The sequence below is a fragment of the Macrobrachium rosenbergii genome, chromosome 44 (assembly GCF_040412425.1).
Source record: "Macrobrachium rosenbergii isolate ZJJX-2024 chromosome 44, ASM4041242v1, whole genome shotgun sequence".
Taxonomy (NCBI): domain Eukaryota; kingdom Metazoa; phylum Arthropoda; class Malacostraca; order Decapoda; family Palaemonidae; genus Macrobrachium; species Macrobrachium rosenbergii.
Genome location: NC_089784.1, coordinates 29,865,243 through 29,933,069, shown reverse-complemented (window position 1 = coordinate 29,933,069; position 67,827 = coordinate 29,865,243). Strand labels below are relative to the sequence as shown.

Here is a 67,827-nt window from a genome sequence, read left to right as displayed (position 1 = left end):
ACTTCTCCACACAGCAAATCTGCTTTGACCACAGTCAATTATTGACAAATACAGTACATTTCTATACTGTGTGACATCTATGGCAAGTCTCTTCTAATCTCTGTCCATGCTCACACTACCTGCTTTGTGCACCACTGGAGCAGGATCAATTGCAAACAGCTTTTCACAACATGTTTCACCATTTGTTTATCAATTTTGGAGTGTAGTTTCTATGCTAAAAATGTAGTCCTTTCTACACCCATATGATGCCTGTTGTGCTCCTCTCTCAAATAAATAGTGTTCAAGCAACACATCTCATTGCTAACCTGGTTCTTTAGTTCATTCAAAAGCCAGCTCTTTTTACCCCGGGTCAAGGCATCAGCCTTGTTCTTCACCGTACTTACTAGTGTCACCCTCATTTCTATTCCAAATTCTTCAATAAGTTCCCTCACAATGACCAATTGTCACTTTATTATCATCTCTCCTACTCCCTTTCTACGCACCCTCTTATCCTTTGTGATAACAGATTTCATCCACCCAAGAGCAGTAGCAGAATCAGTCTTAATCTCCAATTTCTCTAGTCAAACTGCAGGGCAAGATTGATGCCCTTTACTACAGCTTCCAACTCAGCCACACTGATATGATTGCTGTCATGTTTCTTTTGCAACCAAGCTGCATCCTCAACCACAACAACACCAATCTCCAACACAACTCCCAACACTAAACTACTCACATCGCACCAAAGAACCCCACCCTCAGACCAAGAAACATGCCACTGGCCTTGCAATGCATCATCTTCGTTTACCTTCTGAACAACCTCTTTGAGCATCAACACAACATCTGGGTCTACAATACTGTCCCATGATCCACCTTCTCGTCATTTTCACATTAGCCACAAGCTACTCATAGCCAACTGGCAATGGGGTGGTGGCCTACCAATTTTCCACAAATTGAAAACAACTCTTGTCTTGATATAGCATCCAGAATCTCTGGGATGGCATTACCTCTTGCAAAATACCCAACATCATCTTTCTCACTTATCTTAAGACCCAAATCAACACTTCCAGCCTGAGTCTCAGGTGGTTTAGCAATCAATCCATTCAGCTTTAAGTACGTGACCAACTCAGAAGCTGGCAGCTGAGTTTCGTCAACCAAAATATCATTGATGTAAGAACTTGTAGTCTTTTATGTCCTTACTCCTCTCCAAAACAGTTTTTAAAATTTTTCCCATAATTTGCAGTGCAGAATTCAAGCTCAAATCCCAATCTTGTTAAACAATAAGTCTGCCCTTTATAATTTATGAGTTGATGATACCACAGCTTCTTGGCCACTCTAATTTGCAGATATGTCAACTTCAAACCTACAATAGCTACGTTACCCTGCATTCTGCGCCATTCCCTGAAGGTCTCACCACACACATCAATAGCATCATCCCCAGTATGACACTCTACAAACTTGTTCAGCTCTCTAAAGTCCAGCACTGGTCTAACTTTATTTTTAGTTGGTTGCTCAATCTGCTTGTCCCAGGGGAGCTTCAATCATCTATCTACTTCCTTCCCAAACTCCTTCTTTGTCATCCCATCCTTTATCATAACAACTAATCTTATTCGTCAACTCTACTTTATTTCCCTCTTTGACGAACCACTCTACTGTCCACTGACTCCCATCAAATCTTACCACAAAATTTTTATCTTCAATTGCAATAACATTGGAATTATCAAACACGTTAACCATAGCACCACACGCCGAGTTATCACTTATCACTGAACATCTAGCCTTACCAAACAGAATTTTGCCCTCAGCCACTGTAACACCTCCAAACCCATTGATTGCATTCATGCCCAAAATTAAATCAATATCGTCAGTTAGTTTTTCTGCCACTAAAGCAGTTACAGCAATTGCAACATCATCAATACTCAATTTTACTCACATTTCACCTTTACACAAGATCTCTCTCCCATCAAAGGCAGTTATGACCCTTCCTCCACTAATTTTATCCACTAAATGTGAACCAAGAACCTGTAGTAGAACAAAGTGTCCACCAAGCCCACCACTGAATACCCATTCACCTCTAATTTAACAAATGGTAACTTCGAATGGGGCACCCTTACACCTCTGAGGGGGAAGCTGTTGGCACAAGTCCTCCTTTTCTCGTTTGCCAAATCACAACGAGTTGAAATATGACCCACCTCATTACACTGGAAGCACACAACTGGTTTTGGTCCTTACAATAGTGCAGCATCTGTGGGCCTCCACACCCATAACAATGACCCGTAAATTCAGCAAAATTTCGCCCTACTGAACTCATTGGCCACTTCCCCACCATTGCTTTACACTCAACAGACTTAGGCCTAGATGTACTAACAGCAGCAACATCACTGCATATATATAAGTCAATATTCTCGCTCTATTAATAATTTCATGGTAGAGCTAAGCAGGAGCTCCGCTGTGGCGATGGCCTTCTAACTTGATTTTTTCTACAGTTTTTTGGTTGCTAATTATGGATTTACCTTCAATTTTTCTTGCACGAATGTAATTAACCTGTAATTAACCCCTAAAGTTCATCCAAGAAGGTAGGGGACCCGATGGGAAAGTGGGGTTATGGGTGGGGTATACCCCAGGGACAGGTGATCTGCTCCCTCCCACCCAACAAGATAGGGGACCTGATGGGAATGCATGGTTATGGGTTGGGGTATACTCCCGGGACAGTGTTATTTGGGTATGTACCCCAAGGACAGTGTTATTTGGGTATGTAACAGCTCAACCAGCTTGTTTCTACCCTACATTTTAGGGGACCCCTAGGGAAAGCGGGGTTATGGGTGGGGTAGACGATGAGGCATGAGAAACTGGCCAAAATTTACTTTTTATGGCACCACAGACATGAGAAACCGCTAAATAAACAAAGAACAAACAAGAACATTAAATGAGCCGACACAAAGGCAACCCCTCCCATTACTACTGTCCTCCCGAACATTTATTGGGGAGCTATTGGTTCATCCTCACTCCCTTGAGGAAACTGAGAGAAACCTGCCAAAATTTAATGGCACCACAGACATGAGAAACTAAATAAACAAAGAACAAACAAGAACATTTTATCTAACAAAGGCAATCATGTTGTCCTCTGAACATTTATTGGGGAGCTATTGGTTCATCTCTCCCTTTGAGGAAAAACCCAGTTAAACAATTACCACTGCAAAGTTGAGGAAAACCCCCTAAACGTTACCATTCAAAGTTGTTAACACGTCCCCTACTTAGGGGGGCTGTATTCTTTTTCCGGGGTTCACATACGCGTCCTGCACATGACAGGGCACGGGTACGTCTGTTTTGAACAGTTCATGTCCCTTCCAGCAAGTGCAACAACTTGTTAATGTGTTTTCCCTACGCATGAAACTAACACACCCTGCATGCAATCCTCCCAAACTATAAGTTAACACAGCAAAGAAAAAAACATATACATGTTTTTGAGTTTATTTTTGTAAGTTTCAATGTTCTTGGTTGGACTTACTTGCACTTGTTGCAACACAGGTACCCACCCGGACCAGTACTGAATGCGGCGCAGGGAGATTATATCCCCCCAAACCTTCTACTAAACACGGCGAAATGCATTTACCCCGCCAGCCCAGTACTAAACTCAGCGAAAGTGTATCTGTACCCCAAAAAAAAACACTTTCCCTACACACATTTTTTGCACGGCAGTATCATTTCTCTGCTTCCTTCTCATAACCAATGGGATTTCATTTCCCCGAACCAATTACTAAAAACGGCGAAATGCATTTAACCCACCAACCCAGTACTAAACATGGCGAAAGCATATCTGTACCCCAAAAAAGAAACATTTTGCCCAGCCACATTTTTCTCACCCAGTTTTGGTCTCTTTGTTTTACTGTAATAACCAACGCGAAGCTTTTTCAACAAAACCATTCCTGTTACCGCCTGCGTAAGTTTCCCCCTTCCCCCCCAAGTCCCTCACGCAAACCCTTCCCCCAACACCCAATTGTGCCAAAACCCCCACATCCCATCCCCCCTTGACCCATCACAACCCTTGTCTGCTACCCAGGCCTATGCCTTAAAACATACACATTTTGCACTTTCTTGTTCAGTACATTGGCTGAATCCCTTCCGTCCACGTCATGTTCATCACAGCCAATAACCAGGCACACTCTCCCAGTGTCCTGCACTAACTGCTATCTCAGTTACCGCAACTTTTCTGCCTGTTACTTAGGCAATTATGAATGCTTAATCAGGCTTTGCCAAGATCATGGCCTGCTAAAAACACAGTGCTTTTGTCCGCACTGCGGGAGGGAGTGCCGCCTCGACCTGCAGAAGAGGGCATTTAGGTGCAACAGGACCTACGGTGCAGCGCAGAAGAAGGGCTGGAAGAGGTGTAGTTTTTACCAACTGCTGTTCCGGAAATCCTGGTTTTCTCACACATTTTTTAAAGCACCAGCTGATCTCTACCCTCCCGGTCCCTAAGTTAAGGCCAGTTATTTCTGTTGGTGTCAACTTTTTTTGGTCTGCAAATTATTTTTCCTGCCAGGTTGCTCCTTCCAGCCAGTGCTAAGTGCCTTCCTTTCTCTTGTTTTTACCTTGGAAACTGGTTTTTTCTCCACTTTTACGGCTTCTGGTAAAGTTGGTGAAGTTTGTTTTTTGTCAACCATACTCTTTGTCCCCGTCCCCGTTACAGGGCAGTGTTTCCTCCCTCGCTCCACCCCCAGTGTTACACTTCTACCTGCACTCGTTCCTGACGTGTTTCCCGCTTGCGCAACCTACCTCCCACCCCCTTCTTGCACCGCTCCCAACTTACCCCGCTTTTTGGGACACGTGAGAAAATTTCTTCCTCCTGCCTCTCGTTACCCCCACCCTTTGCATATGGCTCCCTCATTTTCCCCTCCAGCCAGCACCCCTGTAATTTAAACATGTCCGCTCCACTTCTCTGTTTTCCCCCACCCAGAACCCCAGATTCCCACAATCCCCCTTTACTGTTGAGTAGAGTTTAGGAGCAAATGACACTTGGCCGCCAACAAACAAATTCACCTCCATTATCAGAAGCCGTAAAAGTGGAGAAAAGACCAGTTTCCAAGGTAAAAACAGGAGCGGAGCTAATACTTAGAATTACCAATTTCATTCACTGCCATTGCCTGTATTCCTAGTAGCTGCTGCAATGTTGCACTGACTTGACTAGGCATACCATTCACAAATGATACCTAACCTTACTGTGTTCCAACCCATCCCCCTTAAACCCAGCTAACCCTGCCAACCTTCTCAACTAATTTGTATAAACATCTAGGCTACCTGCTCCCCAGCCCACCTTGAATTAATTAATTTTCAAATGCTACAAAAGCTCCATCTGAAAAGGCTTCTTTCAATTAGTTGACTCTTCAATCTTGTCACTACCACTTTTATCATCTTTCATTTCCAAATACAAAGCCAATGCATCACCTTCCAAAAACAATGGAATAAATGCAGCCACATCATTCACTTTGTGAAGCCTAGCGACCAATTTTACATATTTTAACTCAGCAATTACATCTCCTTCGTCCTTAAAGGGCTTAATCATATCAGTTGAGATTTTAGCTGTCATCTTAACCAAAACTAGACAACTTGTAGTTCAAAATAACATGAGAAATGCATAACCAAAAACTCACCTTATTAGACTTCAGTCGTCTTCTTCCTCTGCATCTTTTCCCACTTCTATGTGGGGTTGATGTTTCTGACAGCTTTCCTCCACCTGGCTCGGTCAAACACATCTTCCTCTAACAATGTTTGTCTCTCAGATCTTCTTTAACCTACATCCATCCACCTTCGCTTCGGTCTTCCTCTCGCTCACCCTCCAGGGACCTTCCATCTTCATCACTCTCCTCCCTACACATGTCTCATCCCTTCTCATCACATGGCCATACCACTGCAGTCTTCTTTCCTGGGCCTACTTTCATAGTTCTTGACTTTAGTAGGTCCTCTTATCCTTTCATTTTTGTTACTCCACACATCCACCTGAGCATTTTCATCTCTAACACATCCAATTAGACTTCAGTACAGGGCACTAATTCCAAAACAAATCTCTACCACACAACTTCTAAGGGAACTAATTCCAAAACAAAGCAACACTATGAAAACAACAGAAACAACAGACTGGGATGTTCCAACGACCACAAACCATTTCTACCTAAACTGCCAAGGATTCTCCTCCCGACCACGACTGAAGCGTCCTTTACCTATACCAACCCACTTCCATCTTTACCTATATAAACCCCCACCCAATCCCGAAGACCACATTATTGCTGTGACGACAGTAAAATTTTAAAATTAAGATAGAATTAAAAAAAATTGCAATCATTGTCCTGGGAGGTGGATACTCAGTTGTTCATGTTATATTTTCACAATTCCAGTATAAAGACTTTCCAGTTATTGTTTCCATGCACACAATAATAATAAAGTGTCATTAAATATAGGCTACACTTTGCATTTTCTGTTTTGCAATGCAAAAAATATATTCTATTTCTTCCTCTCGGCCTAATCCCTAGTAAGAATCGCTGTGTCTAAAACCCTCCTCCATGACAAAATTATATAAAGTGAGAAGTCGCCTTGCATAAATTATCATTACGTATAAATAAATACAACTATTCACACTATACATTCAGTCTTTCTCCGTAGCTGACTGGATACGTGTGGAAGATGTATAGCTGACGAATAAAACGCATACATATGGATTCAAGAACTAATCTGCATCTCTGAGGTACTGTCACGCAGTAGCACATCCCCTCCCCCCAAAATCCCATCCAAGACGAAGAAGCCCCAACATCATCCACCCCTCCCGAAACAGCTTCAGTAGTTCTTATGAACTATATAGTCAGTAAAATGTTAAAATCAGAAATAAAATAAGCCTACGTTTCCGTCCAGTTTATTTTGCCAAAGTATGGCTTTAACCATAAAGACATTTTCTCCCTAGTATATATAGAAATGAGTGTAAGCATTTGGCAGGTTTAATCTAAATGGAAGAAAAGTGTGTTGTCAATTATTTCTGATTTCATAGTGAAGTCACCTGTTGACTTTTTTTTTCTTAAGGAAATCTAGTAAAGCCTGGTTATATTTGCACTTGGTGCCTAGTATTTAGTAGATAATTGATATAGTGCATACGCTACCGGGGTCTAAGCGATGTCAGGCAGTGTTTAGTCAAAAACAATTGATATCTACCCCATACAACAGAAAAAGCAGTAAAGCTAAAGTTTATTTTTTCTCCAGTTACTTCGTCTTCGGCTTCTGATTTACCTAATCAGTATCCTGTCATACAAAATTATTAGAATATGACAAACAGAATTACTTATACGACTTTTTCTATTATTTCAAGTTTGCGTCTGACATGGATCATATTATTACATTTATGTAAATAGACAAACATGGTATATTTTCTATGAAATTATGCTTCAAAATCAACAGCAGCGGACAGACTCGTTGTCATCTAAACGTATGATATAGGGTGACAAATTATTGTCGGTTAAGCTGGCCTTATGGCGTCATGTAGGCAGTGATATTTTGCGTGGATATGAATCAAATTAGAAAATAAATCCTTTCTGTTCAAATAGTTCTCGTTTTTCCCGATATCTTTTGCTTCTTCTTGAAGTTCAAATTGGAAAAATAAAATGAACGTAACCTACCCAAAATTGAACTAAAGAAACTCACCCAATCCTGTGACGTGATGTAAACAAAAGGTTTAGAGGGCGTTTGTGTGTTTGAGGACGTTTGCAATTTAAAACATTTTGATATACCATTCTGCAGAAGTAACCGTCAGTAATTTCTGTACCAGCATATTATGCGTTGACGTATATAAGGTAAAAAATACCTGTTAATTGATCTTCAGTTTGAGGAAGACAGTCACAGTAGGGTATGTTTAGCTTATGCTACATCTGAGACGAGCCTGGTCTTAACAGAAAGGCTTAACTTTGGTCATAGTTGTTCATAATCACCATAACTTGCTTGTGCTGTTAGTGCTTCTAAGGGTAGGCTAGGCCAGATAAGTTACGCGAGATGGCTACCATGGATGTGGAGGCTAGTAGCCTATAGGCCTACTGAAGCTTTGGTCCTTTGAATTTTAATGTTGGCTCGGTAAAACTGAAGACTAGTCTACTAACGTGCCCATGATTCTTTACTACCAGTTTACATACAAAATAGATGCCATGTTTAGTACCATTCCCTTTGGGATGAAAGTCAAAACACAAACAAAAGATGGTAAATATCATAAAAATAAACAAAAGACATAGCCTAAACATAGACCGAATCCAAATCATCAATAAAATGTAAATATTCCAGTTGGCGACTGCCAGGAATCAGGCTAAGGTAGTCTTCAGTTTTACTGTCGGCTCTTCAAGTTTTAGCTAAGCCTAGTCCTTTAATTCAAGTAACAAACTTTCAGTTTTACTGTCCGGTGAGCTAGACTGTGGCAATTGGCGTTTTTTTGTTATTTTACTTGCTTTACAAGAATTTAAAGTCATATTTTGTCCTTTAATTCGTAATTGAAGTAACAAACCTTGGTGAAAGCCGGCATTCATAACAAGCCCCCACCTCCCCTCCATAACTAATATGGCAAAATTGTAACCAGTAAACACCTCTAGGGTACGTTAGGTTGGTATTTTTAGGGAGTTTACTGGTTAAATTTTTGCCGTATTAGCTATGGAGGTGGGGGGCTTGTAGCGGAATGCCGGCTTAGACCTACCCACGTTTAGGTCAATGACAGCTTAGTTACAGCCGACCGACAAAATATTACTTTAAATTCCTCTAAAGGAAGTAAAATAACATAGAAAACGTCAATTGCCATAGTCTGGCTCACATGGACAGCCGACTTAGAATTACCGAAATTTTAATTTAGGTCACAATTGCATTCCATAGTTGAAAGTATCCAGTGTAGTATAATTGTCTTGTGTTTTAGGATATGCGATTGTGTATTTGTGTTTTGAATGTTTCAGATACTTCATTTTAGTAGCAGATTATCATATTGTAGTAGTTTTAGTGGTATTTAACCCTCTTTAGCCTATATCCTATAGTTATAAGGGATCACAGTGGGAAAGGAATTTTTTGGGCAGGTGGAAGACACAAAATGGTTAATGTAATTGAGACAACCACACAAGGATATTGTTTAGTAATATAATTTTTGACTGATGTCTACAGAAAGGGTGTTTGTGTCTGTACAGAGTGAAGGGTGAAATTTGCCATCTTTTGCCTATGTTATTTGTAGGGGCTGCTATTGAACACAGCACCCTGCAGAGCTTCCTCCTTGTTGAGTTCCAGCCCCTCAGGGATGATCATAAATAAAAGACAGCAAATTTCTCATTATTTCAGTAGATTTCTCAGATCTCACCTATACTGCATTATACACACCATTTTGCATAGTTTAGCCAAAAATTTGTATTAATAAACTGTCTCCTTTACATTTATCCATTGGTCTAGTTGCCTAACCTAGAGTGCTTGGTCCTTGCCTGGCGTTGGGGCTTTGCCTCTTCTGGACCCTGTCACTAACCCAACTTAGGATACTGTAAATTCAAATGAATACAGATGATCCCCAAGTTAGAATAGACCACTCCACTATATGATTTTACAATAACAGTAGGCTAGCGAGAGTACACTCATAGCTTATACCAAAATTTTAAGTATTTTTTTCCCAAATCCTGATTAGCAGCAGTGTTTTTCTCTCAGTCTACCATACAGTTGCTTAGTGTGAACAATGACAGGTTATGCTGAAGTCTTTTGTGTTATCTCAGTTTTTTTTATACCCTCCTTTGTGTTTGGAAACATAGACATCTATCTTGGCTACAAAATCCCTGTCTAAGCCTTTTGCTGTTGATGAGAAGAAGAGGGGGAGGTAATTACTCTTCAAGAGAAAATAAAGGCAATGGGGTCTGAGGTTTTCACAATCGACGACGTAAGCCAGTGTAGGTGTTGTAAGCATGTGTAAGGTAGGCTAGGATAGGCTAAGATGTAGGCCAATGTACGTGTTCTGAGCGTGTTTAAGGCAGGCTAGGTTAGGATGTAAGCTAATGTAAGTAATAGGTTACACTTATGTTCATTGCAAGAAATGGTACAAGCTCCTTTCATGCTGGTATTCAGTTGTGTTTTAACTAAAGATTTTAATGCTTATATGCATTGTTATTACTAATTCTTTTAATGTTGGCTAAAGTGAATAGGGTTGTGATCAAATCCAACCACACTTGACCTAACCTAACTTAGGACACCAGGTCCTCATCTGGCATAATCTATGCCTACCGTAACCTATATCACCTGGACTTATTTAACTGGTGCATGGTGTCGCTTTGAAAACATTCACTAAACCTGATATTAATGAGATTCAGATCTTGCAGAATTATCATGGTGATGTTAAAATACATATCTGCATTTCACTCATTTTATATTTTCCCCCAGTTTTCCAGTATGGTCCCCCAAAGCTATAAAATATAAGATGACTCAATATCTTTAAAAACTCCCAATTTTCTACGGAAATGAATATCAGGAATGTTTAAAACACACACTAAAAAATTTCTTGCAAAATTTGGTAATACTGATAAGCTAAGAAACAAGAGTTACATGTGTGTGTGTGTGCTGTAGGAACCATGGCTGTGAACTGAATCTGGTTGTATTAAACAATGCCTGAATTCCAGAACTACACTTAATTGGTGAAAATTGGAACCAAATAACCCATCTTTTCAGGCAAAAATAGCAAAGACATTCAAAATATGCTAGCCAATGTTCTGTACTAGGCTGATAAAAATCTGATTGGAAGCCCCACTCACATGAATGTTAAAACATAAACAAAGAATCAAGTCAAATCTGTAGCAGCTAATAAATATCATGGTAACAGTAAATGCAATATATCTGAAGATGCTTTTCATACCAAGCTTTAAGGAGGCTTAAGAACAGAGCAGAATCCGGAGGTAAAGGTGGCAGGCAGATATAGTATAGAATATAAATATGAAATTAAAGGCAATTACCATGAAGGAAAGTGAAACAGCGGATTGGTACTAGGCCTTTCGACTTACTGTCCTTTACTTGGCTGTCTGCTAAGTAAAGGACAGTAAGTCAAAAGGCCTAGCACAACTCTGTTGTTTCACTTTACTTTGTGGTATTGTCTTTATTTATATATTCATCACGTTCCTTATTTTCATGATTCAGTTGTACAAATAAAAAATATTAATTTATTTTGAAATTACTAGATGAATACCCAAGAATTTATGTTTACCATGAAATACTTGGGTAAACCCCTCCCCCTAAATTTAGGTATTAAAAAAATGGGAGAGGTGTGGGGTGTTGGTAATACTCTGTGAGAAATAACAGGGAAGCATACTCAGTGGCAAGGTGTTGGTGAATCTCCACACAGTAAAACCCCAAAACAAACAAGGGAAATGGGTTTTTGATGATAACAAGAACACATCTCAACATAGGTAACTAACCTAGGTGCCTGGTCCTACCTAGCTTTTATGGGGAGCCACAAAGACTTAGAAAAATTTATGGCAGTGGTATTTACTGGAATTTTTACATCCTAACTTAAGCTTTCCTAACCTAAGCAAGCTAGGCTAGGATGAAAGATCCTGCCTTGCTGAGGAAGTCCCCTTGCTGGGGCACCTTTTACATAGAAGTGCTTAGACCAGGTTTTTCCATAGTTGCAAATGCAAGTTGTTAGAAGTAGGGGGTCTGTGAAATTCTGAAGCAATTGCAGTGAAGTGAATATTGGAATTACTCTAAACACATAAAAAATATCAGAAAAAACAAATTTCAATTCTGAATCCTGATATTTAGTTTGTACAGTAGTACTGGGATCTGTTTAGTACAACAGTAGTTAAAGTGCAAAAGATCAACTTACATGATTTAAATAAGTATCATCCTGGATATTCACTGCTATATTGTTTTTTTTCATATAGTGAAACAATAAATCTGGTAACCAAAACTGGACAGTTAGCACAAGCGTAGGTACACTAATCACAGACCAAAGACTGACTGAAGAAAACCCAACCCTACAGATTTAAGGATCTTAAAACTATGACAGTAACACTAATCATGGAATTAGTCAAGCAATAAAAATGTTTGAGAAAACATTTCTCATTGGCTAGTGGTAATGGAAAATGCCAAAAATATTCTGCTTAGAGATAACAAAATAGCCATTACTGCCGAGAGAGAAACTCCAGACAGTTACACTGAATGAAGGTAATTGTGAGGGTGATACAAATACAGGTACCAAAAGTTATCCAAAATTACCAAAAATCCCCAAAAACCAGACTAAAGATGCAAAACCATAATTTTACTCATTAATGCAATATAGTAAATTAAATGGGAAAATAAAGTGGTTAGTGGGAATGAGAACTCAATAAGAATTGCTTACTTGATAATTACTTGTTAGTTAGTTACCTGAAAATGTATGTAACCTTCAACAAAACCAGTAATAAATAATGTCTGGTGAAATTATGTATAAAACACTGAAATTATTTTTTGGACTCCGGTAATTACTGGTAAAGAGTAAAATTTTCAGAATGATCAGAAGGGTAATTACTCAAAGTTAGCTATGCCTTATAAAACTGGTGATCCAAAGGAGATACTTAACTGGGTAACATCTGCTTAATGCAGAAATCACACTTTTCACATATTGTGTGCACTTAAGAGAAAAAGGTCTGAAACAAAGTGGAATTAATGGAAAAAATGGAAAATTCATTGGTGATAAGCACTGGCATAATATAGCGAAATTCTGCAAAGCAAACGCCTTGGAAACAGTGATCAGGACTGTTAGCAGCACAAGAAGTGTCCAGAAAGCGAGGTTAGTGATTGAAGCATAACCTGAGGAAGCAGATGGAGTACACATGTTGGGACAACCTTCATCTGTCTGGCATTTAGGAGACTGGTGACTTTGAAAATTTGGAACACAAATAGGCCCAAAGGCATGTACTGTACTTGATTAATGAGGTTGGGATGAAACAATCTTATTATTTTAAACATTATTAAAAGCTTCTACTAGTGCACTTGTCTGTGTGTTTGTACAAGATTCAAAATTGTACCTGTAGCTAGCTTTAAATTGCAATATCCAATACTTGTCCCCTTTATAGAAACAATAGCGTCTGCAGTTAAGGCGTATGTAAAACTGTACTCTATATACAATGAAATGCTTCATTTTGTTTATGAAATTTATGGATTTCTGTAAGTTATTGCAAACAAAAGAGTATAATGGGTGCCAAAAATATTAATTTGAGTTCTCTCCATTTGCAGGAAATGAAGGTAAAAATAAAATCCTGGACTGGAGTGGCAACCTGGAGATGGGTTGCTAACGACGATAGTTGTGGGATTTGTCGCATGCCTTTCGACGGTTGCTGTTCAGATTGTAGACTTCCAGGTGATGACTGCCCTCTGGTTTGGGGTCAGTGCTCCCACTGCTTTCACATCCATTGCATTATGAAATGGTTACAATCACAGCAGCTCCACCAGCAGTGCCCAATGTGTCGTCAAGAGTGGAAGTTCAAGGAGTGATTTTTATGCCTTAGATGTTAGTTACTGTATGCTACTGCTTGCTGTGTATAAATTGAAGTGTATTTTACAGTACTGCACACTGTGTTACATTTTTAAGTGATCCTCTACTACATGTGTACACATTTTCAATCATTATGGGCCAAAAAAAGCGAAAACGAACGTCATCTCCATCTCCTTCGCCAGAGAGGAGACATTCACATAGTTATCATCACAAGGAGAAACACAAGAATAAGTGCAAGAGACGTCATGCCTCACATGAGAGAAAGCATAAGAGACATCGAAAGACTTACACCAGTTCGGAGTCAAGAAGTTCAGACTCAGATTCATCATCACAGTCAAGTTCAGACTCGGGTACAGACTCATCTTACAAATTTTCAAGGAAGAGAAATGAAGGGAAGAATGAATTTCTTAGAAAAGAGCCACAGGATGGAGATAGATCAAGAATAGAGTCTAGCAGATCAAAGCCTTCCCTAAACCAGTATTCTGGTACCAGACATATGCTCCCTGTGAAAGTAAGCAGTGATAGTGAAAATGAAAGTGAGGCTGAAAGTAAGCAAGATTGTGGGAAAGGCTTTTTTTCCGAAGGCATTGAAGAACCAGAGCCATCAACATCAAGAATGAGGTGTTTGAGTGAGGGCAGTGACTCAGATTCTGAGGAGGAACTGAAGTTTAATTGGGAAGATCATCGTTATGAGCTGAACCAAATGTTTTTCAGGGATGAGGATGTTATCAAAAGGGGAACTGAGGAGTATCATGATTTTTGGAAGTTCTTGAAAAAGTACCATGGACTACAGAAACAGAAAAAGATTCGGGACATGTGTAAAGATCACGGTGAACAGAGAAGGGACGCCAAAGAAGGTCAGCTTAGCTCTGTATATCAGCTTCCTCTGAAATTCAATAAGAGATACTGTATCAATTTTGGTCTTAATCTTAAGGATGTAGATGAATTGCAAAGACGACTTCCTCCAAGAGATTTGGAGGATGGCAAGAAGAGATTGTCACGTAAGAAAATCCTAGAAGCCAAGTTTATCATTCTTCTTTACTTAGATTTTATACAGAAACAAAGATTTGAGAAGTATAGAAAGTTACGTGAATCCCAGGCTAACCTTCCCATTGCTGCATATAAACAGGAAATTGTGTCTGCAGTCAAAGAGAACAATGTTGTAATTATTGCGGGGGACACAGGATGTGGTAAGTCCACTCAAGTTCCTCAGTACCTTCTAGCTGCTGGATTTTCAAACATTGCTTGCACTCAGCCTCGTCGGATTGCTTGCATTTCATTATCAAAGAGGGTTGCTTATGAAACTTTGAATGAATTTGGATCAAAAGTAGGTTATCAGATACGATTTGAGAAGCACAAAACAGAGCATACAAAAATTGTATTCCTGACTGAAGGACTTCTTTTAAGGCAGGTCTCAGTGGATTCATCCCTGTCTTTATATGATGTGATAATTTTGGATGAAATTCACGAACGTCATTTGCACACTGACTTCCTTTTGGGCGTCATGAAATGCCTCTTGTTGCAGCGTGACAGTATCAAGATTGTTCTGATGTCCGCCACAATTAATATTGATCTCTTCCGCAACTACTTCATGGGCCAGGCTCCTGTTATTCAGGTCCCAGGACGGTTATATCCAATAAAATTGCAGTATTTCCCAATTCCCATTTTGGAACAGGCAAGTAAGAGGGAAAAAATCAACCCTGCTCCATACATTCGTGTTATGCAGCTCATTGACAACAAGTATCCGGATGATGAACGAGGAGATATGCTTATCTTTCTAAGTGGCATGAGTGAAATATCAACTGTTGTAGAGGCTGCAAAACTGTATGCACAACAGACCAACAGGTGGATAGTCCTTCCACTGCATAGTACACTGTCTGTCACAGAACAAGAAAAAGTGTTTGACATGGCCCCAGAGGGGGTTAGAAAGTGCATAGTCTCCACTAACATTGCTGAAACATCAGTAACCATTGATGGTGTCCGATTTGTTGTAGACTCGGGGAAAGTTAAAGAAATGAGTTATGATGCTCTGTCAAAAATGCAGAAACTGAAAGAGTTTTGGATCAGTCAGGCTTCAGCAGAACAGAGGAAGGGACGAGCAGGTCGCACAGGCCCTGGGACTTGTTTCCGATTATATTCCGAAGAGGAATACAACTCTTTTGCACAGTACAGCACTCCAGAAATTCAACGTGTGCCTTTGGATTCTCTTACATTACAAATGATCTCAATGGGCCTTCCAGATGTTAGATTATTTCCATTCATTGAACCTCCAGCTCCTGAGAGTCTAGAGAATTCTGTGACTGCTTTGAAAGCCCAGGGTGCTCTAACAGATGTAGAAGGACTCACCACAATAGGGAAACTCTTGTCACAGCTCCCCATGGATGTCAGCTTAGGCAAGATGTTAATTATGGGGTCACTTTTCCACCAGGTAAGAGACATGTTTCTTAAAAGCAGAAGTAGTAGTAGTAGTAATGATAACTTCTGATACCATTGGATGCACTTTACTAAGTTCATTATAATCAAATAATGTTACTTACTTTTATAAAGAAATAAAGTACTTACTGTATTTTGTAATGAGTTGTCATGTGACAAGAGCTTCTTGGGCAAAGGCTTGTTATCAGTAGTCACTACAGTCAAATGTATATATTGCAGAAAGTTAATTGGATTTATGCTTCTTAAACAGGTGCTTTTTTTTTTCAAACAAACACATTACTGTAACAATCCACTTGTAGAAGAAAAAAGAACTTCCTGTGGATCAGGTAGGTTTGCACTTGTGCAGCAGTCCATTACTTTTCTGGCAGTTATGTGAATCACTTTTTATGTGTCTGCCAATGGGTCAGGAAGTCCCACAGATTATCAGGCTTTTGGACATATCTTCACGGTTTTTTAGTTCTAGCTCCTCCTTTGCCACCCACTTCTCTTGGTATTGGTACTTATGTTCCTACTGTTTGCCATATGAGATTTTCCTTATAGAGAAAGACTTTTTCCTCTTGTTTTCTGCCATACAGGAACGTAGTCCACAGGCAAATGCCTCTCTGACGTCATTCAAGCTCCTCAGCATCATTCAAACATGATCACCATTCCTGTCAGTGTCTTGCATCAGCATTGCCTTCAACGTGATTAGGCATAATTTTTTTATATATTTATATATAAACTATATAACATACTGAAGGCTTTACATTTAATGTCAAGTCACAGTTATTCAAATTAATAGGAACAGAAAGTTCATGTTGGTTGTTGAACAGTGGGCCTCCACTTATCATGTCTTGTGATATAAAGGAAACTCTTTTGCGACTTCTGTTGCTTTACTAGTCGCATGATTGTTAGCTTCATTAACAAGATACTGTTTCTGTAATGCAAACTGAAATGGCTAGTAGAGATTTAGAATGAGTCGGGAAGTGGTGAAGTAACTAGGGATGAAACAGCTCAGACAGAACCAACTCACTAAACAGTGGATACCATGCTACAGTTTTGCTCCATGATTCACAATCCATAAGTAACACTGTATGTAATTGTTTTTAATATTTACCAAAACTGTCTCTGATCCAGTATTTCATTGTCAACTCATAAAAAGATTTCATCAAATGCTCCCAGAAAATTTAGTGTTTTCAGTAAAGCTTTCTGTATCCACAGTGTATGATGATATTAGTGCCTCATTTCAAATCAGTTATTATACCATTGTGGGATTTTTTATTTGTTCAATTTCTACAACCTCCTAAACGCTTCTTCTAGAAACAGTTGTTCTTAATGGTGTTTTGTTTTTGTAACAGTGGTAGTTATGATTTATGATATACTGGTATGGTTAAACTATGTACTAATAGTGATTTAGAATATCATTTGGAGATTTGGGCAGCTATCATGAGGTACTGTATTTTTCATATGAGAACTTCTACTGCGACATTTAGTTCTTTGCCTTTATTATGGGTCACTATTTCTCATGTGGTATTGCTCACATCCCTATTTTGCTGAGGTGCCACAAAGCCTCACTGTCCACTACCACAGGTCTTTATTCCTTATACTGCAAAACTAAAAGGAATAGACACCTCTTTTTGACTGTTAGTGGTGTATTGATTTGTAAGTGCAAGAAAGGCTGTAAGCCACATCAAAGTGCCATGCACCCTTGTCTTGATTGTTTTTATTTTCTCAATAACTTTTTATGTCTATCTTTTGATCTCTGGAAACTAGTTTAGGGAATTGATTGCCTTTTTGGCCTCTTCAGTATGAATATGGACTTATGTGTAATAGTGAAGTTAAGCAGTGGTTAGTTTAGTGTGTGGCTGGATGGGTAACTATCAAGATAGGTTGTGGTTGTTGGCACATAAGCTTCGTTAACACCAGCAGGACAGGTTGGTGGGGTTGGCAACCTCATTCCAAAGGAACTTGCTGAAAATCTAAAGAGTAACACATTTTAGCATCACCTTTGTAAAAGAAAAAAGGCTTGTGGCAAACAAAAATAAAATATTACATGAATGACAATGGTAGCCATCCAGTCTCCAAGTAATATGGAATCACAATGTGTGTATGAGTGATACAATTTTATGTGTGGTCACAACCTTCACGTATATTACACTACTGGTGAGCAACTTCCAGGATACTTGTACCAAAAGCTCAAGAGCCTCCTGGGAATCATAAGGTGTCTAGTTATTATCAACTTTATCAGTCCCAGAATTGTACATTGTATGGATAGACAGATTTCCAAATAATTTTATTTTTCTAAGTATAAACCTTTCAGTTGGTTTTTTCCTTCAGCTGCTTCCTCACACCAAAGCGGTTAATGACATGTAACATCTTGAGTAGGGCCATCCTTTAGTAAGGGACACTCACAAGAGAGGGCGACTAAACAGTCTTCAGTTGATACCTATATTCTTTGTAAATACTGCATTATTCTGGACAGTACAGCAGAATTAAGATAAGAGGTTTTGCAGGTCCGGAATTTTTCAAATCTTTTCTGTATTTACGTTTGTTGTAATACCCATTCCCTTGCTGGGATGGTTACTTTTATGATAGCTCCTTGTCTTATAAGTTGTTCTCAGTTTAGGATTTTTTGCATGTACATGGAGTGTCCAGATCTTTGTTTGTTTATTTTTTTTTACTTTGATTGCTCTTTTGCTTTAAATTCCATTTTTGTATGTTTCTACAGATGTAGTTTATTTTGTTAAATTCCTCTTCCATTGTCAGGTTGACCCTGTCTTGTCTCTGGCAGCTGCCATGAGTGTGCAGAGTCCTTTCACTAATCGGGCTCATCGGGACCCAGAGTGCTTGGCTGCAGTCAAAAATATGGAGTCAGACCATGGTGATCCCTTTACTTTACTTGCTTCGTACAGGTAAGGTTTTATATGTTAGTGTTCACTATCTTCTTGATTTTATTAAAGTTTATTGTGTAAGTTTTGACAATTTTACAGAAACGTCATATCTGCTGGTTTCACCTAGAGTTCACAGTATGGTGGTCTCAACTGCCAACCTCTCAAGTCTTGAAAGATTTCATTGGCAACATAACCTTAATGTCAGTGTTAGCTAGGAATGGGGATTTGGGGCTGATCATATGTGCTTATGCTTAGTGTCTAGGACCTGTCTTGCCTGTGCAACTAATGAGTGATCTGTAAACTGCTAAACAAATCTTTTCGTATAAACATTTTCAAATTTGATAATTTCTTGTGGCAGTGTCTCAGTGACCTATGATTCCTTTCTCTGTGTATGGTGTGACATGATTCTATTAGAGTTAAGATTTATTTATGAAGACAACACTTAATTTATTAAAGTTATAGAATTATTATTCAAAGAAGCAAAATGTTTCATTTCAAGGTGGCTTTGTATCTTGTTTTCAGGTAGGAACTCATACTTACCACATAATCAGTGATTCTTATATTCAGATAAGTACTGGGTGGATGCTTTTCTTACACCAGTGCTGTGGCCATGTTTATCCATATTACGTTACTATACTGTAATTGTCCTTTATTAAATTTAGATTACTACAACTGATAAGGAGCATTTTCTTTAGCAATATTTTTCATTCATTTGAGATTGTTGCTAGTAACTAGTGCAGTACACTGTAGGTTGTTGCTAGTAACTATTGCAGTAACATTTAGTTATTGGTTACAGTGTTACCATCTTGGCAGGCATTTATGGTGTAACATACACTGGGTCACTGTGTGATGGTTCAGAGTTTTGAATTTGCATTGCTGTCGGGTGATACGGTGGACACATCCTCTTGAATTACATGCCTAAGAAAACAGTGTAATTTTATTTCTGGACATTCCCCCCCACCCCTACAGGCCCATATTGTTGAGTGCTGATTCAAGAATCTCCGTATTGTACGGACATTTTCTGTTGAAAAATAGCTTGGCGTCATTCTGATTCGTGATGCTATATGAATTACTTGTATGTAATAAAATCCTGTGAACACTTTGGTCTGCTTCCTAATGCTTGATTTTGTTTTTAATTCACCTTCATGAAATGGGTTAACAGTCTCATCAACATTATTTCATTAGTGTGATTGAATAATAATTTATGCACACTGGAATCATCTTGTATCTTCTCAGAACAGACTCTATATTGATTTGTGAACTCCAAGTGGTTTTGGATTGTGAAAAATTAGCTTTTGTTCATGACACTTACCTGACAGATATATATATAGCTGTATTCTCCGAAAGGACCGACAGAAATTCAAAAACTTACGGCACACCAGAGATGGGCCAGGTGGTTAGTACCCATTCGCTCCACCTGGGAGGCGGGCATCAGGAACCATTCCCATTTTCTATTCAGATTTTCTCTGTCGTATTGTCAACACCTGTTGTCAATACCTCCGCCGTTGGATTTCCCTCGTAAACTTTTCCACTAAGTATTCTGATTGTCTTTTTTTTTTGACTTTGGATTTGTGGATAGGCATACGCTTCTTTGGACTGTTTTGATTTTGGTTTTGGCTTTTCCTTGAACAAGATGTCTGGATCTAGTTCTGCTAGTTTCAGGGTGTGTGTTGTTGAAGGAGTGTTTAGAAGACAGGTTTCTTCCTCCAGGAGTGTGTCCTCCTTGGGAGTCAACTGATTCTGATTAATTTATCTAGGAAAGTTAACCAGGATTTCTACTAGATGACTTCTCCTTTCCCCTGTAGAGTCGCCTTCTAACCTAGAGTGTCCATTTGTGGATGGACTATGAAGGTAATGCCCTCAAGGAGAGTCTTTTTGAACTCCCCATTCAAGACTTTGGAGTCTAAGGTGTTGGTATGATCGGAAAGTGCAGTGAAGTGTAGTGATCCCCCCAGTGTTGTGGAGGGGCGTCAGATCGCCCTATAATGCCTCTAGGTAGGAGACCTCTGCCGAACTCCCAGGACTTAGAGAATGGGCATGTTGAAAGCCTTTTCGCGAAGAGGTTTACGGGACCCCACTGATCTGGCGCCCTTTGGACCAGGCCTTGTTGGACTCGATCTCCTTGTCCCAGGCTGCCAAGGATCTTGTCTTGCACGGATCCTGGTCGAGATTGCTTCTGCCCTCCGAGGCGTCCCTTCCACTTGGGGTGCTCGGTTGGACTCTTCGCCTTTCAAGAGGAGCCGCCTTGAAGAGGACGTTGTTTCTCCTCTTCTCGTCATCTTTTTCTTCTCCCGACTGGTAAGGTAGATTTGCCGCTTGCAGAAGAGGACCAGGATTTCTTCGGAGGAGGACCTGTTGAACTCCCAGCCGCACCAAGAAGAGAGCCCTGTCGCTCTGGTGGAGAAGGAGGAGGACGTCTCCTTCCCTCTTCTTCTCATAAGAGCAGCCCTTCTCCTGAGAGGGCTTCTCTCCTTAAGCGTCTTATCCAAGATATGCAGCGGCAGTTAGCTTCCCTTCTCGCTGCAAAGGAGAAAGGAGCCTCGTAGGGCGCCGCAAGTGATTTGATTCTGCCAGTTAAAAGATCTAAGAGGTCTCCTCTTCTTGCGTTTTCGTTCGTCTCTGGAAAGTGCGAGTTCTCGACAGTCGCCTCATCTTCGTTTTTGGATCATCAGCTCTCCTTGCCCTCCCGTGACTCGCTGGTTGATCAGGACGCCTCTTGCAGCCAGGCTTGCCGCTAGTAAGAGTTCCGCGCCAAGACGCTCTTCTTGCCTCTCCTCCTGCTTCGCTCGTCTTTGACGCTCGCAGGACGCCCCAGGACGCTTCGACCTTATTCCCGATCTCTGCACGACGCTGTTTCTGGTCTCGTCAAGAAGTTGGGACCTCGCTGGATCGTCAGGACCTCGCCAGGACGCCGGCAGCTTGTGAGACAGGACGCTTTCAGGACGCCGGCTGCTTCTGAAGCAGGACGCTTAAGACCAGGACGCCATCAGGACCTTCGTCAGGGACGCCTCAGGACGCCGCCAGACGCCGGCAGGACGTTCCTGAGGTTGTTCGATTTTGAGGCTGCTTCTTCAACGAGAAGAGGTCTTTCTGGGGCCTGGACCCAAAGGTCTTTGTTTTCTCAGCCCCGAAGACTCTCCTGTCGCTGCCTGTCGAAGAGGCTGACTTGTCTCAGGAGTCGGACTCTGCAGAACAAGAACAGCCCCTCTTTCGTCTTTTCTCCGACTACAGGTTTTGGAGGATGCTTAAGGAGCTTTTTCCTGATAAATTTCAGCCTTCTGCTCCTCTTTCCCGAAAAGTCGCAGTTAGCTTCTTCAAGGTGAGGAAATCGCCTGCCTTCCTCAAATGAAGACTTCTCTGGCTACTAGAAAAGCTCTCAAGAGAGTCAATGCGTGGATGGAAGATAGGAAGTCTCAAGGAAAATCTTCCTTCGCTCTCCCCCCGTCTAGATTGTGCGGGAAAGCTGGAATGTGGATGAGACGGGAGAGGAAATTGGCTCACAAGAGTTCCTTCTTCCTCTCAAGGTGATTTTCGAGCCTCCAGTTCTTCCTGCATGCTTCAAGGAGGTCTCTTCTTTCTTCAGCTAAGGTGTCTTGGACTCTTTCTGAGAGGACCACCATCTGAAAGGCCTTTTCAAGTCTATGGAGGTTTTTAACTTTCTGGACTGGTGCTTGGGGCCTTGGACTTAGTGTTGACTCGTAGTCCGGATTCTATTTCTCTGGGGAGCTGTCCAGTGTACTGGGCGGCATGGACAAGGTGTCAGGGATGGCGCTGATGAACTGGTGACACATTTTGGTACAACCCTCCTAAAGAAGAGGGCTTTGTACTGCAATTTCGATTCTGCCAAGTCAAGTTTCTCCTGTTCAGAGGGCTGAGTTACTTTTTGCCCCTCTTTCTAGCCATCTCTTCCCCAGCCGCTTGTCAAGGATCTCATTCCAGCCTGTAAGGAGAAGGCTACTCAGATCTGTTGCTCAGTCTTCCAGACGTCCTAGTGTCCCTGGCGAGGTTTTAGCAAGGACTTTCAGAGACAGAAGCCCGACCTGGGAGATCTTCCTCCTCAGACCTTTTCGACAGGAAGAGGACTCTCCAGTGGTGAGCCCCTTCTTGGGGGCAAGAAGTGACTTTTCTCACCTCCAGACACCAGTAGGAGCCAGGCTTCTCCTGTTTTCTGGAGCCTGGAAAGTAAGAGGGGCGGATTCCTGGTCCTCAATGGGATCAAAAAGGTTACAGGATCCGTTCTCCTAAAAACCCCTGTCCTCTACTCCCAGAGATCTGTCTCTTCTTAAGCGTCGTCCGGAGAAGCAACAGATCCTTTTAGATCTGCTGGAAGAAATGATCCAGAAGTGGGCCATACAGCGAGTCCTGGATCTGGAGTCTCCAGGTTTTACAATCGTTGCCTCTTCCTGGTTCCAAAACAGTCAGGGGTGGAGACCAGTCCTGACGTCTCGGCAGACTGAACAACTTTGTCGTCAAAGAGAAGTTCAAAATGGAGACGCCCAGTCGGTTATCAATGCACTGCGACCAGGCGATTGGATGGTCTCTCTCGACCTACAGGACGCGTATTTTCATGTCCCCATTCATCCTCAGTCGAGAAAGTATTTGAGGTTTGTCCTCGACCAGAGAGTACCAGTTCAGAGCTTCTTCTTTTCGGACTGAGTTACAGCTCCTATGGTCTTCACAGTCCTGATGAGGAATGTTGTCGGTGGCTTCATCTTGCCGGCATAAGGATCTCGCTTATCTGGATGACTGGCTCATCCGAGCCACATCGGAACAAAGGTGTCTGGAGGACTTGCATTCAACTAGTTTGAAACTGACAAAGTCCCTGGGACTTCTTGTGAATTTAGAGAAGTAACATCTGATCCCCTCTCTCAGTCCATTCTTTATCTGGGGATTCGGATGGATTCAGTGGTTTTGCAATAGCCTTTCCATCCCAGGAACGCCAGCAGCACTCTCTTAGTAAAAGTTTCGTTTCTTCCTGGGGAAAGAAACATGCTCACCCTGGGTGAGGGAATGGATGAGTCTGCTGGGGACCATTTCATCACTGGAGAAGTTTGTTTCCCAGGGAGGTTGCATCTCAGACCCCTACAGTTCTTTCTTGGACAACTGGAAGAACAAGGAGGACTTAGACGAGTCTCTCAGGATCTCTCTCTCTGTCAAGGACCATCTGGTGGTGGCCCGATCCTTTAAAGTTGGCAGAAGGGTCTTCTTCTCCATCTTCAGAGCCCCGACCTAGTGTTGTTTTCAGGAGAGTGCCCATGTCGGGATGGGGAGCAACACTGAGGGGGGGAGGAAGTGTCAGGCACCTGGAAAGGGGAACAGGTGTCCTGGCACATAAATCTAAAAGAACTGAAAGCGATTTTCTGGCTCTTCAGTTCTTCCAAGATCAAGTTGCAGGTCGGGTCTTTCAAGTCAACTGGGACAACACGTTTTGGCCCTGGCGATCTTCAAGAAACAGGAGGTACTACCCATTCTCGGTCCCTGTTCTTGATCGCCAAGGAGATCCTTTAAACATTTTTTGGTGACGTTTTTCACTGTTTTGTAGCAGGGTCGAGAATGTACGGCAGTCTTCTCAGTCGACAACATCAGCTTCTGCCAACAGAATGGTTTGAACGCCAGGAAGTTATTTTTGGATCTTTGCTTCCTTCTTGGGGACGGTCCCCTGGTGGACGATCATCTGCAACTTCAAGGACCACAAGGCTCCCCTTTACTGCTCTCCAGTTCTCGACCGGAGCCCTAGCAGTAATGAAGTCAGCTCTGGGACTGGAAGGGTCTAGAACCAAGATGTGTAATCCTTTCCCCATTCAAGATTCTGGGGAAGTCCTCAGGAAGTTTGTAGCCTCAGAAGGGACTATAGAATGACTTTAATCGTTTCCTTTTGGCCTTCAGCAGATGGTTCCCAGAGGTCATGTCTCTCGTGGTGGACTTTCCAAGAACGCTCCCCTTTGAGAACAGATCTTCTCAAACAACCCCACTAGAAAAGAGAATGGTACCACTGAAAATCTTCCCCGCTCTGAGTCTAACTGCATACAGACTATCCAGAAGTTGCTCAGAGCGAGAGGTTTTTCTAGACCAGTGGCTAAGGCTATCGCTAACGCCAGGAGAGCCTCTTCCAGCTTAGTTTACCAGTCCAAATGGATCATTTTCAGGAAGTGGTGTAAACTTAAGGAAGGTTTTCCACCACGAATCTCTTTCCCAGATAGCGGACTTTGTTTTATCTGAGAAAGGATTTGAACCTGGCAGTCCCTACCATCAAAGGCTTATAGGAGTATGTGTCAACGGTCTTCAGATTTAGAGGCCTGAACTTATCGGACAATAAAGACCTTTTGTTGATCTTTTTATTGGTCTTTTGAGACTCTAGGTATTCCATTTTTTATGTTTCTGGAATTTAGATGTAGTTCTAAAATTCCTCTTCCATGTCAAGAGGTTTGAACCCTGTCATTCTCTTCCTTCAAAGATGTAACAAAGAAAGCTATTTTCCTAACTGCTCTGGCTCATCGGGCGAAGAGAGTTAGTGAACTGCAGTCAGCAAGATTATAGGTTTCAGAGGCCCTGATGCTGTCTGTTCTCTGAGCCCTATTTTTCTTGGTAAGAATGAGATATCTTCCCTTGGCCCAGGTCCTTCTTGAAATTAAAGGGTTTGATTGTGTAACATTTGGACAAGATTTTGAGAGAACCCATGTCCTGTCAGGGCTCTAAAATTTTATTTGCAGAGGACCCAGGATTGTAGAGGTCCTTCTAGCAATCTCTGTGTTGCTAGGGATTAAGAGGCCTGATCATACCTCTCTCGAAAAATGTCTAGGACCTTCTTTCCTGAAGCACCATCATAGACGCCCATTCCAGTGTGCTAGACAAAGATTTGAGAACTTTGAAGGTTGATAATTTCTTGTAAGTGAGAGCCATTGCTACCTCAGTGGCCTTTCCAGAAAAACCAGTCTCAATGACATTCTGGAGTTGCCATTTTTGGCAACACTTCGGTATTTGCTTCTCATTATCTCACAGAAGCAAGACGTTTCATGAGAATTGCTGTGCGCTGGGTATCTTGTTTTCAGGTAAACACGATCTTGGGAACAGAAAGTGATTCTCATCCTCTCCTTTAGTTTTGTTTTGGTGTGATGCTTTTTTAATATTTTGTGTGTTGTTTTTTATGGTATTTGGTTCCACCAGTGGTGGTCCTTTAGTCCTTAGTTTATGTTAATCATTTTTTTAGCAATAATTTTTCATTCATTTGAGATCAGGTGGTTGTTAGTTTGTCGCAGTACCCTCAAAGTAAGGTTATGGTCTAGTAACATTGTGGTAACATTTAGTTGACAGATCATTAGATTCCACCATCTTTATAGGTCATTACCCGCTGGAGTTTTCTAGTAAACAGAAGCAGGCTGGTGACAGTAATTTGAAGTCAGCAATGCTAACAGGTACGGTGGGAACAGGGCCAATTACATGCCTAAGAAAACATAGTTTTGTTTCTAAACATTCTGTCTCCACCCCACCCCAATGGTGAGTGATTGATTCATATATATCTGTCAGGTAAGTGTCATGAACAAAATGACATTTTTTTATGATAAAATAAAGTTTGTTCATCATTCTGGCAGATATATATAATCATAGTAACCCGCCCTCCTCCCTCAGAGACAGTAGGTCTAGTTTTAGAAAATCTGAATAGAAAATTTTGTTTTTAATTCATCTTCATGGGAATGGGTTAACAGTCTCATCAACATTATTTCATTAGTGTGATTTTAATTTATGCACACTGGTCATCTTGGATGTTCTCAGAACAGACTCTGTATTGATTTATGAACAAAGTTTTTTTATCATAAAAATATCTATTTATCAGATTTGAGATACAGACACCACCCTTCTTGTGAATGAGTTTATGTTCCGAGTTGCCGATTGTACCTTGAATTGTTCGTAAGTTAGTTACTGTACTCTTCACGCCTATTTAATTACAGCATGATATAAAGTCAATACAGTACACTACGTTTTTTCATCCTGAAACACAATACTTTGCACTACATAGAGTACTGAGTTTTATAGAGTACAGTAATACCCCGGACTTGTGCGATTAGAGTTGCCCGACTTCACAGACACACAAACTTTTCATTGGAACCTAACTAATTGTCATACACGAGTTTTTCATAGACACATGAACATTTGCAAATACTGAGGAACCCTGCAAAAGTGTTTATGTTTAGTTTTTTATGTAATTTATAAGTTTTCAAGCTTTAATGTACAAATTGAATAGCATTAATTAATAAAAAAATAATTTCTCTCTCTCTCTCTCTCTCTCTCTCTCTCTCTCTCTCTCTCTCTCTCTCTCTCTCTCTCTCTTTCTCTCTCTTATCTCATTCTTTCTTTTACTGTTTTGTATGATAAATTTTTTTACTTACATGTATGTGTATTTGTTTTGTATGATAAATAAATTTTTACTTAATAGTAAGTGCTAATTTTCAAATAATAATAATAATAATAATAAAAATATGCTTTTCTTGCACACCAATATTAGTCAATAATTGTCCAATGTTCATATTTTGATGGATGAAACAGCATATTTCTTACAGTAGAAATTCTTTATTTTAAAGTATTACAGCAGGTTACTGAAACCTGGGATGTAAATCTGTAGAATCTCCCAATAGTATTTTCGATGGTATTTCTTCTTTTTTCTTTTTCTGATGTCTGTCTGGTATTTTTAGTACTTTTCCTGTTGACATGTTTTGACCAGCTCAGTGGTCCTCTTCTGGACGTTGGGATGAGTCTGGAGACACAGGGCACTCGTGGCGGTATATGTAGGGGTCTCAGATCAGGTCGATTTTTCATTGGCTGCCTGAGGTGATTCTCCTCAGGCAAAGTCTCCTCTCTTGCGATGATGGTTGTATGCACTCTTGCGTGATTGCGCTGGAGTGCACATTAATGAGTGTATTATTTGGGAGGTTGCTGCGTGCAGATGGACGCTCCTGATTGGTTCGCTCATCCGGGGTGCCAGGGGGTGCCACCCTTCGCGCCGATGTCAGGAGGAGGAAGGGCTCCTGTGTAGTATTGAGACTCGGCTTCTGTCTCCCAATGTGTAGGGCTTCCAGGAGGTGTAGGTGGTGATGGTCGGTCGCTTGATCTGTTATCTCCATGTTAAGGATAATGTCATTCCTTTTTATTCTCAGTTTATGGGCAGTCCTGGCATGATTAAATATGGCACCCTCCTGGGCATGACAGGAGATCCTCTTGGAGAAGTGCATGGTAGTCATACCGATGTAAGAGCCGCGAGTGCCCTGTATCTCCAGACTCATCCCAACGTCCAGAAGATGACTATCGAGCTGGTCGAAACATGGACAATTATTGACTAATATTAATGTGCAGGAAAAGCAAATTATTGGAAGAATTGAGAAAACTCAGTGTAATCAATTTGCAAAATGCAGCCATTTTATTCAACAAAACTTGCCTCAAAGAGGGTTTTCTTCCTTTGAATAATAATAATAATAATAATAATAATAATAATAATAATAATATAACTGTAATTACAAAATTCGTATGTGATACATATTTTAAATAAACAAATTCTTTCCCTCATCTTTTGAGAAGCTGCTTGAATGCAAAGCTGTCAGACGTCACTTGAACATGACAAGAAAGGGAAGTGTTATTGATTAGCGGGTCAAAGATTTCTTATGTAGTTCTCTCTCTCTCTCTCTCTCTCTCTCTCTCTCTCTCTCTCTCTCTCTCTCTCTCTCTCTCTCTCTCTCTCTCTCTCTTTGTCCGTAATAATTTATAACAAAATTCACTCTCTTAAGTAAGGACAACTGTTATCTCTCTCTCTCTCTCTCTCTCTCTCTCTCTCTCTCTCTCTCGTTCGTAGTTAGCTCAACCTATGTATTACTGTTTTTCTGTATGTCTTTACCTGTACAATAGATAATTTTAATTTGATTTAATTTTACCTGTACCGTCTACAAACTGAAAATGTGCCGTTCTAAAACATAGAGACATAGAGCATTTCAGAACAAAGAGAAAGAGTTAGAATAAAGAAGTTTTTAAAAACAAGGTTGAGAAGACTTCTAAAAATAGATCGGTGGAACGGGGGAGAAAGAAATAGTACAGTATACTAATCTTCACACTCCTATATTCTTACATCAACCATTTATTTCTTTTTTTAAGGGTAATGCATTAAGCTAACTTTTCATATAAGTAACTTACCAAATAATTACATAGCTATAGCTTCTAATTTACATGGCAGCTCAAAATTCAAAATTCGCAGTAGCCCTCTTTTGTTTTGGGTGTAGGTATACTGCCCCGCCCACTATCGGGGAAGAATAAGTGCAACGTAGCTAAAGAGCTCAATTCGTTCCTGCTGGCTAATGACTGAATACCAGTTATTAGCAGCTCTTGATTCGTTTTCGCCGGATGGTTGGAGATCGTCTTTGGTGAAGTATTCTTTGCTTTTGGTAGCGCAGCTATTTAGCTTAGCTAGAATTTGGATTGTTTCTTCGATTGTGACTTGTCTAATTGGAATTTTTACCATTATGTCTGACTCTAGTTTGTCTAGCATTAGGTATTGCAGCAAAGGCTGCAAAACTAGACTCACATACAATTTTTGTTATACTTGTAGGAAACAAATTTGCTCTCTGGAATTGAATTGTGACTAATGTAAAGACTGGGAGTAGGGTAAATGGAAGACTTTACAGACACACGTAGACAAATTGCAGTGTAACCGAATTAGAAAAGCTACGGCTAGGGCCAAAGCTAAGGCCTCCGCTAGTACAGGTCATTCTCCAGGAGTTGATATTGATGTTATGCCTATCCCTTCAATGCCTGTGACAGCTTTTTCTCCCATTTCCATGCCTCCAGCCTTTCCTGTCACTCCATTACCTAGCTCTCATTCTGCTGAACCCAATGCCATTGTCAGCTTAGAAGCACGGGTAGACAAAAAATTTTATTTACTTGTATAGTTTAGTGTCAAGTGAAGTGTCAGTGGAGGGGGCTGCTGTTCGTCCCACCGATGCTCCTAGACAAAGGTCCCTGCTAAACTCCCCTTGCCAACCTGGGAGGAAGCAAACTGGCAGTCCAAGGGAGGTTGTTGGGGTTTGTGCGTGAGCAGTCGTCGCCTCATCCGAGACTGTTTTCCACCAATCCCAGGCTGCGGAAGAACGCCGTTGGAAAGGAGTTCGAATGGATGTGCACGCCCTATTTTCAAGTGATTCAGATTCTCCCGCATCAAAGAAACGCAGTGACTGTTTTGCCAAAGTTCCTAGGCCATTGAAAAGGCCAGGCACTTCCTTGGATTCAGATTTGCCCCTGTCTTGTAAGCAAGCTATAGAAAGAGAACATAGCCCTCTCCCATCTTGTAGTTTTTGGGAGTCGCCAGCGAGAGATTCTCGCTCCCATTCAGGTGCGAAAGTGTGTTCTAACCCCGAACGAGTGTGTGCCAGTCCAGCTTATTGGCGCCAAGAGTACGTCCGCCCAGGGTATGTTAGTGATGTGCATAAGCGCCAACTCGAAGATAGTTCATTGTCCGAGCTGTCATCTCTAGAGCGCCCAATGTCCGAGTGCCCATCGTATGAGCGCACTTTGTCCAAGCACCCATCGCATGAGCGTGCAGTTTCCACCTTTCTAGTTCATGGGTGCCCAGATTCTGAGTTAGAAGAGCCTGCGTATGACCACTCAGAGCATGAATGTCAGATTGCTGAGCGTCCATCCTTGCGGCGCCAAGTGTCCCTGGAGAACGCAGCCGCTTCCAAGGAGTCAGTGTCTGCTTCGACAGAAAGTGGGCGCCCAACGTCTGTGCATCCAGTTGCTGTGGGCGCCTCTCTCAAAGTCCACCCCACTTTTAATATCTTCATGACCCTGCAAGGAGAATTTCCAGTAACTGATGCTTCAAGAGATTTTCTGTCTGTTGCTAAAAATCCTTCATTAGTGCCACTTCAACTTTGGCCTTGATAAAGTGTTGAGCCTTCTTCAAAAGCCAACCCCGGTAGTGCAAGACACCGTAGAACCCCCAGGATCACCCACTTTGTCCGTGGAGGAACTTGTAGAAACAGAGCAACCTGTATTGAATTACTCGGCACTGCTTAGGTTTTTCCTGGTCTGTTACCTGTCGTTCTTCTCTCCAGTCGTCCCTTTATCGCCGGGTTCAGGCTGCTTGATGCGATACCACCAGGTACCGCCAGACTGCCATATATGGTTTTGTCTTCATCGTCGAAGAAAGCTTTCGGCCGCATGGATGCCTGGTTAGCAGAGAAGAGCGAAGTAGGGAAGGCGGTGTTCTGTTCGCCTCCTTCCTGTTTGATAAGGCAGAAGTATCTGTCTTATGCAACTGGAGAAGCTCCATTCTTGGGAGTTTCTGCCTCCTCTCAATGGGACTTCTCCAGTATCATAGATGCTTCTCATCACTCTGCTTTCTCATCAGCCAGAATTCTCTTCACAACCACGGAATTAGACCATCTGCTTAAAGACATCTTTAAAGTCTTCGAGATCTTTAGTTTTCTAGATTGGACGGTGGGGCCCCTAGCCAAGAAAATAGAAGACTGTACATCCCTTCAAGAGAACTTCACATCGGACTGGCTGGGAGCACTGGGGTGCACTAATAGAGCCGTAAGAGATGGAGCACTAGAGCTAGCAACCATCTTCACAACAGGGGTCCTCAAGATATGAGATTTGTGGTGCTCGTTCACGGCAAAGGGAGTCACCCCATCGCAACGTTCTTCGTTTCTTTTTGCCCCCCTGGACAAGAATAGTCTGTTCCTGCAGGACACCCTGGAACAGGTTTCAGTGGAGCTACAGAAGAAGTCGACTCAGGACCTCCGGACTCAGTCTACCAAAAGGACTAAGTTCCCCGCACGAGCCACTACAAGCAGAGCTACTAGAATGTTGTCACCCTCGCAGCAACAGCCCTTTCGAAGTTCTAGAGGTCGTTTCCAGTCCCAACCTAGAGCCAACCTCCGAACTTCCAGACCAACCACGAAACCGATTAACAAGCCAGTACCTCAAAAATGAGATGTCTGTCCTCCATGTTCCAGTGGGAGCAAGACTTTCCCATTTCTGGACAGAATGGGAAAAGAAGAATGTGGAGCCGTGGGTGCTGAAGGTATTGAAAGAAGGCTGTGCTATCCCTTTCAGGGAGAAATCTCCCTTAGTAACCTCTCCCATCAGCTTAACAGCCTACTTGGTAGACTCAAAGAGGTTTTCGGCCCTATCTCGGGAAGTGTCAGCCCTACTAGAAAAGAAAGCCGTGGAAGTAGTCGAGGATGTAAACTTGGAGGGGTTTTAGAACTGTCTCTTTGTGGTTCCCAAGTCATTGGGAGGAAGGAGACCTGTCCTGGATGTCAGTGCCCTGAACATTTCATTCAGACAACGAAGTTCAAAATGGAGACTAGTCAGCCAGTTTTGTCGGCCATCCATCAGGGAGACTGGATGGTTACGATCGACATGCAAGATGCTTACTTCCACATTCCAGTTTACCCGGACTCCAGGGAAGTATCTGAGATTCGTGTTACAGGACAGAGTCTTCCAGTTTCGGACACTTTGCTTCGGACTCTCCATGACCCCTCAAGTTTTTACCCAGGTACTCGCTTCCCTAGCAAAATGGCTACATCTTATGGGGATAAACATCTCTCTGTACCTGGACAATTGGCTCCTAGGCTCCCCCTCTAGATCTCAGTGCACGGAGGACCTGCAGAAAACTCCTCGTCTCGCTCAAGATTTAGGCCCTTTAATAAACTTCAAGAAGTCACAGCTAGTCCCAACTCAGTCTATTCTATATTTGGGGATAGTGATAGACTCTCTGAGTTTTCAGGCTTTTCCATCCTAACAGAGGATACTAAATTGCTGCAGAAAAGTCCAGGACTTCTTAACTCGCCCCTCCTGCTCCGCCAACGCTTGGATGAGTCTTCTGGGAACCCTCTCTTCCATAGAGAAGTTCGTTCCATTAGGCAGGCTACACACAAGAGTACTGCAATTTTACTTAAAGGCCAATTGAAAAAGGAAGTCGTTCCCGGATTCGTTCATTTTCAGCATCACTCTCTAAATAAAAGAGGACCTCTGGTGGTGGCTAGCAGAAGACAGATTTACAATAGGAAGGTCTCTGGCTCCAACGAACCCCGACCTAACATTATACTCAGACACTTCGGATCTGGGTTGGGGAGCCCTTCTCAACAATATGGAGGTTTTAGGAACATGGTCTCTTACTGAAAGAAACCTCCACATCAATGTAAAGAAACTAAAAGTGATTCATATGGCACTTCAACACTTTGCAATGCTAACCTTCCACAAGACAGCAGCGGTTCATTCGGACAGCATGACCGCCCTGGCTTATATCAAGAATCAAGGAGGACCCATTCTTTTATGCTCTACGAAGTGACAAAGGATTTTCTTGTGTGGGCAAGGAGCAACGTGACCCAGTTAGTTTCCTGCTTCATTCATGGCAGGATGAACCTCCTTGCAGACGAATTGAGTTGTAGCAAACAGGTTCTACCGACGGAACGGACACTCAATCTACAGGTGTGCACCGACCTGTGGAAGCTGTGGGGAAAGCCATCGATAAACCTGTTTGCGACATCAAGGAACCATCGTCTTCCGGGCCCGCAAGCATGGGCAACGGATGCCATGCTGCAGGACTGGTTGAACCTCTACCTTTACGCCTTCCCTCCCTTCAGCATGGTGAGGGAAGTGTTAAAAAAGTTCAATGCACACAACAACATGTCAGTTACCTTAGTCGCTCCCTTTTGGCCACACAAGGAGTGGTTCCCTGATCTGCTGAGCCTTTTGACAGACTTCCCAAGGCTACTTTCTCAGAAGAGAAATCTTCTCAAACAGCCCCACTCCCTCCGATTCCATCAAGGGTTATCCACTCTCCCGCTGACAGGCTTCAGACTGTCAGGGAGCTTGTCAGAGCAAAAGGATTTTCAAGGAAGGCTGCAGAGGCTGTTGCTAAGTGTAGGCGACAGTCTTCCTCTGCAGTCTACCAAGCCAAGAGGGCAGTTTTCTGGAAGTGGTGCTGGGAGCAAAATATCTCCTGTTCTCAAACGTCTGTAGCTCAAATTGAAGATTTTCTATTACATCTTAGAACCTCGAAAGGACTCACATCTACCATCAAGGGTTACAGAGCAATGTTGAGTTCAGTATTCAAACATAGAGGAGTAGACCTGTCTTCAAACCAAGATATCAGCGATTTAATCAAACATTTGAATACTAGTAAGCAAGCAAAACCCTCGGGAACCTCTTGGAACATGGACGTGGTCCTCAACTGGCTGCCAGGGCCGCCATTTGAACCTTTGGATTCATTGTCACTTCGGAATCTGACGAAGAAGACATTATTCTTGGTGGCATGGCTACAGCCAAGAGAGCCAGTGAGCTTCATGCCATCGATAAAAGAATAGGTTTCTCACAAGGCAATGCTGTATACTCTCTAATTTTGGATTTTTGGGCCAAGAATGAGGACCTGCCTAACCCTTGGCCTTTCTCCTTTTCAATCAAGAGCCTGTCAGAAAAACTAGGTCCATCCGATCAAGAGAAAGTCCTCTGTCCTGTAAGAGCTTTGAGAGTATACCTCGAAAGAACCAAAAACCTCAGAGGTTTGGCCCCTAATCTTTGGTGTTCTGTGAAAAACCCAGCTGTCCTTTGTCCAAGAATGCTTTATCATTCGTTTTAAGAGCCGTGATTTCAGAAGCACATTCGGGAGTTCAAGATGATTTACTACCCTTGTGTAAAGTAAAGGCTCATGAAATGAGCCGTGGTGACGTCTTTGGCTTTCAGACGTAACCTGTCTCTCTTCAATTTTGCAAGCAACATTTTGGAGGTGCAAGTCAGTGTTTGCCATGTTTTACTTACGGGACATAGAAACGATGTATGAAAAATGCAGTACTTTAGGTCTGTTCTTCGCAGCTGCCATGGTATTGGGGGATGAAGGATAAGAGAAATGCCTTCTTTTTCCTCTATCCACTCTCCTTGAATAAGGATAGTTGTACTTCTTGGGAAGTCTGGTGAACACTGAGTCGTGAGTGTCACCAATCTGGTTTTTATGGTTTTGGCTAAAATTTTGTGTGGTGTAGGTTGATTTTATCTGGTCTTTGTTGTTCTATTGTACTGCGCCCAGGGCAAGGGGATATCCTCATATTATTTACGTGACCCTTTTGGATTGTTTGCTTTGGCAACCTGTGATTAACCTCCTGTGTTGCAAAGCACCCACTTTACCGCCACACCACTAAAGGTCGTGAGGAGCTATGACCAGAGGCAGTACCCGTCTGCTGTTGCTCCCTCACCAGGTAAGGTTACAACAAGCATTTCAAGATGCTAGCTAACTTTCAGTTCCAAATTCTTCTCCATATCAGAGTGTTTTTGGGATAGTATATGTACATTCATCCCACCTCCAATCAATGTGTGATTCAGCTATGTAATTATTTGGTAAGTTACTTATATAAAAATGACATTTTTATAGTAAGATAAAGTTTTATATATACTTACCAAATAATTGCATGATTGGAGCCCTCCCTCCTCCCCTCTCATGGACATAGAGCATAAACGAATTGAGCTCTTTAGCTACGTTGTACCTATTCTTCCCTGATAGTGGGCGGGGCAGTATACCTTCACCCAAAACAAGTGAGCACTACCGCGAATTTCGAATTTCGAGCTGCTGCATGAAGTACAAACTATAGCTCTGTAATTATTTGGTAAGTATATATAAAATGTTTATTTTATTATAAAAATGTAATTTTAAATGAAATTATAGTAACTTTAATTTCATTTAAAAGTTAGTTTAATACTGAATTTCCATGTTTTGATATGTAACGTAAGAATAACTTCTCTCTCTCTCTCTCTCTCTCTCTCTGTTATCTCTCTCTCTCTCTCTCTCTCTCTCTCTCTCTCTCTCTGATATCTCTCTCTCTCTCTCTCTCTCTCTCTCTCTCTCTCTCTCTCTCTCTCTCTCTCTCATTCATAGTTAGTGCTCACACATTTATATAACTTATTTCTCTATACATCTTTACCTTTACATTAGATAGTTTAAATTGATCTAATTTTACCTGTACCGTCTACGAAGTGTAAATGCGATAGTGTGGCAAACACGTTCTAAAACATAGATACATAATAACTAAGAGTTGTATTGGTCAAAATAAAAAACACTGTTTGTTCATGAAAAAGCATTTCAGAACAAAGAGAAAGAGACATAGAGTAAAGAGGTTATTAAAAAGAGGTTGAGAACACTTCTAAAAATAGATCAGTCGGAAGGGGAGAGAGACAGAAATTCTCTTCCAACTCTCAATTTTTACGTCAACCATTTATTTCTTTTTTTAAGGGTAATGAATTAAGCCAACTTTTAAATGAAATTACAGTAACTTTAATTTCATTTAAAAGCTAGCTTAATAATTTGGGATTATGGTTAGGGTCATTTACTGTATAGTGTTTAAACTTTAGAAATAAGCATTTATATGCATTTTTAGAGACCCGTGCCAAACTTACGCAAAAATTCATCTTGCATGGGTGGTTTTGGAACCTAACCTCGCGTAAGTTCAGGGTATGACTGTACCTTATTAATACAATTGATAAATGAAACCTAAATAAATTGTGATGATAATACAGCTGTTTTTCTTACCTCTGAAACTGGTAGCATAGGCTTGAGGTGATGAATGAGAGGAGAGGGCAGTGGGTTGTCAGTGTCAGTGTCTTCTTTGGAAAGGATTTTTTCGACATCACACTTCATCTGATGAGGAAGTAGTCGACTGGAGTGGGGAGGCTCTTGAGGTTAAATGCACTGGTTTGAAGAATTGGTCTAAGGAAGTTTGCACTGATTTTCTTTTCTTTTTTCATCGTATGTAATATGATAACACTGCATAGGATCATTGATAGTTGTTGCTACTTTTGAAAATCTCTCAGCAATTGGGTCCTGATTCTCAAAAGTAGTTAAAGTTTTCTATGTAAGAGAAAACCCCTCAGCCATCAATTTTGTTTCAAACTTCTTTAAAGGAAGAGATTCCTCTTCTGACTCATGTTCTTCTGTTCTCTACGTTTCTTCCAGCTCCATTAAATCTTCATTCATTAACTTCTCTGAATGAGACTCAAATAGCTCTTCAAAGTCCCCTACCTCCACGTCAAGATGGATTGGCAGCACGGTACTTAAGAGCAGTTTTAGCTTGAAATCTCCCAATGCAATGCCACTCAGCAGTAAGGTTAGCCTATCCTTTGCCACTTTACATCCTGGCATCGTCTTCTCTTCACAGCTGATGTACGTCTTTTCTGGCATTTTTTCCAGAAAAGACGTCTCGTCAATATTTAAAACTTACTGAGGGTATAACCTTTCTTATCCGTTATTTCCTTGAGCGTCTTTGGGAATTTTTTGGCTGCTGCTTTGTCAGCGCTCACTGCCTCACCACTAATGGACAAGTGATGTAAGTTAGCACGTTTTTTAAAGTGATGGAATCATCCATAATATGCAGCAACTGTTCCATCTGCAATGCTTTCACCAGCCTAAGCCTTCAAGTTGATGACAAGGCTTTTAGCTTCTCCTGAATTAGCATGAGGCTAAGTAGTACAGACCTTTGTCGCTGGTGTTCCATCCAGAGACCCAAAAGTTTTTCCATTTCTTATACCAGCTTCCCCCTTCTCTTGCATAGGCACATCAATTTTTACGTGTTCCTTAATTTGCTCCTTGTTCTGAAAGATTGTGCCAATGGTTGAACAGTTCATAATAATGCTTGCTACATCCACTATTTTTCACCACTGTCTAATTTCTTTATAATTGCCACCTTAGTTTCAATTGAGATGGCTTGTTGCTTTTTACCACTGCCACTAACTTCACTTGCCATATGCTTGCTATTAGCCATGATAGATAAAGGATGGGCTAAATATTTCACGATAGAATCACAAGAATAGCTTGGGGCACAACAGAGTGTGTGTTACCACTTACACAAGTACAAGAGTCTGGGGCGTTGGGTTAGCATTGGCTATGATGCTGTAAGGCGTGGGTAGCGGCAAAAATTATATTAAGCAGAATAGGTGCACAGAACAAACTTTGAACTTAGGGATGGCAAAGGGAAGTACTCCGAACACAATTTTAATTTGCGATCCCATTTGTCGTATCTTTTGAATGTTCATAAGTTGATTGTTTATAAGTAGGGTAGTGTCTACATTCAGTAACATTTTTGATGCTTTAAACATGCACAGGTTTCATGAAGTTTTACATCCCCTGTCAAATTATATCTGTCCCAGATTCACTTGCTGTCTTGCTGAGTGTATTCCCACTTAGCAATGCTTTCTTTAATTTCTTTGGTGTAAATTTGGTTACAAGAGGGCCTTGAAAATTTTAGTAATTAATGTACTGACTCAGCAAATAACTTGTCTATAAACATATTTTTTTGTTAACGGAAGTTCAAGGAAAAATATGTTAAATTACAAAAGCATAACAGATGCAGAGCTCGAACATGCTGTTTCAGTGAAACACTCTAAACTTGTTGGTGTTGGGTTAGTCTTAGCATACCCCCACAATCTAGCTTGCTCTGCTGTCGATACTAAACAGTGTCCTCATTGTTTGACTGTTGCTTGCTGTGTCAACATCTTCAGTTCTGTGCTTGATTTTTTATGTCTCATGACTAATGCTTAGTATGTTGTGTTTTGTAATCACTTATGAGATGTGTGAGATCTTAAAGTAATGTAGATCCTTCATTAGTATACAGTAATCATTTGATCACATGTTTTGTAATACATCCAGCAATACAAGTCTCATGTGCCTACAGTTCAAGCTCAGACTAAATGTTGTTAAGCCACCACTATACAACATACTTTTTATAGCTCATGGTGTGTCACTAATAAAGGTAAGAATTATTTTGATACTGTTAAATACTAAGGTAAATATGACAATTCTGTATATAAATTTAAATATGAAAGTTATAATAATAATTCCTTATTTGAAGGGTCTACTTCTAGTCTAATTTTCTTAGACTGAACAGTTGAGGTGAATTGAACAGTTATGGTTAGGGTAAAAATGTGATTTGGTACAGTAGGTGTTTGACAGGGTGTTGCTTAGTGAATTTAAGTATTGTATTATTGTTTAGGTTATCTGTCTAAAAGATTTTGAAAAGCAGAGAAATACCTTAAAGTGAGTGTAAATGGTAAATTTTGTTTGGTCTAGTGCCTTGAAGGGTTACATATAGACTAGACAGTGTAGGCATTTGGCATTTAACAGACTTGTAGCTTCCACAAATAGGGTAGACTCCCAAAATGTCTTTTAAACTGAGAGTCTAATGTATTTATGATAGGATCTAGATAGTTATAATTTCTGTTAGTATTTCAAAAAAGGAGAAACGAAATGTAAGACTTCTAGTTGAATAGCCAAAATTGCCTGATAACAAATATTTCTGTAGTTTTCCATATTAAGAGGCTTGCCAAAATTAGTAAAGAAGGTATGAAACTGTGTTTTGCACCACTGAAAGCCAATATAAATTACCTTTTGAGTGATTTATTGTTTATTTCTATTTATGGTTGAGGTCATTGATTGTGAAGCCATTTTTTACCTTAGGAAATAGATGTTACTGCCATTTCAAAATTGATGACTTTTTCTTTATTGTAATATCTTCATGAAATGACAGCAACAGAAATAAAGAAGTTCATATGACAAGTTGATGTTATTAAAAGAATAAAGTTTTTTGGTTTGTCATTATGTAATATTCATAAAAAATAAAGTAATATAAATACATAACCTAAATTAAATGTTTTGGTACAATACAATATCAGGATAAATTGCCTTTCAAATTGTATTTTGTATAGTATGTACCAGTAGTTATTGATATTTACACCAACTATTGTGCAATAAAGCATGGGAACATACAAATTTATTGTGATGTTAATCCTGAGAGAGAGAGAGAGAGAGAGAGAGAGAGAGAGAGAGAGAGAGAGAGAGAGAGAGAACTTTACAAACTACAAAGAGAGAGAAAAAATGGGCTAAGCCATAATGTTATTTTCCACTCTAAACCAATGACATTTATAATTATATAAGAAAATACATTAATTTTATTATAACAGAATAATGCAAATATGTGATAAAAATATTATATATTGTATGGCTATTCCATAGTACAACTAAGGAAAAAAGGCAACATTTTCTGATTTACACTAGCCATACTTTAAGCTATTGGTTACACATGCTTTTGAGAGAGAGGGAGAGAAAGAGAGAGAGAGAATTGTTATATGCATGCAGCTGCTACTATAAATTTATTCTCTGCTAAGAACAGTTATATTTATAGAATTACATAAGTAAACACAACTTTTAAAACAAGCAAAAAATTGTTTAGTAAAGCACCATGAATTTGTATGACTAATGTACTGTATACAATTTTCTACTGCAGGTCTTTGATATCAGGCTTTGTATGAAGCTTAATACTGTACAATCACAATGATTAATACTGCATCTCTTTATGAAATATATCGTTTGGATGTTATTTCTTTTTTATAGTCCATATATTAATTAGTTTGAGAAATTTGTTTATAAAATGAAAAGTAGAATCAGTTAAAGTAAAAAATAAAACTGCAAGAAAATTCTTTGTTGTATGCAGGTTTTTAAATATTTTGTCTGAATCATTATGAAATATTTCATTATGTTTAGATATGAACAGTCCTACCAACCTTGTTATCAGTATCATCTGTATCAAAAGCATTCTGTTAAAAGAACTTTATTTTACATAAATAAAGCATAAATTGGTAGAGTTTGGCATATCTGCTATTATCAGATTATCATGTGTTTAAAGATCTTTTTATTAAAAGAATATTTTAAGTTATCAAATAAGACATAATTATCACAAATATATAATTTTTAACTTCTTTCTTAATCTAAATAAAGCTCACTTTACGAAAGGGTGGTGAAATGCACTGACGTATGAGGTTTGGTTGGCACGCCTGCAACGTCGAATGTTAATTAGACCAGTTTGGATGCACGATAATTTCTAAATATTGCATACACCAATTTACATTTGAATAAAACCAAAAACATCAGATTTAAATAGAATATTTTTACAAATTTGAATTAGAATTCAGATATATCAGATAAGGAAATTGGGAACACTTATTACATTTACAAATGAATGGTTTAATGGGAGTCACATAGCCCTAGAATAATTGGTGACTGGTATGTGTTATTGGTGTTTTTGGGGTCATACTACAGTGGACCCCCGCCTATTCGCAGTTGAGGATTCTCGGATTCACCTATTTGCAGATTTCTGTGTGGAACACATACACATTACCCACGGAAAACTCGCCTGTTCGCAGTATTTTTCATAGAGAAATATTTACAAATGACTGTATTTTCATATTTTCGTGACTAAATGCACTGTTTGTGATAAAACTTAAAATATTCAGGTATAAGCATTTTTAGAGGATATTTTGGTGTTTTGAACTACTGTATCAAAATAGGCAGTTATAAGTGTTTTTAGAGGGCTTTTAAGTATTCACGGATTTGAGTTATTCGTGGGGATAGCAGTACGCATCCCCCACGAATATCAGGGGTCGACTGTAAATATCACGATGTGAATAGCATTTATGAATTGGAACTGGCTAGAGAAATCACTTTTATTGAATATATGGGATAAACATAATTTACTGTTGTTTTTCTGTAATTGTGTTAGAAAGAATTTATTGACTTGTTTTGATGTTCTTTAATTACATTCGAAAGCATTTACTGAAGTTTTATTAGTTAATTTTTTTCTACTATATGAAACTCTAATGTTGCGTTTCAATTCGACTTCATATTCACTGTCAATATTATTTACCAACCATAACTGGTGGTAATTACGTATGGAAATTTTTTTTAATATTTTACCTTACTATGAAGAGGATAAACATTTTTCTTGCAAGGAGTGAATAATTCAGTCCTCAAGCATATGGTCTCAGAATTAGGCTAAATGGACAATTGTAGGAGGCCAGTCAGCACTGAAATGATCAATTATATATTATGAAAATCTAATAATACATACTTATTTACAAAAATCATATTGCATATCATATGATACCTTTTCACAGATCAGGCAAGGATCAATAGGCCTAGCCAAACATTTATAAGTTAATATTGGGCATCCATCTACAGTATATTTTGGTTATGATAAATAAGCAAAATGTAGTAAAAGTTTTTTAATGCTGTATACACAAACCACAAAGACCAACAAATTTAGAGTGCTAAAATAAAACCTTCTTCAGACCAAAAAAAAATTGCTTAAGCCAAGTCTTAAGAAAAACTTAAAACCTCAGTTCGTTCTGAAAAGAAATAAGAACTGACAGAATGATAGTAATTTTAATTTCCCTTAAATGGAATGCTGTTTAGCGAGTGACACATTCATTCATTTTAGATCAAGGCCGCCTTGTGCAGGCACAGGCTCTTGCTCTAGGGCAATCCATAACTGAGTAACAGTAACAGAAACTGTTAGTTTGTCACCAGGCAAATAGTTGCCAGATACTGCTTGCTGAATACTACCATATGCCTATTGTCTGAAACATTAAGGGAATTGATGCAACATTAAATAACATAATTGTACAAGTGTTTACAAGTATTTTTGACAGTACAGTTTTGATTGAAATATAGTTTATGTGTACTGTAAATCTTTTAAATAAAATTGCTTTTCAAACAAGAATTGTACATAATTACATTCCTGTTTTATCCATTGGTATGTAATTATTAATTGCTTGGTTTTCCAGAGAGTGGCTCAATATAAAATTAGAAGGTTATGAAAATTCCAAGAAGTGGTGCCGCCGACGTGGGTTGGAAGAGCAACGGTTTTACGAAATGACCAAGCTCAGAAGTCAGTTTTCTCAGCTCCTCCAGGATTCAGGATTGCAGGATATGGCAAGCTTATCCCGAACAGCTCTTACAAGTGCCGAACGTGCAAGGAGGAATGGAGAGCTTCGACAACTGCATGAGATGAAGAAAGAGCTTCATAAGGAAGGACCACGGAAAACAAGGGTATTGAAAGTCTCACATTCAGAGGGCGTTGCAAGCGATGAAGAAGATGCTAGTACTGACATTAAGGATTTAGACTTCAGAATTAAAAATGACCAGAAGAGGCTAAGTGAGATATACCGCAGTTCCAACATTCACACGTACAAAGATGTGGTGATGCTGAAAATAATCTTGTGTAGTGGTTTGTATCCTAATGTAGCCATTGCAGATGAACACAACAATTATAAGCCGGGTTCAGAACAGCTTTTCCACACTTCTTCAAAGCCTTTTGCTGTTCTTCATCCAAACAGTGTTTTTGCCAGTTGTCCACAGGTCCTTCAAGTTTGTGACTCTGATATCGTTGAGCTTCCAGGCTTTACAGCACGATATCCATTAAGTTCAAAGCACCAACTTATAGCATATGTGTCTCTCTTGGAAACAAATAAGGCATATCTTGTTGATATGCTTAGAGTTCCAGCAGTGCAAGTGATGTTACTTTTTGGTCACAATGTGGATACTAATGCTGACATGACTGTCATTGCTTGTGATAATTTCATTGAATTCCATTTCCCAGATGCTATGACTGCGCAGAACTTGGTATTTCAGGCAGTACAGCTCAGGAGCAAGTGGAGAAACTTGCTAGAATTGAGAACCAAAGCCTCAATACCAACTATAGAAAACCAGGACAGACTCATAGCAGAGGCAAATACTATTGAGAAAGATCTTACAGTGAGTCTTATTGACTTCTATCTTAGTGAACCCCTGTACTCATTACGCCGTCTCCTTGATGCTGACATCAGAGTTCTTCATTCTGGTCCTGGTCCTGGAGACTGTGTTTTAAGTGGAAACCCATTCAGTGAAGATGGTAAAGAACCTTGCAGGCCAAATGACATTAAGGGAGGAGTTGTTTTGACAGAATTTTTGACTTACAATTGCCTGCTTGATGTGGAGTGCACTGTAACTACCATAACATCATATGATACAGTGTGTCCTTATTGTGATGTTGAGTTTCATGTGACGACATTAGAACGACTGGGACATATGGCACAATGTTTGAAAAATTGTGCTTCCTCTGTAGTACCAGAGCATGATGAGGAAAGAGGTGATGAAGAGAGCCCAATTAAAAAGAAGTTTGAATGCAGTGTTTGTCAGAGAACTCTGTGGTTAACTATAAAGGAAATATTCCAGCATAAAAAGTCACACTCATGATGTAGTAAACTGGACACACATTCAAAAGAGAGGAATGAGAACTCGGTGTATCAGGGCTGGAGCTTGACAGTTTAGATTATTTGTTTTAGATGTGGTTGATCAGCTATATAAGAGTAAGGTGCTTTCATTGGTTTGGTTAATGATAAGGAAGGTGCAATACAATACATTATCTATAATGTATATATTTTATTCAGAGTAAACTTGGTTCACTGAATGCTTTCAGGTTTGGAACAAAGGTTGACTTATTCATCTCTAGACAAGACTGGATATGCTTCATTAAAGCATAGTATCAAATTTGGAAGCAAATCCCAGAAATAATTATTTTAAGAATCAGCATTTTCAGTTTATCCAATCCCTGTATCTGTAACTGATTGAGTAAGATTTAATGCATTGAATTACATTTGTGACATAAAGTAAGAGAACTTTCCTCAGTTGACCAAATACTTATTTGAGAAATTCACTTGATTTTATTAATCAAGTGAATTACACAATTTTGAGCTAACATGCTCCAATCTGGCCCCTATAGCATAAATTAAATTACATATTTGTAGGTATGGCGCATGGAAATTATTTTGAATTACCAGTACAGTATAAAGGCATTTGTTTATCTTGTCAAGTAAAGCAGGTTAAATTGCTGGAAGATGTATGAAGCAGAGTTGTGAGTGTAGGAAGAGAAGTAATCTTTAGTTCATCATTGAAGACAGGGAAGATAGAATGTGGAAAGTGGTATATTTACTGATTCATTTGTTATCAGACAGTTGTGTATATTATTATCAAGATTTTTAACTATATTCACATGTATTAAAGTACAACTCTGGTGATTGGGTATTGGGTATGTCTCTTGTCTTAAAATTGTTTAGTTTTTGTGGAGTATTTTGGTCAGAATTATTGGCCTTGCTAGCAAAGTAAGATTGAGAGATCATTTGTTGAATGTTTTGAATTACCATGCAACCTTACTATGCAACATGAAAATTACTTAGATTCTTAATTTTTCTGTCAGTCTTTATGTTCATAGATTAGTTTTGGTATATTAATTTTCATAAATTGATTTTATTGTACTTTTCTGTTTTTTGTATCATATTGTCCATAGTATCTAGTATGTTAAAGAGCAATATAAAGATTTCTACAGTTTTATTTTTGTTTCCATCAGTTCAAGTGACGAGAATTCTAGTTTGTTATTTCATTTCTGTCAAAGTGTTATATCTATGCATGTATGAGCATGTACAATACTTACTAAAGTACATTTGGAAATTTTTATTGAGTAATTTACATTCGTTTTGTTTTTGGACAACTCAATGAGTTATTTTTCATTTTCATATTTTGGGCCATTTGCATAGCTAACAGGCAGCAATGTACCTACAATATATAATGTTCTTTGTACATTAACAAATGCATACTTTCTTCAACAGTGATTTTTAGTGTTCAAAGTCTGTTTACATTAATTACAGTGCTAAGAAAATGCAATATTTTTTCATTCAACAACAAACCCTTTGTTTAATACATCAAAATTTTTTACCTTATTCTGGTTAGGAATTACAATTACATGATTTTGGTGTTGTCACCTGACCATAGGCTATGGTAATTAGAAGTGAATGAACCTATTCATAATTTGGTCTGTTCATATGAAGGTGAAAATAACTGTTTCACAGTTGCCAGTCTTTCAATAGTTTATAGTCAGGCCATTCTTCATAGTGATTTTTTTTGCTTAGTGCAAATCCTTTAAGCACATCAAATGTGACCTGAGTTATTCAGGTCAGTGGTCTGGCTAAGCAACAATTTTTGGACGGCCACATGTAAATTCTGGTTTTGCCACGTGTATTAATTCCAATAATCAGTAAAAATTTAAAGATTTTAATAGGAAATTTAGTTGATGCTAAGTGTATTAGCCCCATTAATAATTAACGTAATCAGTAATAAATTTAAAAAAAAAACAGTTGTTCTCAAAAAACTTGATAAGTAATGATGTTTACTTTCTCTGTTATTACCATACATAACGGGTTGCGGGAGAACATGTAAGTTTGGAAATTTGGCAACAAAAACTATATACCTGTGTAACAAAAGTTTTTTTTATATAAACCGATGAACTATTTTTATGCCTAATTGTGTCCTGAATGTTCCCAGGTTCAGTCTTTAGTGTGTCACACAGAAGGAAGTCTCTCCATGAGTACACTATTTGGACTCCCAGGTATGTTTCTGTCACCTTCTCTACTGTTCATGTAAACTGTGCTTGTAGTAGGGAAATGTATTGGACAGGAAATAGGGGACTCATTGTGTGAGTAATGGCTTTTTATGAAAAACTTATTTTTGTGTTAAATTGTGTCATCACAACCCAGTTAATCAGATATATATGCCTGAATTGCCATTTTGGGAAGGAGGCCATAATGCTGAATACCCCCATACCATTTGCTTATACCCAAAGGATCTAGTAAATTTCTTAATGGAAATAAAGTTAAAACCCATGGCTTCTGTTGTGGCCAATGGGGTGCAGTTAGAACAGGAAGAAATGGTGTAAGCAAAGTGCCTGAAGCATGGACACAGTTTGACTGGGCTGGTGTGTGGATGGTGGTGTTGGGACATTAGTAGAGCATTGGTACTCTTTGATTGCTACCATAGAAGACAATCTGTTGCCAACCTGAAGCCTTAGACTCAAAAGCAAATGAAGCAGACATACCTGTAGCGGCAGTTCCTGGTTGTCTCAATTTATACATCAATTTCTTGGAAAAGCAGGCCAACTGATCAGATGACCATCCACAACACCCTTCATAAGTGGGTCACTTGTATAAAACATGAGGGTATGGCATCCTTCTTGGAAGACCTTTACATGTTTGCTGAGGTATGGTAAAAGGCAGAGGATAAAATAAAACTAGAGAGAGCTAAGAAAAGTCACCAAAATGCCAAGTGGAAAAAGGCCACTGGCTTACACAACATATATGTGGCAACCTTGCAGGAAACTTATTGTTAAACAGTACTGTATATACTGTATTGCAATAGGTAGGGACTGGTATATATTAATAAAAGAGCTGAAATTATAGATACAGTAATAGGTAACAATTATGAACAGTGAACATACAATAAATGTGAAAATCACAGTTACAAAATATACAAAATGCAAGAATAGAATTTATCTAGAAGTAAATTTAATTAAACATTGTTAGCACAGGACAATGCAAAATGACGAACCACTGTGCAGCAGCTGCCATAGCCAGGTGTTTGCCTGACCATATTAGTGAAATATGTCATGAATTGTTGCCCAAACAGCAGAGGCCCATTTTTCCAAGAAGTGGCAGTATAAGATGAGACTTTATAGTAATGCTGGTGCAGATGTGTCATCTTCATTTGTTTTCAGATCTTATGCTCAAAGCTTGGCAACGAAGTTGTTGTCTTTACAATAATAGTTAAGGAGCACCAGTCTTTTGATGATGTCCCAACAGTGCAGTCCAGGGCAAGGATACCCCCAAAGCTGGTTGGTATTCATTGCTGATAAAACCACTCTCTTCTAAAAAAAAAAAATCCCCAGAGGACATTTAATGCTTAACAAGAGAGTCGACCACCAGGTTTTCAGGTAGGAAAAGAAATTGACTGCTCTTCTTGTGCTAATGCTATTGGGTTTATGATAAGGGCATCTCGGATTTATAAAACTGCTAATCCTAGAGCTTTGAAGGGAAAAGATAGATTCCAGCTGCCAGTTTTTTTGATCCATAAGAAGGCATGGACTAACAGAATACTTCTCCCAGAGTAGTTTCGTCAGTATTATGTTCTGAAAGTCAGAAGATACCTCATCAGTAAGGGATTACTTTTTAAGGTCATACTGATACTGGACAGTGCCTGCTTAAATCCCATGAGTTCAACAATGAAGGTGTTAAAAGTCTGGTAATAGCCCCAACAGAATGTTTCGAATCCAGGTTCTAGAATAGGGGGTAATAAGAAAAATAATGGCCCAATATACTTGGTACTCTAAGGAGAAAGTTGTTCACACAGTGAAAGATGATCCCACTAAAATAAATGTTATAAAGATATGGAAACTTTACAGTTGCTGATGCCATAAATATTATTGAAAGAGCCTTTGAACCTATCAAGCCTGAGACAATAAACTCATTCTTGTAGCTTTGGCCACAGTGTATCAGTTACTGCATTGGTTTTACCACTGAACCTATCAACGAAATGATGAAAGAAGTTGTGACGGAAAGAAGATGGGTGGAGAAGGATTTGAAGATGTGGATTTTGGGAAAATCAAGATTTAAACGATGCCACTACAACTTGGTTAACGAAAAGTGGGCCAATTGAGCTGACCCAAACAGGTGCTCTACCAGATGAAGAAGAGGTAGAGTTAGAAAACAGGGGTATGTTAGCTAATACAGTATTGCAGAAAGATTGCATTGGTTCACCTCTGTCACTGACTGGTTCTATGGTACTAACCTGCTGATGATAGATCCCTTGAAAATGGTGAAATGGCAGAAGCAATTGCACTTATAGATCAGTGTTTAAAGAAATAAAGAACCAAAAAATAAAAGTAAAACAAATCAGAGTGTATTTTAAAAGGTCAGACCCAGAATCCAAGCCCATTCTTCCACCCCTTCCACCCCTGCCACCCTTGCCAACAAACTCAATGACCTGCCTCTCCTCATTATCTTTATACAGAATGCATTGACAAGATGAAGATCCCAGTGGTTCACCTCTGCTTGTGGAATAAATTCTAATAATGCTGTAAAGTTAATAAATAAATCTTTTATTTGTGTTTGTGTGTATGTTTTCATGTGTGAGTTTAATAACAGTACAACAAGAGCTCCATTAGCCTGTTTGTGTTACATCATCACCATTGTTCAGTATTGCCGAGTCATAATGATTTGAGAAGTGGTTCACTGTTCATATTAAATATTGGTAAAATTCATTGGCAACTATGCCCGTATGCCTTGTAGTATTTAGGCCTAGGCTTGGCTGGATCAACAGTTATTTACAGATTTTCATTCTTCAGGGGAAGCTGACGCCTTTAACCCCTTCGAAATTCAAGGGACAACTGTACATGTATACAGTACTATTTTTCTATTTATATACATAGAAATGGTAGAGCAACTTAGCCTCTTTTCCAAGAAAGTGCTCTAAAATGAACATTTATATATTTTGCTTTTCATATATTTCGCATTTTCCCGTTGAAATAGACCTTAGGAGTTTGCACGTCAACAGAGTGGTAAAGTAATTGACAGACATCCCAAATGACCTACTGTGCATGCTACCATTACAGCTCACAGACACTTTTCTCCATATGAATTTTTCCATAATTTTTTTGTAAATTGACATGCAAAAGAATTTTTTTTATTTGTCATAAGGGTGTGAAATGACCTCATCTTGCTGCATGTTATACATGTTTTCCACTTTATTAATAAGATGGCTACCAGTGCTTCGTAGTTTAATAATATGAAAAAATCACTGATAGTAAACCAAATTCGTGCTTGTAGATGCTTCATATTCACAGATAAATAACTGGAAATTTCTTGAAGAAAATGTAGCAACGAAATACGATCTATAAAATTAAAAAGTATTTCAATTTGAATACAATTTTTTGGGGAGTTTTGCCCCTTTTTTTGATAACAGATTTTATTTTAACGTTTACTGATATATTCTTGTAACCTAGTTTTATGAATTTATTTACCATTATTGTTTCATATTTTTATTTGTAATTTATGATTTCAATTCAAATGAGGAATACCATTTAATTACAATAATAAAATTATGATACAACTAAATTTCAAAAACACAATAACAATAATTTAACAGCTATATATATAGAGCAAAAAGTAAGAAAAATAGAAAAATTAAAGAAACAGAACCTTCAGTATCTTACATACTGAAGTGTTGAAGATTTCTGTAATTATTACAACTAATGATTGCAAAGATACTTGCATAAAATGTTTTAATAATATTGAGGAAATAAACTATTTTTTTCTAATTGTTGCATTCAAGAAGGCTTTTGATATGTAGGCAAATTCCTCAACAGTTTCCAAATTTATCGATTAATTCGTAAACTATTCTTTTCGTCAGCTGTGTGCAATCAGTGTGAAAATGTGTACGAGTTTTGTAAATGAGGTTTTAATGTAAGAATTGGGAACATCACCAGGGTGATTGATAAATAAAATACACACACATGTATCTCCGTAGGGGTGTAGTGCCGTCAGTGCACTTCAATTGGTGCACTATAGGCATTACATAAAGGTTTTTGCAGCATCCCTTCGGCCCCTAGCTGCAGCCTCTTTCATTCCTTTTACTGTACCTCCGTTTATATTCTTTCTTCCGTCTGACTTTCCACCCTCTCTAACAATTGTTTCTTATCGCAGCTGCGAGGTTTTCCTCCTGTTACACCTTTCGAACCTTCTTACTGTCAATTTCCGTTTCAGCGCTGAATGACCTCATAGGTCCCAGCGCTTGGCCTCAGGCCTAAATTCTATATTCTGTTCTGAAACACACACAAGCAAGCAAATTAAACAAAACCTTCCCAGTTTTGGATCTTGGATCCGTCTCCCAGAAACAGGCTGCGAATTCTTAAAGGCATGTTTTCCTTTGATCTCGCTCTCGAACAAAGTTGAAATGGGCGAAGCTTTTAAAGTATACAGGTCAGGGAAAGGAAGGGTTTAGTTTCTGCCAACTCCATCAAGAGCTTCCTCTCTCTTCTTCTTCTTCTTCTCTTCTTCTTCTTCTTCTTCCCTCTTGCCCGTCGGAGTCTGTCAACTTTGCTCGGCCTCATTTTGCAAGGATGGAGCTGTAACAGGATTTGGTGGGCATCTCTCTCTCTCTCTCTCTCTCTCTCTCTCTCTCTCTCTCTCTCTCTCTCTCTCTCTCTCTCTCTCTCTCGCTTAACTTGTGTGAAACTGCATTTTCTATTTCTTTTTCCTATTACTTTCTAGCACCAGGTTTTGTAAGTTGTGATTCTCTCTCTCTCTCTGTCTCTCTCTATCTCAACTGGTGTAAAACTGCATTTCGTATTTATTCCTACCATCAGTTCTTGTAAGAGCTATACTCTCTCTCTCTCTCTCTCTCTCTCTCTCTCTCTCTCTCTCTCTCTCTCTCTCTCTCTCTCTCTCTCTCTCTCTCAACTGATGTAAAACTGCATTTCGTATTTTTTCCTAGCATTAGTTCTGGTGAGAGCTATATTTTCTCTCTCTCTCTCTCTCTCTCTCTCTCTCTCTCTCTCTCTCTCTCTCTCTCTCTCTCTCTCTCAACTGGTGTAAAACTGCATTCCCTGTTTCTTTATGGCATCAGTTATTTAATTTAAGTGGTACAAATTTTTAATCAAAATAGCTTTGTGGTCCGTAGCCCGAAACGAGTTTAGGACCACTGCAATAAACAATCGGGAATTCCTGTGACCAGAACTGGGACTTTCATCTGATCTGATTAGATTCGGTATTTGGAATACTGTACTTCGATTCAATTTCGGACGTGGAATGCTTATATTGGATTCTGGACTTGGAGTTCGATGATTATCTTTAGAGAAGTAGAAGATTATTTCGTCCAGAAGTCAGGGATGAAAGGAGAAGACAGTTTGGTAGTGTCTTCGGTGCACCTCACGCGATGCACGGTAGGCATTACTTAAAGTTCTTTGCGGCGTTCCTTCGGCTCCTAGCTGCAACCCCTTTCGTTCTTTTTACTGTACCTCCATTCGCATTCTTTCTCCCATCTTACTTTCCACCCTCTTCTAACAGTTGTTTCACAGTGCAGCTGCGAGGCTTTCCTCCTTTCAAACCTTTTACTGTCAATTTCCCCTTCAGCGCAGAATGACCTCATGGGTCCCAACACTTGGCCTTCTGCCTAAATTGTACGTACCATTCCGTAAGTAATCGACGGTCTTAACAATCTCTCGCCAGTGATATGTTTGTTAACAAAGTGAGTCTTCGGAAACGACGCTTGTTTATCATTGTATGTTTTATTGGACATAGATGTTGTACTCCTAAACAATTTTTTTTTAGAACCCTGACGATATCCCGAAATTGATTTTATTGTTTATTGGTAAATCATGATCAAACTTATTTATTTTACCATAATCTGATACTCAGATACAGATGACGTCATACCGAAGTTAGTCTCCGATACCTGATGAATTGAATATATATTTTAGGCCAAAGGCCAAGCACTGGGACCGATCAGGCCATTCAGCGCTGAAATGGAAATTGACAGTAAAAGGCTTGAAAGGTGTAATAGGAGGAAATGTTGCACAATGAATCAGTTGTTAGGAGAGGGTTGAGGAAAGTAAGATGGAAAGGGGTTGCAGTTAGGGGCCGAAGGCACACGATGCAAAGAACCTTAAGTAATGCCTACGGTGCACCACATGAGGTGCAATGACGGCACTACATTTCAACGATACCTGATAAACGTCTTTGGTAAAAGAACTCTCTAGTTGCAGCCTCAAAGAGATTAGTAATCATTGAAAGACCGAGTCACAAACGTGTGTAGACAGAGGTCACAACGCAAAAGCAAACAACTTAAAAATACTTAAGGTTCTTTGCAGCGTGCCTTCGGCCACTAACTGCAACCCCTTTCGTTCCTTTTACTGTACCTCCTTTCACATTCTCTTTCTTCCATCTTACTTTCCACCCTCTCTTAACAGTTTATTCATAGTGCAACTGCGAGGTTTTCCTCCTGTTACACCTTTCAACCCTTTTACTGTCAATTTCCGTTTCAGCGCTGAATGACCTCATAGGTCCCAGCGCTTGGCCTTTGGCCGAAATTCTATATTCAATCATGTAAACTTTTACACCCGCGATTGTACATTCTAGGAGAGGGATCTTTTTTGGGGTGGGGGAAGGAGCCGCTTGGGGTGTTGGGGTGGGGGAGGGTGGGATGGGCAGAACCAGTACCCTCGTGCCACTCGTGCTGGGTAACATCGCAATTTCCGTTGGCGCGAGAGGGTTGTCGACCGAAGGATTTAAAGCACTTCTGACGCTGGAATTGCTTTAGGAATGAAATATCGATTTTCTATACGACTTTGCTCGGATACGTGCAATATGTGTTTAAATAAACTCGCGTGGAAGTATTTTTTCATGTTTATGTGCTCGTGTATTTTGCAGTTATATTTCTCGTAAATTCTCTTATACACTTGTTATATCTTTTTTTATATTGCTTCATTTTTAGTTTTCTGTAAAAGAAAACTATTGTGCCGGCTTTGTCTGTCCGTCCACACTTTATTCTGTCCGCCCTAAGGTCTTAAAAACTACTGAGGCTAGAGGGCTGCAAATTAGTATGTTGATCATCCACCCTTCAATCATCATACATAACAAATTGCAGCCCTCTAGCCTCAGTAGTTTTTATTTTATTTAAGGTTAAATTTAGTCATAATCGTGTTTCTGGCAACGATATATGGATAGGCCACTACCGTCCCATGGTTAAAGTTTCATGGGCTGCGGCTCATACAGCGGCAGATTTTTTACTTGTTTTATGTGGGAACATTTTGAATAGTTTTTTCCCCTCGAGCATGCACGATTTTTGAATAAAGTAAATATGGAAAAGGGGCATTATTTATATATATATATATATATATATATATATATATATATATATATATATATATATATATATATATATATATATATATATATATATATATATGAGAGCAGCTGTCTTCATCTAAAAAACTAATAGAATCTTGGACATTGTGATTATTTAGAAGGAATTTTGAATTTCCCATTTAAAATGGAATAAAGTTGCAATTTTAGTATCTGTACCTAAGTAGTATCTAGTTCTATCAATCTGTCTATCAATCAATCTGTCAATATATATATATATATATATATATATATATATATATATACTATATGTGTACTGTATATATATATTAAATGGATAAATAGATAGATAATATTTTACATGTTAAACGCATTATGAATGGAAAACTTGAAGCAGACATACTAAATTAGACACGTAATTTCATTCGAAGTATCCATTGATATGCCCATATATTTCTGTGTGTAGGCCCAATTAATAGCATCAATTAAGCCTACTTGCTATAAGGCCTGATTTCGGTAGCATTGGACCCCACCAGGTCATCTTGGCCACCAGCGCACCTTAGACATAATATAGTTCCTCCCGAGGTTAGTACTTACCCCGTAAAGGAGTAGTACCGTCAGTGCACCTCATGCGGTGCGCTATACGCATTACTTCAGGTTCTTTGCAGCGTGCCTTTGGCCCCTAGCTGCAACTCCTTTCGTTCCTTTTACTGTACCCCTCTTCATATTCTTTTTCTTCATCTTACCTCCCACCCTCTCCTAACAATTGATTCATAATGCAACTGCTTCGAGGTTTTCCTCCTGTTACGCCTTTCAGACCTTTTACTGTCAATTTCCATTTCAGCGCTGAATGGCCTCATAGGTCCCAGTGCTTGGCCTGTGGCCTAAATTCAACTCGGCTCAACTCCCGAGGTTAGTGTCTAAAGTTTACTGAAATGAAGTTTCAGGGACTGTTGTTTTTCGGCTCCTACGATTGGATAATTAGTCTTATCGGTCTAAATCCTTTTAGGCCAAGGGTCTTTGAAAAGGGAAAGTTTGACAATCATTTGTTCTGGAAGCCTACCGTGTCTTCTTCATCATGGGAGGTTCAGGAAACTATAAGGCGTGACTAAGTTGTTTTTGTATTTCCACAGCTGATCTTTTAATTATGCTTCTTTTTATTAGGTGGCTAAAGCCATCTTTGTTTATTCAGTATGCAGCCATTCATTGATAAAGTACCGTCAACAAAGGTATTGCCCTTCCATTTAAATTGGTTTTTCTCATTGCTTCCCTGAAGCCTTCCTTGTGTGCAGGTTAAATTTCTTTTATAACAATGCGAATTCCTTAAAGGTTAACAGTAACAGTGAAGAGATAGAATTGAAACCAGTTTATCAGTGTATGACATCACATTCTGCAGTAGGCGTTACCAATATTAGACCCATTACGTCACCATACAACCCGTAGGGGCTTAGTTCCGTCAGTGCACCTCACGTGGTGCACTGAAGGCATTACTTGAGATTCTATGCAGCATCCCTTGGCCCCTAGCTGCAGTCCTATTCATTCCTTTTACTGTACTTCCGTTCATATTCCCATTCCTTCATCTTACTACTCTCTCCTAACAATGTTTCATAGTATAACTGCGAGGTCTTCCTTCTGTTACGCCTCCTAAACCTTTTTGCTCTCGATTTCCCTTTCAGCGCTGAATGGCCCAAATTTTACATTTCATGCGACGTCAGCATACATCATTCTGAACATTTTTAAACTGTTGCAGTGATTGGCCCTTTATTTGTAGAGGCCTGTTGGCGTGATGTTGTAGACTATTGTACCCACAATGGCTTCGTTCTTGATTGGTTACAGAGCGCAAAGACCAATGACTGGTGCCTTTTTTATGAGTGAAATTGACTTCATTTCAGGTTCAATGCATACAGGTGAAAACAAACTCGCCAACGTAGATGGGTGCGAGAGCGGAGTAGACGCAATTCGTGATAAATTGTCGAAATGTATTGGTTTATTGCCAGTGAAAAAAAGGACATATGTAGTCTTTCCAAGTGGGTGCATTCGCTGCTTTTGAACCTCGGTCTCTCCTTCCTTTTTCTTCTGATTTTATTTTTCATCTTTATTTGTTTTAGGACAAATGCTTATGTGTTGGCCTTGAGCTGATTGAATATCACAACAAGCATTTATTCCTCTTCTTTAAATCACTGCGAATTTCAAATCCGACCAATTAATGTTTACGAAGAACCCGGTCTGTGACATTAGGTTTCTTTTTGATTTCCTCTCTGTTTTAAGTATTCGGAAAAGGTTAATTGCTCTGTACCCATGATGAAGGGGGGTGGGGTGAGGAAAGGGAGGGGGAGGGGATTTAATACCCCTTACGTAAGCTTCGTCGATCGCAAGGGTGTGGATAAAAACAAAGCAGTTGGATTTATCGTTAGTGAATACTGGAAAAAATGGCGCTTTGAAGTCTAGGAAAAGCTTTTGGAATAAACGGGCCGTGGCTACTGTCTCTGTTATTCTCGAACGCATTATTCCTGCAATGTTCTCTTGGAGGGACTCCACGAAAATCTTAACGTGAGGTCTCCGTAGCAGGGTAGTGCCGTCAGTGCACCTCACAGGGTGCACTGTAGGCATCAATGAAGGTTCTTTGCAGCGTCCCTTTGCCGCCCCCTAGCTGTAACTACTTTCATTTCTTTTACTGTACCTCCGTTCATATTCTCTCTCTTCCATCTTGCTATCCACCCTCTCCTAACACTTATTTCTTAATGCAACTGCGAGGTTTTCCTCCTGTTACACTTTTCAAACCTACCTACTCTCAATTTCATTTCCAGCGCTGAATGACCTCATAGGTCCCAACGCTTGGCCTTTGGCCTAAACTCTATATTCCTTCCTATCCTTAACACGAGGCAGCGATTGATTAACGAACTCATTTAATTTTGTATTTTGCCTTTAGTTTGGGTCATTATTTGGCTAAATGTGTACTTTAAGAAAGTAATGAGAAGTCCGCATAAAGTTGTTTATTTTTAGTTTTCTGTTAAAGAAAACTATTGTGCCGGCTTTGTCTGTCCGTCCGCACTTTTTACTGTCCGCCCTCTGATCTTAAAGACTACTGAGGCTAGTGGGCTGCAAATTGATATGTTGATCATCCACCTTCCAATCGTCAAACATACCAAATTGCAGCCCCCTAGCCTCAGTAGTTTTTATCTTATTTAAGGTTAAAGTTAGCCCTTATCGTGTTTCTGGCAACAATGTAGGGCAAGCTACCTCTGGGCCGTAGTTAAAGTTTCATGGGTCGCGGCTCATACAGCATTATACCGAGACCACCGAAAGGTAGATATGTTTTCTGTGGCCTTGATTGTAAGCTGTACAGAAAACTCGGTTGTGCCGAAGAAATTTCGGCGCATTTTTTATTTGTTTTTCTTTGCACTAAAGATAGTAATATTTATTTGGTGCTTGAATGACCAAGTTCAATGGAGGTGGGTGAAAAGTGCAAGAGTTTTTATAATGTCTTAATGAATTTCTATTCTTCCATATTTTTCACATTTCATGTACACTAGTGTGAAGCTTGAATGTAGCATAATACATTTTTTGACGTATAAAGTATGTGTGTGTACATTTGTACAAACTCCAGAGTGCATCTTTGAAATGGCATCTTTCATTCTGAGATCCGTTTGCCCATTAATCTTTTTTCAACATTTCCTTCCTTGCAGAACAACTTATTATTCTCTCTTTGTAAGCCATTCATTTCCCCTAATCAATACCTTGTCCAAGTGCTTTTCCAGAAGACTCCAATCTCACTTACTTCAAGAATTCCGTATCTCTCCAAAACGCCATCTATTTTTATGCGGCCTACCTTTGCATTTAAGTCACCTTGCACTACCACCCTTGTACAGTCTGAAAACCAGCAAGGCACCGTTCCTCTTTTGCCATTTACCAAGGGCAATGCCGATAGATTCTAGCCTTCTGGGTCTGAGCATGTTTTTTTGAGGATGGAGTTACAACCCACATAACCCTCTTCATCCTGGTTTGGCCCACCACAGTCGACTAGGCACCAGATACTTAATTCTCTGCCTCTTTTAACAAGGTCTGGAGGATTTTACGATTGTACCCGAATCACTATCTTGCCCGGGGCCTGTTAACGGTAAGGCACAAGTTTTTTCCAGTGGATCACAGGCACCCACACTATTCAGGAACACACACACACACACATATATATATATATATATATATATATATATATATATATATATATATATACATACACACATATACTATATATATATATTATATATCTATCCATCTACCTATCTATCTATATCTATATATGTATATATATATCTATATATATATATATATATATATATATATATATATATATATATATATATGTGTGTGTGTGTGTGTTGTGTGTGTGTGTGTGTGTGTATAACTGAATAACGGAAATATGGAACGTGATGAATACATATATAAAGGCAATGCCACGAAGGAAAGAGAAACGACGGAGTGGTGCTAGGCTTTTCGACTTATTGTCCTTCGTGGCAATGCCTTTATATATATATATATATATATATATATATATATATATATATATATATATATATATACTGTATATATATATACATATATATATATATATATATATATATATATATATATATATATATATATATATATATATATATATAAAATCCGCACTTTCATTATCCGAAATAATTTTTGTATGACAGCCTCTCGTCATCGGCTTTTATGCCTTTAGAGTTAAATGCTGACCATTGTAGCCATAATGAAACGTAAATGGTTCAAAGGGAAACTGACAGGATTTTCTGTTTTGCTTTACGTTTTGTGATGCAAAACTGCTGTTTGGTTTAAAGTTATGCCAAAGGTTGAACAGATATAGCGCTTTCACAGGAGGAAATAATGACGGCGAGTCCTCGCGCATGCGCAGTGGGGAGAGCTGAATAATTCCGAAATGGATATGCTAATGAAGGCCAAGCAGCGCTTAACCCTAAATGGCATTTGTCAGACTTTTGTTTTGTGGGGTTAAAGAGAGAGAGAGAGAGAGAGGTACCATAGGCAAGCAGTTTTATAAATATATGTACAGTATGTATGTATATATATATATACATATAATTTATAAATATGTATATATAAATTTATATATATATTTGTATATATATATAATGTTATATATTATATAATGTATATTTTATATATATATATATATATATATATATATATATATATATATATATATATATATATATATATATATATATATATATATATATATATATATATATATATATATAGTTGAAGCTGTATCTTGATGACAGATTATATTACTAGTTATGGAGAATATTTGATTTATTTACTTGTAAGCTTTAGAGATTACCAGGCCCATCATCAGACTGCAGACAGAAAAATGACAAACAAAAAAAAACAAAGAAAAAATAATGAAATTTGAAATGGTGTATTAAGAATATTAAGAAATAAAAGGGACAAAAAATAGGAGGCAATAAAATCAGTAATTATAAACAGTGAATGTAAGGAAGACTTGTCGTGTAATTTTGACTTTATTCATTGTGTAACTCTTGAGTTATAAGTGAACTTAAAGTTTGAGTGAGGCCAAGATATTGCTTTGGCGAAACTTTAAGTTTGAGAGGAGATATAATATCACTTTAATTAAAGTAATATTCCCCTTGGCTTAGTTTCCGGGACTTGTTTTGCAGTTTTTGTTGGCAAATAAATATTTGTACGTTAATTTACCCTTATTTATGGGTTGTTATTGTTTTTAATTGTTTGTTTATTGCTCTGAGTTTGTAGCTTTGTTTGTTTGTTTTCTATGAATAATTGTTTCTTTATAATAATAATAATAATAATAATAATAATAATAATAATAACAACTGAATTGTGTAACTTATTGTGGCAACATTTTACTGTCGCTTATTGTGAATACCGTGTGCACAGACACACACCCAAACACACAAACACAGTCTTCATTAAAAAAATGCAACTGTTAATAATTGGTATCTTGTTAATTATTTGCCGACCTGTGACCTTGCATTCATTGCGACAAGAGGCCCTGACCCGAAACGGAGAAAATCGAGCCAAATCATTTGCATAAGCCGAAACGTGATTAACAGCGACGAGTCTGCGCCTATTTTTAGGCCTAAAAAAGGGCCTTTTCGTCTCAGGCTGATTGGTTGGGCTTCGTGTAATAATGTGATGAATCGACGTTCCTTTGGGTTCGACTGATATATTTCAGTTCGTCGTGACAGAAACGGTAAATGGTCTCTGTTCTGTGAGGGCCTCCCCTACCACCCACAACCCCCTGTTCTCCCAACCCCCGTCCTCCTGCCCTCTTCTCCCTCTCTCTCCCACTACCCTCTTCCCCTCTCCTCCCCTCTTCCCCTCCCCATTTCCTCGTTGGGAGGGTGGGTACCGTTCTCAGCTAGCACTCTGCTGGCCGCGAGTTCGAATCTCCGACCGGCCAATGAAGAATTAGAGGAATTTATTTCTGGTGATAGAAATTCGTTTCTCGCTATAATGTGGTTCAGATTCCACAATAAGCTGTAGGTCCCGTTGCTAGGTAACCAGTTGGTTCTTAACCACGTAAAATAAATCTATTCCTTCGGGGCAGCCCTAGGAGAGCTATTAATCAGCTCATTGGTCTGGTTAAACTAAGGTATACTTAACTCTTCCCCTCCCCTCCCCTCCCCTCTTCCCCCTCCCCTGCCTTCTTCCCCCTCTCTCTCCCACCACCCTCTTCCCCTCCCCCCCCCTACCCCTCCCCATCCCTCTGACCTCTCCTACCTCTCCCTTATCCATCATTGTCTATCTGCCCCTCCCCCTGCCCTCTTCTACCTCTCCCTTGCCTTCTTCTCCCTTCCCCCCACCATCCCACTTGCCCTCTTCCCCTTCTCTTCTCCTCCCCTCCCCATCCCCCTGACCTCTCCTGCCTCTCCCTTACCCATCATTGTCTATCTGCTCCTCCCCCTGCTCTCTTCTACCTCTCCCTTCCCCTCACCCTCCCCCTTGCACTCCTCCCCAGCCCTCCTCTCCCTCCACATCCCCCTCCTCCTCCTCCTCCCTCTGCCCTCTTCCCCTTCCCCTGCCCAGGTGCCCGGTTTAGTATTAATAATAACGAGGGAAAAGCTTTATTACGTCGAGACGTAATTAATCTTCTCCGAAACAGAATCAGATTCGGTTGACTTTTATAGGCTACATGTCCATTTTGCTTGTCTGACTTGTGTGTGCGCGCGCGCGCGTGTGTGTGTGTGTGTGTATTTCGGGATTTGCTGTGTGATTCATGTATGGTCCTTGATATATGTATATTATATATATATATATATATATATATATATATATATATATATATATATATATATATATATATATATATATATATATATATATATATATATATATATATATATATATACATAATGTATACAAATATATTCCACATTAATGTGTACAAGGATTATTTGTATGCTCTTATAACTCACACAAACACACACACATACACACACATACATATAAATATCTTCTCTAATCCATGTGAAGGGCACATAGTGTCTGTATATATATATATATATATATATATATATATATATATATATATATATATATATATATATATATATATATAAAAATTTATATGTATGTATTATTTTTGTATATGTATATTATATCATAAATATATATATATGCGTATATATATATATATATATATATATATATATATATATATATATATATATATATATATATATACATATATATATGAGAAATGAACACACACACATACACGCGCGCGCGCATTTGAATTAGAATCTTATTCCAACAGAATCAAATTCTCCTGGGTTCAATAAATTCAATATCAGCCTCCAGATGCATCGGTAAACAGACTACTAGGGGGTCCCTCCACCCTCCTCCTCCTCCTCCTCCTCCCTACCCCCTCTTCTCTCCCGCTCCCTCTCCCCTGCCCCACCAACAGAATCTCATTTAACTTACCTTAGCCTAACCGACGTCGGGAGCAAGCACCCCTCCACCCCTCCCCCGCGCTGACATTATCTGCAAATGAAATATAATGATTTTCTTTACAGTGTCCGTTTCCAATTCTCCGGCTGTCAGAACGGTGTACCTGATGAAAACTAGTGTAGTCTCTCGCTTCAGTGCGTTGGTAGAGATGTGTAGATAGTATGTATTCTTTCTTTTTAGTGAAATGGTTTTTACTGTAACGTAGACGTGTGTGTGTGTGTACTATATATATATATATATATATATATATATATATATATATATATATATATATATATATATATATATATATATATATATATATATATATATATATATATATATATATATATATATATATATATATATATATATATATATATATATATATATATATATATATACCACAGGTTTTTTCCGCTGTTATTATCTTGAAGGTGCGTTCAGTACTGGAAACCAGAGATTCATGTAGCAAGACTGGAACGTAGAAGCATAATATTTCTAAATGCTATTTCACAGTCGAGGTAATAAAGAGCATAATAAAACACAACATGGCGAACAATATTTTTATTACATTTTTTTGCAGTTAGTGAAAGCAGTTTTCGTCACCTGAAATATATTACATTAGAGAAATTGGTAGGATTGCAATGTTATGAGGCCAAAAGTGTACAACAGTCCTTTAGAGTCTACTACAAGTTACCTTCGGTAGTATTAAAAAGTAAACGAAGATCTTTAGCTGAGAAGAGTTTATAAATAACAATTTTAGAAACAGTGTCTGTCACATGAAATAACCTGTAAATAATATGAAAGTCATCCATTATTTTATTTTAACTGACTGTCCACTTCCTGAAGACTTTGCGTGAAAGTTTTACTGTTTTCCTTTTCCGGTTTCATAGATGACGGGAGATAGCGAAAGCTTCCTGAGGCCACATCCAAACGTAAGGTAACCCGAGGTAATAATTCAAGATGTCGAAGAACTGAAATGGCGCGAAAGAGACCCGATCTAACGTTTTAAAAAACCTCCTTATCGTTTCTTCGAATAGGCTACGTTTGCGACGTAGCCCTCATCTCCGTTAACGGTGTACTGGACGGTCTGGATACGGCCGTCCGGTAGGAGGACGAAGTACTGGCCGTTCGTGAGGTAGCCGTCGCGGGCTTCCTCGTGTCCGAAATCGTTGCCGGTCAGGTCGTCCTTGACGCCGTACTTGTATTCGTAAACGGCCGGAGCCTGTCGAGGAATGAGAGTGAGGGAGAGAATTAGAGATAATTCGCCGTTACGAGGGGACTAAAAATTAATATGAGTTTGGTGATCATATGAAATTATTAATATTGTATACACACACATACACACACACACACACACACACACACACACACACATATATATATATATATATATATATATATATATATATATATATATATATATATATATATATATCAAAATATATCAAAATGAAAGTGAATTACAGGTTTATCAAGTTGAGGATTCGTGTAACATATATTACACTATAGTTTCTCTTCTTATGTAGTCTGCTTCCTTGTCATCTAAACTACTTAGCTATGAGTATTTGTGATGGCAAATGTATATATATATATATGTGTATATGTATATAAAATATATATATATATATATATATATATATATATATATATATATATATATATATACATACATACATACATACATACATACATACATACATACATACATACATACATACATACATACATACATACATACATACATACATACATACATACATACGTACGTACTTACATTTGCCATCACAAATACCAATAGCTAAGTAGATTAGATAACAAGGAAGCAGACTACATGAAAAGAGAAACTATAGGTTGTAATTCATGTCACATGAATCCTCAACTTGATAAATCCGTAATTCAGTTTTTAAATCATTCTGATATATTTTACGCAATAAACACAGAGATAGACAGACAGACAGACAGACAGATGACGAGAATAGCTTAGATTTTAATAACAGTCCAGTCACTTAAGACAGGGGGGATTTTGACAAGATTAAAGATAATAATATCCTTTGGACGAATCAATACGACTGAGGTGAGGAAGGGAAATAGAATTAGGTGACTGAATGTGAAGTGAAATGAATATGTACAGTTGTGAGATTAAGGACGGGAAATGAAGGGAAAGGGCGGGAAACTCTTACGAAAGCCTTGATAAGATCCAGGATTGTTTATTGAACTCTGTTTTATAAACAAAAGCTGCAAATCATTCTCACATGCACTGTATACTTATCCTATACTCATTATAGAAGTGCACACTGACCTAGTTAATTATTCAACTGCTACTGACCTTCAGAGTATTATATACACGGTATACTTATGCTGTACTCATTATAGAAGTGTACACTGACCTAGTTAATTACTCAACTGCTACTGACCTTCAGAGTATTATATACACGGTATACTTATACTGTACTCATTATAGAAGTGTACACTGACCTAGTTTTAATTACTCAACTGCTACTGACATTCAGAGTATTATACACACTGTATAGTTATCCTATACTCATTATAGAAGTGTACACTGACCTAGTTTTAATTACTCAACTGCTACTGACCTTCAGAGTATTATGTACACTGTATACTTATCCTATACTTACTATAGAAGTGCACACTGACCTAGTTTTAGTTACTTAACTGCTACTGACCTTCAGAGTATTTTCATAAACTCCCATTCTGTAGAAATAAAGTTGCAAAAGCTGCAAAGCATTCTTACGTACACTGTCTACCTATACTTTACTCACTATAGAAGTGCACACTGACCTAATTGAATATTCAACTTATACTTACATCAGGATAACCAGGGGCAAAGGGATCGTTCGGTCTGGAGAGGACCACGGCGGCCATGACGGAAGCGAAGATGATGACCTGAGGGGGATATTTCAGTTAAGTTCTTTTCAGAGGTAAGTGACGACACTTTCATCAGATGGTGCTCGTTTTCAGGTTCTGTGAACACAGCACTGACCCCTTTAAAAAAATATTCCTTGCAAGAGCAGAATTTTTCTTTGTTTTTTTTTATTTATATTGCAAGGGAGCTGAATCGACTTGGGTGTTTTTCTTTTTTTTGTTAATTTTGCAAGGTGGCTGAATGTGTTTGGGTGCTTTTTTTATCGGGATATGAAGGAAATTCTAGGAAAATTGTTCACTTTTAGAGGAACTTGATTGAGTACTTTTAAGTGTGTGTGTGCATATATTTATATATATATATATATATATATATATATATATATATATATATATATATATATATATATATATATCACCAAACTGAATATCTGCACAACACTAGCGATGAACCATCTCAACGATATAATAGTGAATATGACTTAAAGATACGAACGAGAAATTCTTCAACACAGAGCCAGTGCCACGACTTTTGAACAACACCAGTACCTTATACATGTTGATAGTTAGAACGATGTACGTCGACTGATGCTGAGAGTCACCAGTACCGCCCATTTATATCCTCCTCCTGACACAGATGGCTGAAAGGACGGCCTCATACGCCCATTTCGGGGGTAAATACTCTATTCTGCAAGAGGTCCCTACTCCCGTCCTTCGGAACTCCTTTCCGTCATTCCTTTGCATCTCTCTCCCGGCCCCTTTCACCCAACTCATGGTTCCCCTTCTCCCCTTGAAGGATGTGCTCCCACGGGCGTCCGCCCATCACGCAGCTGTTGTTGGAACGCCCGCCCTCATCATCGTCATCCTTCGGGTTCTTGTGGGATGCGCTTTTTGGCGGGACAAAACATCCACTTGGGACTCTTCTTCTTCTTCTTCTTCTTCTTCTTCTTCTTCTTCTTCTTCTTCTTCTTCTTCTTACGGTTCCTGGTCGTGTAAAGTACATGTAGTGAGTGGTTTTGCCTTGTCGCTTTTTATCTGAAGCGAGAGAGAGAGAGAGAGAGAGAAAGAGATTTTAATAAAGTATTGCTTTAACGTGCCATGAAATAACGCGTTAACATGCACGCATTCATTATGTCTGAATGATGAATTTCTATTTCGAAAGAGAGGTAATTATCTTTATTAAATATGTATTACTTATTATTATTATTATTATTATTATTATTATTATTAAATTAAATAAATATTCATTGTTTGTTTACTTGAAAGTGACGAAAACAAGAAACTGTTGATTTTTTTAAAGGCTAGTAAACAGATCCAGGAGATTTCCCCATCTCTTAGTCACTCTACTACACGTTAGCATCTCTCTCTCTCTCTCTCTCTCTCTCTCTCTCTCTCTCTCTCTCTCTCTCTCTCTCTCTCTCTCTCTCTCTCTCTCTCTCTTCATTTCAGCTGACTCTGTGCAAGGTCCGCTTTTTCTCAGCTTTCTTTTCGTGTCTTTTATCTCTCTCTCTCTCTCTCTCTCTCTCTCTCTCTCTCTCTCTCTCTCCATTTTCAAGTGACTGTACAAGGTCCGCTTTTTCTCAGCTTCCTTTTCCTGTCTGTTCTTTTTAAAAAAACTGACATTGTAACGTTTCTTTTCTCTCTCTTTCCCCTGATGATTTGATGATAACTTTATAATTAATAGTCAATTTGATGATAAGTGTATAATTAATAATTCCTGCTGGTCGTTTCCAGTTTCTTGCAATATGATCAATGTTAATTTGAAAAGGGATTTTGCAAAGCAACCTCTGGCGATAAAATCGATGTTAATCTGGAATGGTATTACAAGATTATTATTTTACAAAGTCCCATTTCATATCAACTTTGATTTTATTGCAAGAAAATGTTTTGCAAAATCCTCTTTCAGGTTAATCAACCTCGTAGGGGGAGGTATTGCCGTCTGTGCACCTCACGCGGTGTACTGTAGGCATTACTTTCCAACTACGTCAGCCCCTAGCTGCAACTCCTTTCAGTTCTTTAACTGTACCTCCGCTCATATTCCCGTTCTTCCATCTTACTTTCCACTCTGTCCTAACAATTGTTTCATATTGTAATTGCGAGGTTTTCCTCCTGTTGCACCTTCAAAATCCTTGTACCTTCAATTTTCCTTTCAGCTCTAAATGACCTCGTAGGTCCCAGCGCTTGGCCTTTGGCCTAATTTTACATACCAGTCCATTCCATTCAGATTAATCAAAGTTATTCTGCAATGGGGTTTTGTCACTGTGGGAGCTGATGGTTGGCGTTCCTAGTAAACTGGGTCTTTGGTCAGGGGGCATCCGAATCTCCCTACGACCTTGGAAGAAAGGTCACAGTAGCAATTAAAGGTCAAGTCAGAGTAACAAGAAAGGGTCAGTATTTCGTTTCAGGGTCCAAAGTTTCAGTACGTTCAGAGAGAGGTTGTCTGAAATGATTTCTTCTTGGTGACACAAGATTTATAATCAGTTACTTTGCTCGATCATTTTAAAGATAATATTTCCTTTGGTAACGTTTAGTATTCCACAGTATTACCATATGCGTGGCATGTTTGTATATATTATGCGCATGTGCATTTGCCTCTTGCTTTCATAGAGATATGATCATTTATTAATGCTGACATAAGGAACACCTGCTGCTTTTAGCAAATAGCTAATTTTACTCATCTGTATATCGTGAAATATCAGCTGAATGTCCAGACTATTGATAATACTGAGGTCGTCATTTGCAAATTCACACAAACACACACACACACACCCACACACACACACACACACACACACACACACACACACACACACACACACACACACACTTGCGTTTGCAAACCCTGTCCTCGGAATGGAATTGGAATGTAAAATTTACTCCAAAGCCCAAGCGCTGGGACCCATGAGGTCAGTCAGTGTTGAGAACAATGTTGAAACAATTGTTAGGAGAGGGTGGAGATTAAGACGGAAGAAAGATAATATGAGTGGAGGCACAGTAAAAGGAATGAAAGGGGTTGCAGCTAGGGGCCAAAGGGACGATGCAAAGAACCTGAGGCAGTACCTACAGTGCCTCGCGTGAGGTGTACTGACGGCACTACCTGACTTGAAACAAAGGAATAAAGAGATCTTGGTCTAAAAATTATCGTCCATCATTTGCGATTTGTTATTTCTCAAAAGTGAAGCCATAATCTTTGCTTCGTTCAGTCCTTTTCAGATTCTCTAAGACTCAAAATTCTGCTCTCACTGTCTTATAATAGGGAAGGTATTTTTCCCACTTGAATCAGATGTTTTATAAGTTACCATAGCTGAGGTCACTTTACAGATTATGTAATTACTAAATAAAATGTTCTACAGAGTAATTCTACAGATATCTTATTTACAAACCCAGTATGAGTCTACTCTATCTTTCTGAAGGTAAATTTTGCGTTGCTTGGTATTATAAAAATCATTCTTTAAGAATAATTTCCTTCTGTACAATTATTGATAGAAGTGGCCTCTTTTTCTTAGGCTTCTTGGTCAAATGATCTGTCACGTGGTAGACTGTAACCATTACTTAAGGCTCGCCGCAACCCCTTTCATTCCTTTTACTGTA

General features: G+C 39.1%; 2 protein-coding genes across 2 annotated transcripts; one reads left to right on the top strand and one right to left on the bottom strand.

Moving 5' to 3' along the window:
- The first annotated feature begins 7,446 nt into the window (after positions 1–7,446).
- LOC136829481 (probable ATP-dependent RNA helicase DHX34) lies at positions 7,447–45,328 on the top strand. Its single transcript, XM_067088224.1, has 4 exons — positions 7,447–7,805; positions 13,213–15,899; positions 18,650–18,795; positions 42,415–45,328. The coding sequence occupies exons 2-4, from the start codon at positions 13,605–13,607 to the stop codon at positions 43,862–43,864; spliced, it is 3,891 nt and encodes a 1,296-aa protein (XP_066944325.1). The 5' UTR covers positions 7,447–7,805; positions 13,213–13,604; the 3' UTR covers positions 43,865–45,328.
- A 16,899-nt stretch (positions 45,329–62,227) lies between these two features.
- LOC136829484 (pro-resilin-like) lies at positions 62,228–64,969 on the bottom strand. The gene is made up of 3 exons (XM_067088226.1): positions 64,786–64,969; positions 64,183–64,260; positions 62,228–62,578 (listed from the first exon to the last, which is right to left on the bottom strand). The coding sequence occupies exons 1-3, from the start codon at positions 64,849–64,851 to the stop codon at positions 62,375–62,377; spliced, it is 348 nt and encodes a 115-aa protein (XP_066944327.1). The 5' UTR covers positions 64,852–64,969; the 3' UTR covers positions 62,228–62,374.
- Positions 64,970–67,827: the final 2,858 nt, after the last annotated feature.

Coding starts and splice junctions, on each gene's coding strand:
- LOC136829481 (XM_067088224.1), top strand. CDS start 13,605: ATGGGCCAAAAAAAGCGAAAACGAACGTCATCTCCATCTCCTTCGCCA. Junction 15,900..18,649: donor TGGGGTCACTTTTCCACCAG/GTAAGAGACATG, acceptor TTCCATTGTCAG/GTTGACCCTGTCTTGTCTCT. Junction 18,796..42,414: donor ACTTTACTTGCTTCGTACAG/GTAAGGTTTTAT, acceptor TTGGTTTTCCAG/AGAGTGGCTCAATATAAAAT.
- LOC136829484 (XM_067088226.1), bottom strand. CDS start 64,851: ATGGGCGGTACTGGTGACTCTCAGCATCAGTCGACGTACATCGTTCTA. Junction 64,261..64,785: donor TAACTATCAACATGTATAAG/GTACTGGTGTTG, acceptor TATCCCCCTCAG/GTCATCATCTTCGCTTCCGT. Junction 62,579..64,182: donor TTGCCCCTGGTTATCCTGAT/GTAAGTATAAGT, acceptor ATTCCTCGACAG/GCTCCGGCCGTTTACGAATA.